The following is a 72,089-nucleotide window of genomic DNA, read 5'->3' on the forward strand; positions in this document are numbered from 1 at the left end:
TTCGGACGGACAGTCCCTCTTTTGACAACTCAACCTGCAGTCCCTCATTTGTACTGGAAAGTCCCTATTTTCTCTGCACTGAACAGCCAGAAAAAGAAAGAAAAGTTTCTCACTTAATTGGCTTTTAGCAGAAAGCACAGAACAGCTAACAGGTGCAAATAAGTTACTTTGTAACAATTTTGAGACACAAAAAAACAGTTTAGATCAGGAAAAATATTTTCAAACTTTCATAACCTGCCAAATTTTGTAAAATGAACATGGTAATTAGGGGGTGTAGCCACATAAAGAGTCGTGGTCAAAATTTTTTGCTGCGCTACGTGCGAAAAAATTTTTTGTCCCTCTTTTAACTTCTAAAATGTTGGGAGGTTTGGTAATGGTCATCAGCTTTTCTCAAGACTTCAACTCCCACAATGCTTTGTGTGTCTTCTGATTAAAGTGGTTGTTTACCTTAAAATTAACTTTAAGGGCAGAGACACACGCTCAAATTCGGGGAGATCAGATCGCCCCGTGATCAGTCACCTCTTCTTTGGGGCGACTTATCTCCCCAAACTGCCTCCCGTCGGCTAGAATCTAAATGGTAAAATGAAGCGATCCGATTGTTGTCCTGCGCCGATTTACATTCTAGCCGGTGGGAAGCAGTTCGGAGAAATTAGTCGCCCCGAAGATGAGGAGATTTGTTGCTGGATGACTAATCTCTCCAAATCTGAGCGTGTCTCTGCCCTTAGAGGCCAATTTATTTAAGGTCGAATTTTAGTGGTAGTGAAGCTTTCCGAAACCACGATTAAACTCTGTTTCTCTAAAACCACGAATGCCATGAAAGTTATTAAAAGATCTGAATACAGGATGAACGGAAAAAAAGTGGTGAACGATCCAGAAAAAAAAATACAAATATCTCTGAAACCTCTAAAAATTCAAGTTTTCAATTCAAGCAAAAAACTCTCTCTGAAAACCTCTAAAAGTCTGTATGGCTAAAGAAAGGTCCAATAGGATAAGCGCAGCTCCCATTGACTATTCTATGGAACCTCTACTGCTTTTACTTGGCAAAGTTTTGTATTCGATTTTTTTGTGTTTTTTACATTTAATAAATCTCGAATATTTTGAGTTTTTAGAGAAATTAAAAAAAACCCCTAGTATAATGCAGTGTGATATTCTTAGACAATTTGCAATTGGTCATATATTTTTTTAAGTATTTGTGTTTTTTGAATTATTTAACTTTTTGTTTAGCAGCTCTCCAGTTGGGAATTTCAGAAGCTATTTGGTGGTTAGGGTAAAAATGACCCTAGCAATCAAGCAGTGGTTTGAATAACAGACTTGAATATGAACAGGAGAGGGCCTGAATGGAAAGATTTGTAAGAAAAATAATAATAAAAATGTAGCCTTACAGTTACAGAGCAATATTATGTTGGCTGCTGGGGTTAGTGATTCACATTTGAAAGCAGACAAGAGGCAGAAGAAGAAGGTAAAAAATGATTAAACATGAAACCGAATTGACCATTATATAGCATAATAAATGTTAATTTACAGGTTAATTACTCCTTTAATCTATCTGTGAAGTAGATTAAATGTGGCCATACAATAAAAGCTTATTGCCCAGTATATGGTGCCCTCGGATGGGCCTGCCCAACCGATTATGGACTAAAATTCGGTGTGCAGTTGTGGGAATTCGCTTTTGATTGGAGGAGTGTTGACACATTGTTTATATAGTCTGGCAAACTGAGGGGGTAGCACAGACATTAACTGGTTTCATTTACAATTTTACAAATAACTTGAAAATCATTAATAATAATGATAATAATAATAATTAATAATGATAATGTATTGGAAAGTGTTTTAGAAAGTTCAGTTAAAGGAATAGTTCAGTGTGAAAATAAAAACTGTGTAAATAGATAGGCTGTGCAAAATAAAAAATGTTTCTAATATAGTTAGTTAGCCAAAAATGTAATGTATAAAGGCTGGAGTGAACAGATGTCTAATAAAACAGCCAGAATCCAACTTCCTGCTTTTCAGCTCTATAACTCTGAGCTAGTCAGCGACTTGAAGGGGGGCCACATGGTACATTTCTGTTCAGTGAGTTTGCAATTGATCCTCAGCATTCAGCTCAGATTCAAAAGCAACAGATATGACCCATCCCCCCCAAGTCTCTGATTGGTTACTGCCTGGTAACCAGGGTAACCGGTCAGTGTAAACCAAGAGAGCTGAAAAGCAGGAAGTTGGGTTCTGACTGACAAGTTATACATCTATTCACTCCAGCCTTTATACATTACATTTCTGGCTAACTAACTATATTAGAAACATTTTTTATTTTGCACAGCCTATTTATTTACCCAGTTTTTATTTTTACACTGAACAATTCCTTTAAAGGAAGGGAGAACTGAAGCTTACATGATTAAGTCACTGGGCATAAACGAATGTCAGTCATAGACACATACACAAAAACTAATAGGCATACATACATACATATATACATACATACCATTAGTTTGGAAGTTTCCAAATATACAGGACAATGTGTGAATGAATGTATGTATTAAAAATACCAGAGCCAAAAACTAATTTTGGTATAAAATGCAGTAAAGAACACAATTCCTCATTGTCCCTATTAAATCTTGCATGATACACCATAAAATGTGTTTGCCTTAACTAAATGCATTGTAAATAAAATACACAGATTTTTACAATATAAAGGAGTGCAGGTCCATTTGCTCTGCTGTATGATATGATTACACCAATGCACCCATCTTCGTATTTTTGATCCGGTAAGAGTGCGCACACTGAACGTATTATATATATATATATATATATATATATATATATATATATATATATATATATATACACAAATATATACAAGGAGGTTAGTAACAGCACTCAAGCTTAGAAAAATATAGATGTGGTGCTCGTCCTTGGGGATGCTCCGGTTAGCTTCCCATAGTATGTAAAATCAAAAGATGGACAGCACTCACTTGTTAATGCTTAAATTCTGTATTAAAAGATAAAAAACTTTACATCACCATATATGTGCACATATCATTCGGCGACGTTTCGAGCCATGTTGGCCCTTTCTCAAGCCATGTGTATCAATGGTATAAAGGCATGATCCGTAATCAAAATGGAATTTAAAGTCCAGAGAAGGAAGTGACATGCAATGTATTTTTCACACATAGTGCGGGGCTTCCACCCCATAACCTGAATGGAATCAAAGATACATAGTACATATTTAGTATAGTAACAGCAATTATTACTCACACATACTTTGCAAAAATGTAGCAAATTAATTATAAAAATAAATACAAATCATAATCTTTATTAAGGCCGTGAGGGTGAAGTGTGTGTAGTTTATTGATCCACCACACCTCCCGCTGTTTCAATCTTAGCTCCCGATCCCCCCCTCTTTTCAGTGGGGGTACAGTTTCTAGCACCATATATCGTAGCTGGTCACTGGTGTGTCCATGCTCACGAAAATGCCTAGAAAGTGGCAATGCTAGATTACCTGATTTGATAGTTGATTTATGTTGGGAAATCCGTGACTTCACTTTCTGCACAGTTTCCCCAACATATAATTTGTTGCATGGGCACATAATCACGTAAACCACATACTGTGACAAACAAGTGTGGTAGCCCCTAATTTGGATTGTCTCCCCAGTATCAGGATGTATAAAGTTCTTTCCTCGGATTACATGTTTGCATTGTACACAATTTAAACACTGGTACATACCCGTATTTCTGATACCCAAAAAAGTATTAGTACCAACATCTTCTTTAGATGTCTTGTTCCTAGATAACACTGAACCAATTGTTTTGCCCTTTTATACGAGGTCATGGGAGGTAAGGCGAACTCCCTTATTGTGGGATATGCTCTACGTAGTATGTACCAGTGTTTACGCAAAATCACATTAACCCTATTGCTCATTGGTCCATATTCACTAATAAAAGTGGTCCTCGGTTCCCTAGTTCTCCTTGTTCTTTTGTTTTTAATTATTTTCTCCGCTCTTTCGAGAACCTGTGAAGGGTAACCTCTCTGTCTGAATTTATCTCTCATCTGTCCAACTTGTACCTCTCTCACTGTGTGATTACTCACTACTCTCTGTACCCGCAACATTTGGCTGATCGGTATAGATTGTTTAGTATGCATCGGATGATTACTCCCAAAGTGTAATATTTCGTTTCGATCAGTGGGCTTTGAATATAGCCTAGTCTGCAGGCCATGGTCTCTATAAATCAGAACATCCAAAAATGAAATTTCATTAATACTAAACACATGTGAAAATTTGATGGACGGATGGAACCCATTCAGACGTTCGTGGAACCGCGATAGGGAGTCAACGTCACCCCGCCACACTACGAATATATCGTCGATATATCTCCACCAGGCCGCTGCGTGTGTCTGATAGAGATCATCGCGATACACAAACAGTTCTTCAAGCCAAACCATGAAGGTATTGGCGTATGACGGGGCGACATTAGATCCCATCGCGGTTCCACGTAACTGTAAATAGAAATTTTCTTGAAAAATAAAATAATTCATTCTCAATATGATTTCCAAGGTTTCAAGAAAAAATTCAATTTGTTCGTCTGGATACTGTACACTAGCACGTAATAGCCATTCACAGGCCCTTAACCCCCTATATATATATCAGTAGCAGTATGCACAAAATGTCTCTGTCTTAAATATATTGATAATGGGTTGAGTGCAGAGGACTCTTGTATTTGACTATATGAATTTTGTGGTCACAGCCTCATTGCACCCCCGCCTAATGGTTTTAAAAATTAGTGGTGAGCACAACTTTCCCTTGTTTGTTATAGTTTATACAGGAGCAGTGACCAGCTCCATGTTGTAGCTCCCACCCTTCCCAACTATAGTCAGGTGATCCCACTGGTGTCTAATAAAAGGGCAGCCAAGTTTGGGAGTTTTACTTTGAAAGCAGCTTGTAAGTTGCAGGTAAAACTTAGTCCCTTTTGTAAAATGTATAATGAAGCAATAGAATTCTTAATGAATCAGATGAAAATTGAGCATAGGACTATCCAGATATGGGATGACTTTGACGTAGTTGGCCATCTTAAATGTATTGCAATATATGGACAAACAATCCCTGTTTTGTTTAAAGGGTAAGGCATTTTTCAGTAGCATGTGTCTATGTCTATACTGAAGGAACTGAAGGAACTAGGGGAGTGAAAGGAAAATTGAAAATAAGATATTAGTTCCTTTTTTTTTAAAAAGTCACGTGATTTCCCTTGCTGCCCCTAATTTCCATATGCAAATTATGATTATGATTCTGATTCAGTTCGGCCAGGCACTAGGATTTAGCCGAATCTGAATCCTGCTGAAAAAGGCCGAATCCTGGCTGAATCCTGGATACAGCGCATCCCTAATATACTGTATATGTGGATAGTGGGAGTGGACATCATAAACACTTAAACATTAAAATAATATGTCATGGGGCTTTAAAAAGTATAAATTGTGAAAAAATTGAATATCTGGAAATACAATCTGAAGGTTGGATTATAAAATTATTGCTTGTGTTCAGCAGCTAAATATACATTAGTGCCTATAATGGACATTAGTGCTTATTGCATATTGACTGAAAATGTTCAAATTTGTAAATATGAGCCTAAGATAAACCTGTTTTCCAGTGGATTGTAGGACTGGTTTGTGAAATATGCTACAGTACAATTCCATGTAATGCTTGCCAGAGTCATAAATATTTTTATGGCACTAATATTAGCAGCAGGCAATGCAAATTCAGTTTAATAGGAATCAAAGGGTATTACCCTTTACAGTCTAATAAATACAGCTTACAATAAAGCATGTGCAGTGTATTTTTAAATAACTAAAGCACAATTACAGTTAAAAGGCAATTTACCCAACTTTACAAAAACATAGGGTTTGTTAGCTGCACTAAACATTCTATATTTTATCATTTTAATTATTTGTGATCATTATCTGACTGCCTTCACTTGGTACTGGTATTGGATCTATTAAGAATGCTCAGGACAGGGTTTTACAGATAAGGGTCCTTTTATTTAATCTGGATCACCATACCATCGGACATCTAAACATTAAATAAACCCAGTAGTATTGTTTTGGCCAACAATATGGATTCATGCAGCTTGCCCATGGGCAGTAACCCATAGCAACCTATCAAATTGCTGCTTTCATTGTTCTATTTGCAGCTGGCTTTAAAAATTTCTATTGTTCAATCACTGATTGGTTGCTATAGGTAACTGCCCATGAGCAAATTTGCCCAGTGTTGATCAATGAGCCCCAATTATTTTATTATTAGAGAGAAAAATGAAAAAATTATATGATTAAAATGGACTCCATGGGGCTAATTCACTAAAGGGTGGCACACTTTGCACGGCTTACGGCTTCGCCGTTAATTTGCTACCACTAAGCCAATTCACTAAAATGTGAAGTTGCGTCTTGGCAGCTGAACGTTGGCGAAGTTTCGATAGCATAAAATGATTAGAGCGATCATTTCATAGAGAACTTTCGCTAACGTTAGTTTCTGCCTATCGAAACTTCGTTAGTATAGTTACGCTTAGGTCAATTTTAATAGGTCAGGTAATTTATCATAGATGTTAGTGCAAATGCTTGAAGTGGACACTTATTATTTACAATGTTCAAGGAAGTAAAATAAAGACAAAAGAGATACTCTAATGCCCTAGACACGAGCCCACCCGAAAACAAATGTGGCATGCCCTTCGAATTGTTTAAAAAGTTATAACAAAATTTTTTAACTGTTACAACTTTTAAATAAAATCCCAATATGAAAAAACGACAGCGTTTTTTTTTATCATTTATATACAGGATATGATGTCACAGACAAAAAATTGAGGAAGATGTAGCTTTGTCTTATCAATCCCCCAGGTCTAAGCTGGCAAATGAAACTCTGGCGAAAGGGGTAACGTTATGGAAAATTAACATTTTAGTGAATTTGCGGAGTAAAGAGTTTAGAACTGTTCTTATGAGTTATTTAGGAGTAATGCCCCAGGGACCTGTAAAAAGTGTAGATAGTAAGAGGGGGGGAATAGCAAGAGTAGTAGGGCAACATGGAACCATTAGGGAAAGATAACAATAATGGGCAAAAGAACAAAAGGCGAGTGTTTTGCTACATGGTGTCTGTTAGCAGACTATTATTTCTGTTGTACTAAATCTGGTATAAATGAGAATACAATTGCACTGCTTCTTAAACAGAAGAAAAAATAAATTAATCTTCTAGTACGAGTCACCAATATTCATATCACAGATATTAAATATAGGAATATGTGGTTTGTCTGCTATTTCAAAAAGAGACCCTTGTATTAAACTGTCAGCTGACAGCATCGTCCTCAGCTAACCTTAGGGTCTGTGCATTTGGAAAAGCTTTTGTGCTGAAGGGAACCTCTAGTGGGGCAAATATGCATTACCTGCCCTTCAAAATTGCTCTTAACACCTGTCCCATTATATACAGTATGTTTTATATATATATATATATATATATATATATATATATATATATATATATATATATATATATATTAAGAAACATATTACTGGGTTTTATCTACTGAAAAGCAAAACAATGAAGCTTTAGTTTTCTATTGAATAGTGATCAAACACTGAAGCACAACATTGGCAATTCTGTCACTCATATAAAATAATCTAAGCAGCTCTTATACTGCTGTGAATATTGGCATATGAAACAAGAATACTGCTTTTACAAGCTTACAAAGCTATTGTGGTGGGATGTGTGACACTGGACAGTAGGGGACCAAAACATTTTTCTATAAAATCCAGGAAATGATAAAATCAGGTAAATGTATAATATATAGGTGGGACCACAAAAATGATCAGGGGATATAAATTAAGGTTTCACTATATTAACATCCATGCCACATTCACATAATATACACACTTTATTAAAGGGCCCAAATATCAGTTATATCAAAAACTGATATAGCAATAAACATACTTGAAATATTGCAATATTAAAAAACATTCCTGAATAACACAAAGCTAAAACACTACTCTCACTCTATGTAAATCAGTTTGTTTCACAGGTAACAAATTACCAAGCATGATTTGAGCATTTGGATATCAGAAACCAAAACAAGAATTAAGTTGTAACCTTGGCCTAAGATTTCTACACCAATGGGGGAATGTAATAAAAGTTGGTAACTGAAAAAATATTCGCAATGCGAAAAGTTACTCCTCTGTGTGAACAAATTTGCCTTTGTGCGAATTTATTATAGCTTTTGCGAACCCGGAAACTGTTTAGCGACCACTTCCGACAGTGGAAGAAGGTTTGCGAATTTTATAGTTAGCGTCAGTGAGCAGTGAATGTAATAAAACTTCTTACTGAGAAAGTTATTATGTTTGCTCCAAAAGATTACGACACCTTCAAGCACTTCTTAAAAGTGGGCAATGCGCAATTAAAATTCGCAATGTCCAATTAAAATTCGCAATGTAATAACAGTCTAAGGAAGAGTATTACATTGAGAGATGAGACTTTTTATTCTTATTTGTGCTAATAGTTTTGCTCTTTACGACTTTTATTACATTCCCCCACAAATCTACTAAATCAGTATATAAAGGCAGAATTTCAACAAACAGTGTATACAGTATATACTCTTGAAACAAAAATATGTCTATTTTCCCACCCTGACTTGTACAAATAAATTCAGAAAATGGCATGTGCCCAAATTAAAATAGCAAAAGGGCAGTATGTGTCTGCTTTGTCTATTTCTCCCTTAGTAGCTGCAAATTAAAATTATATTAGGCCTGTTTATATGTGCTCTTTATCTTCCTTTTATTTTCCTTAAATTAACAGCAGGACATTTACATGTAAATCAAAATGTTAAAACAATGCATATGCTTAGAATTTTACAGCTGAATGTTTACACTGAACCTTGCTGCTGCTAAGGCATCCTAAAGAGTTTACAATTACAAGATCTTGGATTTTGTAATCACACCATATCCCACTGTTGCAAATGAACATAACTGTGCAGAATAACCTGTCAATATGTGTATATTTATAGCCTTTGGTCAACAAGTTCCACACATCCAAAAAAACAGAAACCACCTTGAGTCAGATTTCATTATCATGATCACAATTTATTTATATAGCAGCAGCAACTTGTGCAGCACTTTAAAATAATTTATAACAATAAGGAGTCTTAGAAAAGTTTAGCATGACTCTTCCAGAATCATGACAATGTCCTCCTCTTAAAATATCCCTTTTAAAATGCATCAGTTAATAGTGGTGCTCCAGCATTGAAATCCGTTTTTCAGAAGAGATTTGTTTTATATTTATTTTTAAAATCTGACATGGGGCTAGACATATTGTCAGTTTCCCAGGTGCAACCAGGCATGTGACTTGAGCTCTGATAAACTTCAGTCACTTTTTACTGCTGCGCTGCAAATGGGAGTGATATCACCCCCTTCCTTTCCTCCCCTAGCAGCCTAGGGGGAGGAAACAATAGGAAAGTAACCAGATAACAGCTCCCTGACACAAGATAACAGTTCCCTGGTTGATTTGAGAATAGTGCTCAATAGTAAGTCCAAGTCCTACTGCGGCTCCTTTATTACAGTTGGAAACAATAGCCTATCTGAAAGCAGTTCCATCATGAAGTGCTGGCTCTTTCTAAGTGCAGAATCAGGCAAAATTACCTAAAATGTCTGCCTCCACACCAATATTACAACTAAAAAAACATTTATTGTTTCAAGAATAATATTTTAAATGGTTAAATGAATAACGTCCAATGTATACAGTGTAATTTAGTAATAAAAATTATACCATAAAAATCATGACTGAATACCATTAATGTATAGAGATCCAAATTACAGAAAGCTCCCCTATCCGGAAAACCCCAGGTCCTGAGCATTCTAGATAACAAGTCCCATACTAGACCTAAAGTTTATTGAAAAAGCAGGTTTACAAAAGGTTTCATCAGAGGAAACTCTACAGGCATATTGGAAGAGGAAATTAAGAAAACAAAATCTAGCTAATGGAAAAACACAAGACCGGATAGGCTACATGCTGAATGTTACTATTCTTAGTATTTATGTGTAATGTCATCATTCAGCAACATTCTCCAGGGCCAGCCACCACCTAAAGAATTTCACACAATAAAAAATACTCTTCCTAAAATAAAACCCAACTCGTCCAGAATCATTCCTCCCAAACTACCTGCTAAATCAGGAGTTTAAATTGTTCAGAGCAATGTTAGCTAACCACTTACAACTAATACTTTACAAAATTTTGGACCCAGCCCAGACTGGTTTTATTAAGACCAGGCATGCCATCGTTAACCTTATGTAAGCAACCGCAGCATTGTTGGTATCCAGTGTCAGCAACAGACAAGTTATTTACTCAAAAAATCTTAAATACTGAAAGGCTAATAATTCTATTTCTAATTGCTTGGCCACAATATCTTATTTGATCATCTATATAGGGGGGGCCCAACCTTTTGTAACTAAATGTAAACTCAAATGTAAAAAGAGTTAGGGAGCAACACTAGCATGAAAAATCCCTGGGGATGCCAAATAAGGGCTGTTTGGTAGCCTACAGGAGGCTCTGTTTGGCAGTACACCTGTTTTTTATGCAACCAAAAGTTGCCTCCAAGCCTGGAATTCAAAAATAAGCTCCTGCTTTGCGGCCACTGAACTCAACATTCAATGGGTTGGTGAGCAACAGGTTGCTCGTGAGCCACTGGTTGGGGATCACTGTTCTATATATTGCTCCATGTGAATGTCCTTTAAGTTGCACCTTAATTGCACACTGCATCTTCCAAAAGCCACTTAAAAAAGAATACTGGGGCCATTCTATGATAACCTTCATAATTATGACAAATGGCTCTATATTTTTGGATTTATTAATTATTTTCATTTCTCTCAGCCACAATGCCATACTTCAGCTTTTACTTAAAGGAACAGTAACACCAAAAAAAAGTATTTAAAGTAATTAAAATAAAATGTACTGTTGCTCTGCACTGATAAAACTGGTGTGTTTGCTGATAAAACTGTACTATATACTATATAACTAGCTGCTGTGTAACCATGGGGGCAGCCATTAAAAGCTGAAAAAGGAGAAAAGGCACAGGTTACATAGCAGATAACAGATAAACTCTCTAGTATACAATGGGATTCTACTGAGTTTATAAGTTATCTACTGTGTGTCCTGTGCTTGAATGGTTGCCCCCATGGCTACACTGCAGCTTGCTTATATAAACTATAGTAGTGTTTCTGACACCAATTTTCCCAGTGCATAGCAACAGTATATTATATTGTCATTCCTTTAAAATACTTGAATTTTTAGATGTTACTGTTTATTTAAACCACAGTCTTCTATATTTTAAGGTCCCCTGAAATGAACAATAGCATGTTGTCATAAGCTGGCTTAAGCATATAGGTCCTTGTTCAATGGTTTTTAAAAAAGTGATCTAAATCATATCCAATGTTTGATTGTACAAAATGGAATATATAGTCATCAGGGTCAGCCTGGCCCAGGACTATAAGAATACCATTGGGCTCCTGTTCTGCCCTGGCCCATCATCCTAGGCTGGTCTCACTGCCACCAGCCCTTCTGACCAGATGCACTGCAGATTGAGGGGGGCATTGGCCATGGCGTGTGGCAGAGAGGGTAGTCATTGTCGGCTTGGAGGAGCCCATGAGGTCAGGTTCTCCTGTTGGCCTCAGATACATCAGTCTGATTGTAACAGATGACTTCAGTTGGTGTTTGTCTAAGAATTACTAGTTGACTTTGAAGTGCAAGTAAACTTTGGCTTTGGCTCATGTGTGGCTATCTTCAGTCTTTTTACTGCCCTATCTTCATTTCAATATTTGGACAGCACTGTAATAAATTCAGGCATTTTATGCATAAACTATAATTATAATAATTGTAGAGGTGGAGTTTGAGTGGACCAGAGCATTGCTGGGAATTAATGTATCAGAAAAATGCCCACAACTGTCCCATGTTTTAAAATGGGAGTGTTGGAAGCTGTGTGTGGATGGTGGATACTCCACAAATCCCTATTCATTACTGGAGTCCTCCATCATCCATAAAGTAATATTTGAAATTGAGTGGCAAACTGTTGCTGTAATTTCCGTGAGAAAAATTTGCAATAATTTTACAGTTAAATTAACCCTAATAGATGGTAATGTACTGCATGGAAATGTCATCTAGGGAATTTACAGAAGGAAAGCAGCATTACATTTTTACCTTAGCACAGACGATTTCCTATACTTTCAGAATGATAACAACAGAAAAGCACAAAGGCAAGTCATTTACAGTACATATAAATGCAATGTATTTGTAATACAGAATGATTAAAAATAAAGTCTTACATTTATGTTGTTAAAAGAATTTTAAAAGAAAATAATCATCGTACATAAAGAATATACTCAATAGAAAAAGGTGTCAATAAATGTCCAAGAAGTGGGCTGAAATGCTGACAGTTGCTAAGTGAAATAAAATTCATTATTTAAGTTCTTGGAGTGTGTAGTTATACTATGAGTGTATATACAGTTAAAATTCACAAGAGCCATGAATACCATTTAACATGATTCACAGAAACGTATTATAATACATAATGCACCCCCTATTGTACAATGTGAGGATATTAGAAGTCGCCTTGGAGTTCCATGCCCTGTATGTCATATACTGTATGTATGTCAGCCTTTGGCCTTGTGCTTTAAATGGTCGTGGAACTCCTTGGTGACTAATAATATTCTTATATTTATTCTTAGATGGTACATTATTCACTATATAACTTTACATATAGTTTTTAATCAAACTGCCTGACCATTGTGTGTGGGACCTTTCCATGACCAGTTGGAGTGACTTTCAGTTCCTACTGTTTTAGTAAAAGTAAGTCATTTACATAATTCTTTATGAATAGGATAGAGAAAGAACAATAAAAGAATCCTGCTTTAGGTGGCCTGGACAAAGGACAATGCTTAAAAGCAGGACTGTTCAGTCTCAAGCAGGAGGTCTGGCCACCCTAGCCACAAAATGCAATGATCATTTAAAAAACAAAACAAAACCGAGATTAAAACAATATGATTCTAGAAATCAGAGAACAGATTGATATAAAGCATCCTAACTAGTAAATAAGGATACAGCCATGCAAAACCTAATAACCAGGTTTTAATATTTGAACATTGGCTCTGCTCTCTGCATCACTAATCTGTGGCTGTATATAGTGGGTCTATAGACAGTTTATTTCATATATACAGTATGTACTTTTCAGCATATCTGAATATTATTTACTGAGACACCCAACACTAAGGGGCAGATTTATCAAGGGTCGAATTTTGAGTTAAAAACGACCTACATTTTTTTTAAAAATCGAATTTTCTTCAATTCGATTTTCTTCAATTTGACCCGCAAACTCAAATCGAATTCGATTCGAGTTTTTTCTCGGATTTTTCAGATGCCACCAAACAACTCCAAATGGATTCCAGGACGTCCCCTGTAGCCTAAAACAAAAATTTGCCAGGTTTAAAGTAGCGAATAATCAAATTCAAACGCTTAAAGGGCCAGTATATGATAGATTTCGAAATTCAAATTTTTTAAAAAAACTCGAATCAAATTTTAACTATTCCCTAGTCGAATTACACTAAAATAAACTTGAAAATTCAAATTTCTAATTCGAATTCCAAAATTTTTATTTTCAATTTGACCCTTGATAAATCTGCCCCTTAGATGTCTACTGCAGAAAAGAACTACAAATCTGATTATTTCAAATATAATTTCTGTAACTCTGTTTACCTACAGCATACAATTCAGCATACAATTCTGATGCATGCATGACTTACTAGGAGCCATCTTTCTGGAGCCTGCCAGGGATTTTAATGTGCAATGTTTGTGCTTAGGGGCTAAAGATGTTTTGTTGCCAGAATTAAGTGGACCTTGCCCTGCTCGCAGTAGCATCAACATTTAGCAGACTAGTAGTAGTGAAGATAGTAATCAAAATGGCCAGCGGAGGGAAGGGACAGACAGAGGATGTTGGTACTCGCAGAACACTACTAGGCAATATGAAAGACTTGTGATATGTGGGAACAACGTGTGATCACATTTCCCTGTGCTGTTTCTTTCACTCATTCTTTTGTAAATGCATATATAGAAAAGGTTTATCTCTCATATTTACTATTTTGCAGGTTTTTAGCGGAAAATCAGCTTGTCTCACCTTCATGTGTCTCACTTTTCTGCGATTGTAAATGAGAACTTTATGACAAATCATGTACTGTGACAAAATGTGGGTGCTGGCATTTGTTTTTTTTTTAGATACTGTTTCAACAAATTATAATTCAAGTCTTGAAAATGTTTTTCGGTACTTCGCTGATTTACTAATGGCGAAAGAGACTGACGCTGGTGCTCATTCGCACTCAATTGCCAGGCGAAGTTGCACTCTGGCGAATACACGTAACTATGCAAATTCACTAAGATGCAGATTTTACTGAACGTGTACCTCTTGTGCCAGACTTGCCTTCGCACCTCAGACTAGGCGATGTGCAATAGAGTAGATAGGACTTCCTCAAACTTTAGTTGAAAATTTTTCCCCAAAAAACGCTGGCGTCTTTTCTTTTTTTCAGGGTGATAGGCTGCAAAAGAGCGTAGAAATTTTTGGGGTAACCGGCTTCCCACCAACATTTTCTAACATATGGCACATAAACTATGCACTGGGGTCATGTGTAGGGCAATTTAACTCTATTTTACATGTGTAGTGTAATGTATTTTCTGCAACATATACATCCATTCAACTTTAACTTCCCGCCATATGCAAATTAGCCAATGCTAGTGCAACTTCGCCAGCTATTGGCGCCCTGGACGCAACTTCGCATGTTAGTGAATTAGCATTGTCTGAGTGCATTTTCGCCTGGCGAAGTGTTGCACTGCCTGCGAAGCCGTCACTGGCAAATTTTCGCAGCTTAGTAAATTTGCCCCATAATGTTTGTAAACCTCCGAATGTAGACACAGATTACAATGGTTTTGTTTGTAGTGAAAAAATTAGCGTAATGCTATGATGATATAACTACTGCAATAAGAAGCGGGTGATGCTGTGGGGCAGATGTATCAAAATGTGAGATTAGAGCTCATCACAAAAAAATTCATCCACTTTTATTCCTATGGGATTTTTAGAAGCATATTTATCAAATGATGAACTCTTCTTTATTAAAACTTGAATTTTTCATAAAAGAAAACCCTCAAATTTTTCGAGATTTATTATACCCTCATGCTGCAAAAAGCCTGAATCCGAAAATCCGGCATGTCAAACCAGTTGAGGTCATGTATAAGTCAAAGGCAGATGTCCCTATCACAATTGGAAGATATTGTGGTTTGCGCTGGGTTTAGCCCGATAATCTATAAATTTGGTGTCTTCAGGAAAAAACTGTAAAAAAAACGATTCCGGGGTTTGCTAGATTTTATTGAATTTTTTCCCCGATCCAATTATTTTAATGATAAATGAAGCAAAATCGAGGATGGGAGTTTGGTTGAGCTTTTTTTATTACAATAATGAGATTGGATTTTTGTAAATAACCTTCTAACTTTCACCCACTGATAAATACGATTCTAAAAATCCCATAGGAATGAATAGAAAGTGAATAAATGTATCTGTGGTAAGCTCTAATTTCTCATTTTACAAATCTGCCACCTAGTGTAATGAGGATAATATGATGCAGTTAGTAGGTAGCTACTGCAATGAGTATGAGCAGGTTTGGATTTGTGAGGGTGCAGTGGAAAAGAGGAATAGTGCAATACTGTGCGGAACAGTGCAGTAAAGTAATGCAATGCTCTGACAGATCTACTGCAAGATACCGCACATGATGCTGTAACTGCAGATGCACTGCAATAAGAGTAGTTTGATGTTAAAATGGTACAGATACCGCATTAAGCCATAGAGATAAAGAGAGTGGCATGCAGTAAAATTACAGCCCATACATCTGATGGTGTAATAATGTGAGAGCAGGACAAGTGCAATAAGAATATAGTGTAATGATTTAGCGTACAACAGAGTAGTACAATACAGAAAAAACAGTAAAGTACTGTGAGGGTACAGACAGACAATACAGGCACAAACGATAGAGTGATACTGTGAAAGGGTAGAAGAATTGGTCCTGTGATGGGTGACCTAAGTGTAATGGGATGCAGTGAGGGTACAAAAAATACAATAAAACACAGCAGTACTGTGCAAGTTGAGCCAGTATAAGAAGAGTGTGATGCTGTGAGAATACTGCTAATTCAGTGAGACTTGTGTTATTCTGAGCAGCGTGCCAGGCAGCATCACATTCTCTGCTCTCAACTCCCCATCCTTCTTTCTCCGGCAGGTTTTGCTGCTCTGCAGATCTCGTGAAGGAGAAAGATTTCGCACTACGGCACTCTTAAAGCTGTATTACACCCCCCTTCTTTTTTTCTGGCACTGTGAGGAGAGCAGACAATTACTTTAAGTATGACTTTGCAATGAGCGTTAATTAGTTCCTAGCACAGTTAAACAGATAAACCACCCAGCGGAAAATTTAATTGATTTACCACACACAGGCAAAAAGAGATCTGAATGAAAGGCTGCCCACTTACAACCCTAACCATTTCACTGTGTATTTAAAGAAAAAGGATAATGCTATTCATAAAGACATACTGTAGATGTGATTTTTTTTTATCACATAAGTACATACTAGCAGTGTGCACTGATCCATTAAATACACTGATTTCTATACAACAGTCAGGGAAAGAATTCCCCTTCAGCTGACCTCAGAGCTCTATCACCTCAGTGCCATGGAAATTCTTGGATCGACTTATAAGCAAGTTATGCATTAATAAACCCCACTGTGGCACAAAGTGTGTTCTTTTTAGGTAGGTGATAACCCAAATTGAAAATGAAATTATCACCAGTCAGCAAGTGACAGCATCTCTGCATCCCACAGGATCGCCTCCTCCTCTGTGAAATCATTGCTCAGCAAAGGATGTATTGATCAATGACAAGCCAAGAAATATATACATGAGTATAGAGCGTCCCGGGAGACCAGGGGCAGGGAATATAGTGCAGGCTACTGATGCTGAACAGATAATATCTTCTAATCCATATGCACGCAAACTATTATGCACAATCTGGAGAAAGGAAATGTAGAAACAATAACCATTGCTAAAAATATAAAGGATTGTGTAGTTTGTCTAGTGTAGGGTGATGCAGGACAATGGAATTGGAATTTCTACAAATTAAACAGCTCAAAAATAAGAATAGGCCTCATAAACTACAGACTATGGGATGATTTGAAATCAGTGCAGTCAGTCAAATAATATTAAGATGGCCACAATTGGACAAGCATGCATATCCTGATCTGATTTGGAAGGTGCAACAGAATGCTGCAAATCATGACAACCATTCATATTTGTTTTTCTCTATGATGTTTAATAGAATTATTTGGCTCTATTTATATAGTGCCACAGCAAAACCCGAAATGTACAATGTTTTCTGTGTTTTTTCCAGAATCGCTTGTTTTTTTCGGGCTTTGAACCAAAAAGCCAGAATTTTCGGATTTTTGCCTGAAAAGTCCGAAATGGTTGGATTTTCAGGCTAATTTCTCCACAGACCACAGTAAGGTCAAAATAACATAGGGACCCTTGCCATTGACTTATACACAACCTCGGCAGGTCTGAGATTGCGCATTTTCAGATATGGGCTTTTTGCTGCATCGGGCTTTAATAAATTTCGAACGTTTTGCATTTTAAAAAAAACCTGAAAACCTTGAGTTTTTCCCCAAAGCCCGTCCGGAGTTTAGTAAATAACCCCCCCCACACACACAGATTATGGTCAATTTTATCTGTAAAAAGTAACCTCCCTATATGTTTAGAGTATGGGAGAAAACTAAAATGGAAGGAACCCTTTCCAGCATGGGAAAGGAGAATATAGAAACTCCTTGCAGAACATCCTTACATTATTCCCTATATATTTTTTTATTATATTACACATAAGGTGGCCATACAGAGGCCGATAAAAGCTGCCGACAGACCGAGTCGGCAGCCTATTGGCCAGTGTATGGGGCCCTCCGACGGGCTTCCCCGATCAATATCTGTCTGAAGATCTCCCAGATGTCGATCTAAAAATTCAGAGGTATCGCGGACGGCATCTTTTCATTGATGCTAGGGCCTATGATCAGATCAGTCCAATATCTCCCACCTCAAGGTGGGCACATTGGGGAGAGATCCGCTCGTTTGGCAACATCACCAAACAAGAGGATCTCTCTGTGTATGGACACCTTTACTTGCATGCAGTCAGCCATACATGACATGACTACTATATTATCAGCCACTGCATGACCACTTAATAGTCACTACCACTTATGGTTCTGCTGCTGCCCCATATATGGGATTCAAATCATTCCCTGGGTCACTTTACAGTGGACCAATGCACCACATTATGTGGCTCATCTGCCATATTTGATTTATTTCATGGTCATGCAATTGTGTATAAGCATCCCTTTTTAATAAATAAATGAAATATACAGGAGACAGTTGGCAACCAACCTATCCTATTTTCTGAAACTGCCTCCAATGGGGGCCATACCTGCAATGATAATCAGATAAACTGCCTGTCCATATTGTGGATAGTTTTCCTGGGATCCAATTTCTGCCTTGCAAAAAACCAGACAGCAAGTCTATAACATGAGAAGTGCTTTAAGGCACTATAATTAATAGATGGAAATGCTACTGGAAAAAGCTCTAGGTATTAATTGGAAACAGAGCCTGTTATTTTTGTTATTTTATAAAAGCACTGCAGTTGTATTAAGTGTATTTATAAATGTTTAAAAGCATGGGAATAATAATAACAATGGGTCCAGAACAAGAATATAGATACAGGAGATTTAATGCTGGCGAGCATTTAATGGGGTATTCGCTAAAAAATATTATAATAAAACATAACAAAGAAAACTTTGTTGTTGATTGTAAGCTTCTTAGGTTATTTCCCACCTTCCCAATGTGTCAGACATTCAGATCTTTGTATATAATGTGTATATATACACAGTGCTATATAGAATAGAAAGAACATTGTTACAGTATTATGAAGCTGCAGGAACTTATAAGCAGCTTTGCTACAGGCACAGTGGAAAAGTGGCCTGCCTGCAGCCACAGATAATATGTAGCAATTCATTTACCTGATCCGTGTCTCTTTGCAGCTGCAGCTCCGATCGGCTCTAAGCGACTAATCGTGCCGGCCATGGAAAAGCCTGTCCTTTCCTTCTCAGCAGACACAGACTTGTCCCCTGATGCTGCTGCAACAATGCAGAGATGTGGCTGGCTCCGTCCCCTCGGCCAGACAGACCTACAGTCTCAGCGACTATTCACACTGCCCTCCAGAAGCCTCTATGCGGGCAAGTTAGAACATGTTCAAAGTTAGATAGTAGAGCATCAGGAAACTGTGCAGTTTGGTTATGGCAGCATGTGTGCATTCCCAAACAGAATTATACACTTATTTGTTATATATTATATATATACACATCCTTATATATATAAATATACATCTATATATATATATATATATATATATATATATATATATATATATATATATATATATATATATATATATATATATATATATATATATATATATATACATCTATATATATAGATCCTTATCAATGAGTGACAATAGAGTTCACCAGAGAGGAATTCCCCACCAGAGCTCTCTATTTACTTGTGTAGTATATTAAATGTTGTGTGTGGTTGTTTTTTTGTATTTTGCACCTTGTCAGCCATCACAAGAAAACGTCGAAAATGCTACGATCTGTGGGGAATCAACCAAGGTAAAACACTTTTGTTGCATAATTGCGCAAAAATGCAGGTGGTGCTGTACGGATTTAGGATGCAAGTCTTTTACCTTTGGCGATTCCCATGGATAAAGGCGATTCTCTACCTGGTACCAGCCTACAGCTGCTATTGCATATCTCCCAACTGTCCCGTTTTCAGAGGGACAGTCCCTCGTTTGTACAGGAAAGTCACGTTTTTCCCTGCACAGAACAGCCAGAAAAAGAAACAATGTTTCTAACTTAATTGGCTTTTGGCAGAGAGCCCAGAACAGCCACAGCTGCATATAAGATACTTTTGTAACAATTTCAAGATAATTGTAACAATATAAGATAACAGGTCCCTTGGGAGAAGTTAGACTCACAGCTTAAAGGGCAATTCACCTTCATTAGCAAAACTGTAATAACTGAAAAAAAAACACAGAAATATATTCAAACTTTAATTAGGGGTGTGGCCACAAAAATGGTTGTAGTCAAAAAAATTTGCTGCACTAGATGCACCAACTTTTTGCCTCTTTTTTTATTTTCAAAATGTTGGGAGATATGGTATTGCGAAGCTGCCCCCCTGCTCTATTTATCTGAACCACTTTCACTTGCATATGCTCACACGCAGTGGAGCAGAGGTCAGCCCAAAGATGCCTCCTTTCGCATATTTAGGCTGATCTTCGCTCCCAATTCAAATCAATTGAGCTGCGGCATGGAGTGGATCTAACCTTGTCCTAAAGAGTTGCAGTTTCTAGTTTTTTTTATTGTATGTTTTTTGTGTTATTTCCTTCCAATTTAGAGTTTAAGGGTTAAATATTAATAAATAGTTCAACCCACTATCTGAATAAATGCTTTTTTTCTAGGTCATAAACTAGAGGAATATATATATATATATATATATATATATATATATATATATATATATATATATTCATAAAAGAAATGCTCAGCTGGTCTTTTACTGTACATAAAAGGAGTCTAACAGGGTCATTTTATGGCTGCGGTGAGGGACCTGCATGATGGGTAACTGGCTGCAGCCATTTATGGATCTTTTTACACTGCACTGGCCATGCAGCAATGGAGAGATGAATTACAATGGCTTGTATTACTGCAGTAACATCTGCAATGACCAAGATTATATGAACGTGGTTCCCTATGGAATATAAATCCACACAGGGAAAACGACAGGAAGCTTAGTTTAAAGGAGATATTTGATAGAAAATCAAAATCTTTGTATTTTGTAGGCATTGACTTCTTTTCATTGCATTTGTTTTTTACTTTATCACCATTACATTTCGAAATATTGGCCCAGCTCTGATCCTAGCAATCAAAATGTAGATCGTAAAGATAGACTTTTAACCTGTTCATCTTCTAGCCTGTCATCCATACCACAACATAATATTATTAAATTAAAATTTTCTGTATTTCTTTAAGGGAAAAAATACAATGTACTATATTAATGCCAATGGTTAATACTTAACAATAGGATAAATAAAGCATATCTCCCATACCTTCAGATTTACCTTGCTTCTCATACTCAGACATACTCAGACATTTATATTTATGATTCATGTTGATAACTGAACCCACTGCCGTAAAAATTAGTTCCTTGCCACAAACAGAGATTTCAAGATAAATATAATGTACATTACTAAACCCCCCCCCTAAACTGGGATCAAACATGGGGATAAGGGACAGACTTGTTTAGTGCTGGGAAACTGTGCTTAAGGCTTATAACTCCAAGTGGAGGAAAAAAAACCATGAAGCCAGATTGACACAGATCCATTGGGATTCTCATTGGAGTATTATTTTGCATTTTAATGCATCCATAAGTCCTGGAGCCAAAGGAAGTTGTATTGAGCAATATTGCTTTAAGAATAAAACCCTGCTGTTGCTGGACTTCAGCTCCCAGCAGGGCCAGATTTACATAGCGGCACCCCTAGGCCCACTGCCGTTCATCACCCGTGCCCCCCCTTTATTCATGCAAACTTTCATAATCGGGACCTGAGCAATGTGGATTGGGCACGGAAAATTTACAAAATAATTGTATCTTCTGCACATCCCCAGTGTTTCTGAACCAATGTGGGTGTGGTTGGGAAGAATGCCGCCCCCTAAAATCCTGCCGCCCTAGGCCCGGGCCTTGGTGGCCTCTCCACAAATTCAGGCCTGGCTCCCAGCATGCCTCAACCTTGATAATATGTTAAAGTATGCTGGGAATTGTAGTCAACAACTAAGTAACATTGGTTGAGCAGTGCAGCAGGGTTTAAGTTGGCCATAAATATGCAGATTTTATTCTTTGTATGACAAAACATCATTTGTTTCAATATAACAATATACAACTAACCATTCAGATTAAATAGGTATAAAAAAATAACAAATCAGACGATGTTATGGCCATTAATTGACAGCCAGCAATCATACTAAAGTTATGTCTGACAAATGAGTAATGACAGTAACCCATTGATAGCGTCAAATAGTCAATACAGGCAAATATAAATATTATCGTTAGCCGACGATCACCATGGTATGAAAAATCTTGGGGCAATTATTCTAACTCCACACACAGTCCAAAAATCTACAAACCTTATTTTCGTATGACTGTATCTTTGAGTCTTTGGCCAGCTTTAGTGCCCCTTTAACATCCAGTTCTTGATACAATTTCTAGGTTCTATAAATATAACAAATGTATCTTTAACATCATGTAATGCTGTCTAATTTTAAAAAATAATTTTAATTATGATTTATGTCAATCCTATCTAACCCATTCCCAGGTTACCCTTTGTGATCTCTGTAAATTTTATGGGGCAGATGTATCAACGGTCGAGTTGTGTTTTCCCAAAAAATGTTGAGTTTTTTCAAGGGTAGTTTTCAAATGCGAAAATACTCCAGATAAAACATGGAGAAGTCAATGGCAGAGGCCCCTTGAATCATTTGAAGATGTTTGTATCCTTAATGATGTTCAGGTTTTTTCGCTGGGTTTCATTCAAAAACTCGATCAAAGGGCAAGTCAACCCCAAAATAAAAATTTGGCCAATAAAAGAAAACATAATTCTAAGCAACTTTCCAATATACATTTATGTACATCAATAAAGCATAATGTACAGTTATTTGTAAAAGCAATTGCTATTGAAAGCAGCATTTGTTTAACTCCTGGGAAAGTATATATATATATAAAAAAAAAAAAAAAATATATATATATATATATATATATATATATATATATATATATATATATATATATACACATACAAATACCTTAAAAAACACAGAAAAGGTGTATTGGAAAGGTGCTTAAAATTGTGTTTACTTTTATTAGGCACATTTTTATTTTGGGGTTTACTTGCCCTATCATTTTCAGTTCCAGGAATCAGTAATTTTGCAGCATTGAATAAGTGGGGAGATACCTCATGAGGTCCATGGTTTGTATTGGTATTGAATCCTAAAACTATAATATAAGCATGTAATAAGCAAAGTAATTTAATCCCAATCTTCCGGGCAGATTTTATCCAGGTTATTTTGGTAAGGTTCTATGATACATGGATACCTTAGTTATCAAACTGCCACAGATTCTCATTTGAATTGAGATGATTGATTTCACAGGGATAATGTATGATCTTAGATGAAGTTCTTCAATATCATGTGCTAAAGGTCCCTCTGCTGGGGATTAAAGAGTACAGAATGTACAGAATAACTGGCAATGTTGAACTATTTAGGAATTTGCACTGCGGGTGTTAGAAATAAATCAATTAATGGTTTGCATAAGGCATTCATTCCTTCGACCCTCAAAGTAAAATCCTTTGAATTCAAATATCGAAGGATTTTCGTGCAAAACGTTAGATCGAATAAAAATCGAACGATTACAACGATTTTAAGCAATCGATCGAATGATTTTTATTCGATAAAAAAAAACGTAGAAAAGTGCTCTGGAAGGTCCCCATAGGCTAACATTGTACTTCGGTAGCTTTAATGTGGCGAAGTATGAAGTCTACGTTTTTTTTTAAAGAGACAGTACTTCGATTATCGAATGGCTGAATAGTCGAACGATTTTTACTTCAAATCGTTCGAATCATTCGATTCGATCAAATTTGACCAATTCGATGGTCGAAGTACCCAAAAAAATACTTCGAAATTCGAATATTTTTGCATTCGAATTATTCACTCGAGCTTAGAAAATCTGCCCCCAAATCTATCCTGCCACAAGTAATTTATGTTGGAGGTGTAAAGCTGAAGCCGGCTCCCTTCTCCACATTTTCTGGAGGTGTCCCTGACTTGTTGAATATTTATCTTTCAACCCACCGTCCGCTAAGGAATGGGCTGAAAAAGTAAATGAATTAGCTAAATTTGAGGAACTCAACACCTTTTCAAGTAAACAACATTCCAATTTTAGAGATACATGGCTGAGATGGTTTCTGTTCAGGGACACGAGCGAATACAAACAACCAATGAGCCCCTGATTAGGAAGGTAGTGGAGCATTTTAGACTCCAGAGTTCTCTAGGCGGGAGTTAAGGCCCTTCCTAGTGATCTATGATATCTATCATCAGTATAACAAGGGCATAGAACCAAACCTGTTATGACTGGGTACTAATAACCTTGCAAATATCCAACTGTCATATTGCCTGTAACTGAACGCTATAGAAATGTGTAAACCCAAAAGCAATGTATTTGAAATTGTGTGTTATGTACTTCAGTCCCCCCCCTTTTTTTTCTTTCTGTACCCCTACCCTACTTATTTTCAGAAATCAATAAAACTACATAACCCCAATAAAAAAAAACCCTAGAAGTAAACAAAGACAGTAAGTGTGCATGTCATTAAGTAGGGAGAGGTAGCCAATATGTTGGAAAATGTTATCACAAGAGAAATCCTGGGAAATGCTTGGTTGAGACCATGGCACCTTGTTTGGAAAGCAAACAGACAAATATACAAGGACTGTGTATGGTATAGTACTGTTGCCATATTTGAAATGTTATTGTTACTTTTGTTCCTCAATAGGGAAGTATATTTTCGATACTTATGTACCCTGTCCTAAAATTTTCAGTTGCAGTTCTAACTGTGCAAAGGTATTAAAGGCAAAATTCGCTTTGATATTAGTTTAGTATGATGCTGATGGTGGCATGCTAAGAATTTTAATTTGGTCTTGATGTTTTATTCTTTGTTTTTGTATTGTTTCCAATAGATAACGTATCCCTACATTAATAAATCTCTAGCCTCAGTAGTAATTTGTTTTCTGTATACCAGGGTCCCAGCATCAGGTAGAATTTTAAATTTCAGGCTATAAAGACAGAATAGAAAGAAAATTCAGTAATAGATTGGATGCTCAGATTATATTGATGTTGCACATATATTGACACAGTGGGGCTCATTTATTAACGCAGCGCAGCGCTAAAAAGAGCGCAGTGGCCAGACATTTGCCCAGCGCAAGCGAGTATTTAATAATGTAGCGCACGATACCTTAACAGTGCGATTTGTGCGCTAATGTAGACACAAGACAGGTGCGACGTGTGAAACTGCGTATCAGCTGTCGCAGTGCTTATAATAAATTGTGCGCACAGGAAGATACCGCAAAGGTAAGGATTAGTTGTGCTCATGTATGAATGTGCTGCTTTAATTAGTTGCGTCACATATTGCGCATATTGCGTTCACTTAGACGCATCTGCATTTGTTTCTGTGCTAATATTTGTTTGGTTGCAAAGGTGTTTAGCCTACCTGATACCCTTAAAGGAACCTTGGTCAATATAAACATGTTGGGTGGAAGGCGTGGTTAATATGCACCTTACAAGGGTTGTTCATCTTGAATATACTAGCGCAGCTGGGCAGGAATGCGCATTTTGAAGAGCGTTACTATTACGCCACGAAGAGGCAGGCGTAAAAATTGTGGTGCTGTTGCCCGGGTGCAGTTTTGCACATATACAGACGCAAATCTGCGACGGCCGCAGTGCAAGCGCATTGTAGCCACGCCCACAGCCACGCCCCTAACAACCACGGCATCGTTTGCGACATAAATGCCCAATCTTTTGCGCAATGCGCATAAACAAAACCATCGCAAAAGCTCTGTGTTATGCGCAATATCACGCAAATATATTAGCGATCACGCTTGTGATGGCGCAGACAACCTTTTGCGTCCACTTATGCGCTGCGCTGCTTTAATAAATGAGCCCCAGTATACTGATGCACAGAAATTACGCCACAGTGTGTTGATGGAAGGCTGTTGTCCCATGCAATTACATTACAATGCATTGACACAAGATTTAATTTGGCCTGATGCGTGGCGCATGTGGGTTACCAATAGACACCAAGGGGCAAATTTATTTAATAATTAACCCCCTTAGAGTGACACTGAGCTTTCTCTTCAGATTGTTTTACTATACTGACCTTTAGCCTTATTTTTTGAATCCTGAACCATTGCTGCCTATACTGACTGTGTGCCCAACCTAACTCTGATTTTCACCTTCTGACTTGGATTTGATACCAGTTGTTAGTGAAAAGGGTCTGAACCATGACATGAGGGGAACTTCAGATTATTGCACAAAGCCCAGCACATATTAAAAAATCTTTGGCACTTCTCCCATTGACTTACTGTATATGGAACCTCGGCAGGTCTTAGATGCCGAATTTTCAGATTCAGACTTTTTCCATCCTCAGGGTATAACAAATTCCAAAAATTTGTGTTGTTTTAAAATTCAGATTTTATACTAAAAAAACACAATTTTTTTGGCATTTAGAGTTTAGTAAATAACCCCCTAAATCTCTTAATTTTAATAATGAAAGCAAAAAAAAAGATGTTAGCAATTTTACAATTACAATTTTTGGGGGGTTTAGATACACATTTAATGGGCCCTGGACTTTAAGGATGTATTAAAAATTAAGTAAGTTCTATTTAGTGATAATGACAATGTCTGAAGCCCTGACTGATTAGACCAGTGTGGTTCATTGCCCTTGCATCATACAAAATGACTGAATAGTAATAATCTTGTGTATGTGATGTACCCACACAAAGGATACTAACATCACATTAATATTAGGGCAGAGACAGATTCAGACTAAACGCAAGCCCGATGCACACATCACTAGTAGCAAAGTTGTATACTTATCACATTCTTACACACGCTAGGGTCAGTCTTATCAGGGGCCTGTGTGATTTTGGCGTGTGGGAAGAAAACAGAAGTACCTATAGGAAACCCACACAAGCGAGTGAAGAACATACAAACTCATTGTAAATAGTGCCCAGGTCAGAATAGCACTCCGGACCATTGTGCTTGTATAAAAATAAATACATGTTGTGCTTATTGCCTCATGTATAAAAAAAAAAAACTGCTACTAACTCCTTATTATCTAACATCTAAAATCTAATGTGGATAAAAAAGTGCCGAGAGGGACAATGGTATAAAATAGGTTTAGAATCAGAAAAGGGTGAAAGTAAGAAACAAAATTTAATTCGATAATTGGTACAAGTATGGGATCCGGTAGAAAGCTCTGAATTACGAAAAGGCTGTCTCCATTTTATCCAAAAGTTTAAAAATTATTTCCTTTTTCTCTGTAATAATAAAACAGTACCTTGTACTTGATCCAAACTAAGATATAATTAATCCTTACTGGAAGCAAAACTGGTCTACTGGATTTATTTAATGTTTACATGAATTTCTAGTAGACTTAAGGTATGAAGATCCAATTTCCAGAAAACCCAGGGTCCAGAATCTGGATAACAGGTCCCATACCTCTATATGTATGGTGCCCTGCCAAGACCAACCAGTATCAATGTACTGTGAATATTGGTCAGTTCCATAATTGTGCAGAACATATAATTTGCCAGTGCTCTATATTGGCATGGTGCTTCCACAAGCAAATTGTGAAGGAGCCACAGCTCCTCTTTTGCTTTCTGTTGTTCAAATCATTCAAACACTCTGCACGAAGCATGGCAATAATAGGAATGCAGCTATAATATGTGCGGCTCCTCATACTTTCTTCTTCATTTAGTCTGTGGGCAAATTGGGTGAAGAGGGTACATGTTCAGCTTATGTATAGCGGTCTTAAAGGAGAACTGTCATCTGTAATAATGGTCTCTATATTTGGATTTCTACTTAGCAAAAAAAAACATTTTGCAACCCCTTCAGTTAAATAGATTTTAGATGTTCTTTAACAAGATAACATGAGAATACATGAGAATACATGATGACAAGAAATTCTGGACACAGAATAAATTAGCTGCCTCTTGGCACTTACCCAATTCACCACTGTACCCAATTCAACTCTTGCTAAACCAAGCAGAGGAAACAGCCTGTACAACAGCATAACAGGCATTACTATGCTTTCTTTTTATTCAAGCCAAGAGGCTGATCCCTATCCCCCTACCCCACATAGGCCCCCTTCCTCCTCCCCCCCAGCCTAGCTGCTACCTTGGGCAAATTCCCCTAACTTTTTAATTACCCCTCAGTGAAGATTAAGAGATCGGAGCAACCTCAAAGCTACTCAAATACTTAACAGCCACCCCCCTAATTCCCAAAAACAACAACAACATTCATTATAAGTTGGGTAAATTTTATTTGTTGACTTTGTTAAACAGCTGTCATTCCCTTCTTTAATGCTGACAACGCCACATTTCTTGTTATTGGACATTTGTTAATGTTTCAAAAAAATTATGTTATCTATATATATATATATATATATATATATATATATATATATATATATATATATATATATATATATATATATATATATTTATATCTATATTGGAGATGTATACTGTAGGTCTAAAAGGTCTCCCACACAATAGATTTAGGCGAGCAAAGTACAGCATCTGTCCCTGCCTCACTAAGAAGCATACAGTCAGTACTATACTAATCTCCCCTGGATTCACGCTTGCTCTCAAATGTATTGCTAATGCTGTATAACGCTCACATCTTATTTATACACCATGTTGTCATTTATATCATTGAGCTACCTGAGATAACTTAAAAGAGCAGTTCCACCAGAATAAAAACACACAAACCCCAGCTCCCAGCGTTTCCCTTTAGGATAGTGGTTTCTGTGTTTTAGTCTGGTGTTTTTAGTATTTCACCAAGATTAATCATTACCTTTATGCTGCTTAGTATGTAAGAGAGCAAACTGAGCTACAATATTAAAGTGGTTGTTCACCTTTAAATTAACTTAATTAACTTATTTAGCTTTTTATTCAGCAACTCTCCAGTTTGCAATAACAGCAATCTGGTTGCTAGGGTCAAAATTACAGTAGCTACCATGCACCAATTACAATATAAATAGGAGTGGGCCTGAATAGAAATATAAGTAATAATTAACAATACATGTGTAGCCTCAAGGTGGCCATAGATGCAAAGCTCCTATAGAGGATTCATACGATTTTCGGACGTGAGTGGAGAGTACCGTCATTTTTCGTCCGGCGGAGATCGGTCGTTTGGTCGATCGGACAGGTTTGATTTTGTCCCGACCGATCCCGCCGGAGCCCATTGCACTCTCATCATAATCTGGGCTGAATGTTCAGATTACCCCTGATATAGCCATGCCCGTTAGTGGCATATCGGGGAAAGATCGGCTAGTTTGGCGGTGTCGCCAAACGAGCGGATCTTTTTGCCTATGGCCACCTTTACAGAACATTTTTTAAGATGGGTCCGTGGCCACAATTTGAAAGTTGGAAAAGATTCAGCAGAAGGCAAACAGTTAAACTATAAAAAAAAAAAAAAATGAAGACCGATGGATAAGTTGCTTAGAACTGGCTGTTTTATAACATAATACAAGTTAGGTAAATCACCTCTTTAAATCCATAGGTTCTCCAAAAATATCACAGTGGGAAGGTGTAATATAGGTTTACTTTTGTAAAAATTTAATACAGTGCTTTTGTATTTAAACCTACGTTGCTAAAGTATATCCAGAAGGGGGAAAAAAAAACCCACCGTACAATTCTCGTCTCTCCTTCTCCATTTCTGGACGAGAACAGGAGATTCTAGAAAAAAAAATACACAGTACAATCAGTGCTGCTCAAACTCCCCCAACCCTCCCTGTCTGACAAACTAATGGCCCTGCTGACAAACTGTTATTAGTATTTTGTTTCAGAGGCAAAGTAAGCTGCACACTTCATCCCCTCCCCCACAGATGCAGTCCAGCAGGAGAGCCTAAAAAAAACCCACAAGCAAACTCCGAAGAATATTGCTCAACCTCCTCCTCTCTGACAAGGAGCTGCCCTGCTGAGAACAATTCTCTGCAATCAGTGAGGAAGGAGTTTTACTGTGCCAGCTCTGCAATAATGCTTCCCTCTCTGCAACAACAGGAAGAGAAGTGAGGCGCACAGAGATGACATCACTAGAGGATGAAGAAGAGAGGTGCTATGATTCAGGGGTCATGGGCAGGTCTAAGGCAACGCTGGTGCTCTACAATAGACACTTCTAAGTTCAGATTCTGATAATGCCTGGTGTGGAGAACAGTTAGAAATGAGTGATAATAAGAAGTGTATTTTAAATACAAATTTGATGCAAGTTGTTAATTATATAGATTATAATGTGCTAATGGATTTTTTTATTATAATAATGAGACAAATAGTAGGGTTTATATTTCATGACAGTTCTCCTTCAACATATTACATGTTAGTCACAGTAACCGGTTACTCTGTACCCTCATATGTACCAGGAAACAGTTACCGGGCAGCAACCAGTTGTGCAATGTGTATAATGTAGTTATCTTCCTGAAGATTTGGGGGGACCTAAGAGTTTGAGCGTACACCAAGGTAAGGACAAACAAGTGCATGCTCTTGGTTCATCAGCTTCCACAATAGCATATACTGCATTTCACAATAATATATACTGCATTTAGCAATAGCACATGCAAAAGTTACGATGCCAAACAAAAAACCGGAAACGCCCAACTGTAACTCTGCACCAAACTCAGTCTTTCTTCGAAAACTCCACTTCTACTTGACCCTCCTAGATCACTTTCCAAATAGGGACTCTAACACTCAAAGGCTGGGATAAGGACACTGCATTACCAAAATTAAATGTTTTTTTTTTGTCAGTACAACGTAATGGGTTAGTGAATGAGAGCACCAGCTGGTGAAACAATTTTAAAGAATTACATAAGGACCATTGATAATTCCTTATTTTCATTTATGTAGCTAGATAGGATTTTATTACTGTAAGAAAGAAAAATGAAACGTATCTCTTTAATGTAAGTGAAAAAATACTATTTTTTTGTGCATGAGATTAATATTCCAACACTTCCCTAATAAAATAAACATTATATATATGCCACTAAGTGCATGGATCACTTCCCATTATTACTTAAAAGGGCAGTAATTGTAACATAATTGTCTGCCCTGCAAGGACCCAACATGGAGTAGCTTCAGTTTTCCTGTTTAGCTCAAGAAATAAAAAAATTAATACACTCAACAAAAAGTATGTGCAACACAAACCCTATTAGTTGAACTTGTGTTGAACAAGGGACTATTATTATACAAGCAAATTGTGGAAATTGCATCTCCAGAGAATGCCTATCAATACTGGCACAACTGTCTGTATAGACTGCATGTTAGCTATTGGAGCAATTGGGAGACAGCAAGTATTCATCAGAATACCTCCCAACTGTCCCGTTTTTAGAGGGACGGTCCCTCTTTTGACAGCTCAACCTGCAGTCCCTCATTTGTACTGGAAAGTCCCATTTTTCTCTGCACTGAACAGTCAGAAAAAGAAACAAAGTTTCTAACTTAATTGGCTTTTGGCAGAGAGCCCAGAACAGATACAGCAGCAGATAAGATACTTTTGTTACAATTTCGATATAAGCAAATAAGTAATTGTAACAATATAAGATAACCTTGGGAAAAGTAAAGCTGGCCATAGACGCAAAAATCTAATCGTACGAATCGAGGATTCGTACGATTTTCGAACCATGTGTGGAGAGTCCCGACATTTTTCTTCCAGCGGAGATCGGTCGTTTGGTCGATCGGGCAGGTTAGAAAATTTCTGTCGGCTGCCGATAATATCTCTGCATGTATTGCCGATCATACGATTTTCAGTGGGAGACTGTCACTAGCTTTGGTTGGACATAGATATCGTACGATTGCTGTCAGGGGCAGAACATTGTTAATCTGTTCTTTAACTAATCTGACTGGTAAGACTTTGATCTGAATGGTTAGTGGCGGGTCGGGAGATGGGAAAGTCCGATCGTACGATGATTCGTACGATCGGATCTTTGCATCTATGGCCAGCTTTAGACTCACAGCTTAAAGGGCAATTCACCTTAAAAACTGTAATAACTGAAAAAAACACAGAAAAATGCAAACTTTCATAGCCTGCCAAATTTCGTAAAATGAACATGGTAATTAGGGGGTGTGGCCACAAAAATGGGCATGGTCAAAAAATTTCACTGTGCTATGTGCGGCGACTTTTTTGTCCCACTTTTTATTTCCAAAATGTTGGGAGGTATGCATCAGGGAAAAAAATCTTAATAGTCAAGCTTCCTACTGGGGTGGAGCCTAGGCTAGATTAGTTACACCACTGATAAAAAAAAACGAATGTGATGTAAGGCTACAATGTTATTGTTAATTTCATTTAAACCACTGCCTGGTTTCCAGGGTAAAATGGACCCTAGCAATCATTTTGCTGCTGAATTTTCAAACTGAATAACTGCTGTACAAAAAGCTAAATCAATTAAAAATGGAGACCAACTGCAAACTGTCTACCCTTTTTTCTATTGGGGGGGGGCTTTGTGTATAACACCATTTTATTACAGCTTTTCAGCTTTTTGTAAAGCAAAATATATTTTAAAAAAATGAGTTTTTACACTCCTGGTTAAAATATTCAAATTTAAGCTGACATGGCAGCTTCTGGACGGAAGTTTTTACAGACAATCTGTCCTGTATTTTGTAAGGTAGGGTTTAATTATGTTTTCTTGTCCAAAAAAAATATGGGAGGGTACTAGCAATAACGAGTTTTGAGGTCCTGTGGGTTACAAGAACTTGACTAAACTTTGTTTTACATCTTACACTATTCGGATGTATTTGAGCAACTAGCAGTGTGGGAGATTCCTGTATGTAAAATTTGACTGTCTGTGTGTGTAATGTTAGAAATATTTTAGGAATGGACTTTGTGTTGGTGCAGTTAATGAGCCTGGTAGTGCTTGGTAGCCATTCAGCTGTCACAACTGTGTTTAATTGATTTAAATAGCCATATAAAATTCAGACAGTTCTTTTACTAAAGAATTAGTATTTTCTGAATCTTGTTCAATGAAATAAATATTGTAGTAAAAAGCCTGTTCATACTGGGGGCACATTTGCAATACTGCAGTAACTCCTTGTAACCAAAAAACTTTGTTATAATTTTTCTTTGTGGTTATTGGGCAGGTTTCTAGTAGGTAAATACAGTTGCAGCCTTAAGCTGGCTGGCCATACATACAAAGATATAATTGTACAAATGTAAGTTTCATACGGTTTTCAGACCATGTGTGGATTGTCCCGACATTTTTTGTACCATGGCAATCGGTTGTTTAGTCGATTTGACAGGTTAAAAGATTTCTGTCTGCTAATGATAATATCTCTGCATGTATTGTCGATCTGATTATATCAATGGGAGCTTGTCACTACAATTTGTCGGACATAACTTTCGTACGATTGCTGTCATGGGCAGAATATCATCTGATTTGTTCTGTAACTACTTTATTTGATCTGAATGGTTAGTGGTAGGTCGGGAGATTGCACCACATGATCGTCCATCCGATATTAAGGGACGAAAGTTTTTAGCTGCGCTCTGGTTTCATGCGTTCAGCCGCATGGGAGCCCAGGAGTAGATGCACTGAATTCTTTCCAATGTGACTGTACTCTCACAAGAAGCATGTAAGCACCGAACGCAGGTTGGGACGCAGCATATTGCATTTAACCTGTGTTCAGCGCTTCCATGCGTCTGTGCAAGCTGTAATAGAACATGTTTGTGAGTACCCACCTGCAAAAAAAAACAGGATTACAAGGAAAGCCTATTTTATCTTTATCTGATGGTGGCATTGTAATTGGAAGGGGATTAACACACATGTGGTGCACATAATAATCTCCATAAAGCACAATACGGGGTGTTACCAAACAATATTACCCTATATTTTTTTCTTGTTTGTTCCTGTGCCTTTGGTTCTGGCTTTGTTTTTTAGATATTGTGTTTAATTCAGTGGCAGAGGTCCCTATCTTAATTGGAAGTTATTGTGGTCTGTGCTGGGTTTAAGCCAAAAATCCGATAATTTCGGGCAAAACCCCCCAAAAAATCGTACAAAATAATTTTTTTGTACTATTTTGTAGGATATGATATCACTAGACATACACAGTGTTACTACATAAGACAAGTTATTCTGTAGTCTTATGTAGTAACACTGTGTATGTCTAGTGATATCATATATTTATACATTGTTGCATGATCGCTTTGTGAACAAGTAAAGATAAAATGGTTATAAGATTTTTTACTTATAAGTCTCCAAATAGTAGTTATTATATCAAATTACATTTCTAAATTATGGATTAAAGTAAATTGAATGTCACATTAATGAAGTACTGTAATCATCTAAGATATGAAATACATATTATATGGTCTATGTTTATATATTATATCAATCAAAGAACTAATTCATAGGATTATCCCTATTCCTAGTATTTATTTTACATACAACTAACGCGACTTTTTAGTGAGTAAAAGAAAGGATTTTTTAGTGTCTTAATTAATGTTCAGGTGTGCTGGGGGGGATTTAAACTCGGTGTAATGTGACAGGAAATGAGGTCTCTGAGGAAGTGCATTGTCACGAAACGCGTCAGACCTCAGACGCCATAGTTATTTGATTGTATGTCTTAAATAAAGTATTTACCTTTTAAACAATCTGGAGACGAGCGATCTGTGTTTGTACCCAGGAGTGCGCGGCCTGCAAATCGACTGTTGGACTTTTGGCGTTCCTTCCTAGTGACGGACTCGGGGCTGGCTGCACCCGGGTCACCTATCGTGCAGGGTAAGATTCTAAGGATTTACTTGAAACATTTGTTTAGCGGACTGAGAGAGCCCGGTGTTTAGATTGAAGAGTGGGGTCCGGGGCAGGTGCACCCGGACCAACTGATGTTCACGGTGAGCAGGGCTAAGTCTGCATTAAGCTATTCAGTATTGAACCGATACCCGCACCTTTGTCGTGTTTATGATAATTAAGTAAACACTCAGAGCCGGATTTGTCTTCTCTATAAATAATACTCCGTTATGCCAGACAAATCCCTACTGGCTGACATGTCAAAAATTCACATGACTGACACGGTCGGTTAAGGAGGTGATCTTATGATTAGATGCTCTGATATTTTAGTCTGGCTGACAATAACTCTGCCAAACAGGAGTTTTATTGAAGCAGAACTAATATTCTATTCATACTAAACTAAATACCTTCAGTTCCTCATTGGATCCATCATTGTACTCTGAAATTAATCTTATACAATTTTTTTTTTTTTTTTTTTTTAAACACTTGAAATTCAGCTTTCAGTGCCTTATCTAAACATGAGTGCTGGGAATGCATGAAATCCCATTGCCGGGAAAGAAATTCTGGTTAATACTTACGCAAGGTTTTCTTGTGTAATGATTAATCCTGGAGATCTTTGGACTGCCTCTTCCTGTTAAGATGTTACACTGACCGACTCCTAGTACACTAGGATTATACACGCATGTGGTATTGCCAGGAGTTCTGCTGGGTTGCATCCTCTTATATAGGTGAGTACATTTTATTCTGGTTTAAAGGATTTCCTTTTTTCACTTCAAAAATGACTTGTGTTGCCATCACATTTTCAAGCATCTGTATGCCTGCAACTGTATATTATATATATCTGAGGAGTTCTCACTACTTGTACTGTTATACCAGTAAAATACTGTATGCAGTTTCTACTATATTTGTTAATGCAAAGCAACACCCTATCTGTGAAAGCAAACTGGACTACACAATGAACATTGCAGTGGTCCTGAAAAGTTATTAGAAATCTACAAACACTCTGGTTTTTATTATTTGGTTTTTGAGTTGTTTTAGCTCTTTATTCAGCTGCTCTCCAGTTTGCAATTTCAGAAATCTGGTTGCTAGGGTCCAAATAACCCTAGCAACCATGCACTGATTTATGAACTGAAATATGAATAGGAAAAGCTGAGTAATAAAAAGTAGCAATAACAATACATTTGTAGCCTTACAGAGCATTTGCTTTTTAGATGGGGTCATTCTATAACATCTAGAAACTAACTTAAAGGTGAACCACCCCTTTTCATCAAATAATTGAAATTTTAAAAAATTATTTCCATTTTCTCTGTAATAATAATAAAACAGTACCTTGTATTTAATCTTAATTAAAATATAATTAATATTTATTGGAGTAGATATTAAATGTATGGAGATCCATATTATGGAAAGATCCCTAATCAGGAAATGCCCAAGTCACTGGAGCTGTTTTACTCAAAGAGCCGCAGCACATACAATACAATATAAAAAGCAGGCATGCTATTCACAGTATTCTGACACAGCGGTCAAAGCTCCCCACGAGCCAGAGCCCTTAGCTAACACGTGCAATTTACTAGCATCCAGCAAATTTCCAGCTATGTCTAGTACTGTTTCGTTTGTGTTTACCTGTAACCTTTAGTTCATTTTGATTACAAACCATTTACTCCATGTTGTTTTACAGGAATTTCTTTTAGAATTAGATTTTTTTCCTTTTCTGGGTTATGTGGAATTAAACTATACTAACTATTTGATATTAGCCCATAACGGAGGACAGAAGTCTGTGGATTTTCCATTATTGTACTTATGTGTATTTTTCTTCATACCAAATCAAACCACCATCAAGTTGTCTTTTTTATTATTGTACATTCTGTATGTGTATCAATCTTCATACCAAATCAAACCACCCTCAAAGTGCAAATATAAAGGTTAACAACACGTCATCTCCACCTCCCCCTTTTTCTCACAGCTCTGTCTCTGACAACCTGTTTTCTCCCTCTCTGCACTGCTCAATCTTGTTTAGAAGTTTCCTTTGTGGCAAGCAAAGATTAACAGCCGGCATGACAAAACAGCACAAGCTCATCAAGCTCCACACATCACTTCCACCTACTATATTAGCTATATGTTTCAGCCGCAGAAAGAACTTAAACAGAGGGTTTTTTAAAGTATGTACATTTATAAAAATAAAAGAAAATAGAAATTGGCCCCTGATTTCAGACACTTTCCAAGATGGTGACCCCCTGTGACAGGTTTGAAGTCCTGGATCATTGCTGCTATTTAAAAGCTGAAACTTTAGGCTGGTGCAATAAATTCAGTGTATAAAACATGAAAGGCTTTAGTTCTCCTTTAAGGGCCTCACAGCATCTCTTTGCTACCTTCAGTATAATATAACTACATTTGGTAAAGCAGCCTTTTCATAAACTGGTACATATACAGTATATTATGTGATTTGTGATGTGTATTTGTTTTATTCCCCCAGAATACTCGGAGGCAACAACATGTTGCTGAACTGCCTTCTTATCGTGTTGCTGTTGGGAGCCAATTTTGTTGACTGTACAGGACAGAAGGGGCACATATCTGTTATCCTTGTAGGGGCCACTGGGGACCTAGCAAAGAAGTACTTGTGGCAAGGACTCTTCAATCTCTACCTGAATGAAGCTGATAGGGGACACAGCTTTAGTTTTTATGGAGGTGCTCTTTCACCCCCAGAAAAGGCAGAGGGTTTAATGTTTGATGTACTAAAGTCTCTTCAATGTCCCGGGGATGTCACACCAGACAGATGTGCTCTGTTGAAAGACCAGTTTCTTAGACTCGGCCGTTACAGACAGCTGAAGACTGCTGAGAACTATACAGCACTGAACCAGGACATACAAAATACAATGTCAGAGGAGGGACTACATGAGTCTGGCAGGTTATTCTATCTGTCTGTGCCGCCATTTACATACACTGATATTGCTCGCAGCATCAATGCCACTTGCCGACCACTGCCCGGTGCTTGGCTGCGTGTTGTCTTAGAGAAACCTTTTGGACATGATTATGCATCTGCACAACAACTGGCCAGTGACCTACAGATGTTCTTCAAAGAGGAGGAGATCTATAGGATTGATCATTACTTGGGAAAGCAGGTGCATAACATTACATAACATTAGAAACTTCCTGTAACCTCTGGTTAAGAAATTCAGTGTACTTTAATGCTGGCATATTAAACAAAATGTGCAGGCTTATTCAGACTTCCACATATATAAAGGTGGCCATACACGGGCCGATAAAAGCTGCCGACAGACCATGTCGGCAGCTTATTGGCCCGTGTATGGGGCCCCACGACGGGCTTCACCGATCGAGATCTAGCTGAAAGTCGGCCAGAGCTCGATCGGATGGGACAGAAAATCCCATCGGATCGCGGCCGCATCTATTCGGTGATGTGGTCCCGCGATCCGACCGCCCGTTTGGGCATCGTTAGGATCCGATCGTTGGGCCCTAGGGCCCACGATCGGATCAGCCGATATTGTCCACCTCAAGGTGGGCATATCGGAGGGAGATCCGCTCGTTTGGCGACAATCGCCAAACGAGCGGATCTCTCCATGTATGGGCACCTTAAGGCAAGTGCTCTTATACATGTATGGGACCTGTTATCCAGAATGTTCGGGACCTGGGGTTTTCCGAATAACGGATCTTTCCATAATTAGGATCTTTATACCTTAAAGGAGAGCTAAATCCCCCAAAAATGTGAAATGCCCATTCCACTATCCTCCATAGTGCCCCCTCCCTGCTTATGTCCCGCATATTGCATTAGTGAAAAATGTGACCCTAATTGTGAAACTCGTGTATCTGTGCAGAGTAGCACAGCAGCGCTCAAGGGTGCCATCCAGCGCCGATTCTGATGAAGAAGCCATCTGAGGCTGCTCCTCAAATGCCGCCCCCCCGCTGGCTTACCTATCAGGAGGGGAGGCAGGAACACTAGTGTGGAGAGCGCAATTGCACTCTCTTGCACAGCATTGGCAGAGCGCCCCTAGTGCCATCTTCCACATCTTGGTTTTCTTCTGGAAGGGAGATATTTGGCATGCGCCAGAAACTCCGTAAATGGCCAAAGGGAAGAAAGAGGATCTGAAGAAAACCAAAGATGTGGAAGATGGCACCCTTGAGCTCTGCTTTGCTACTTTGCACAGAAAAGTGAGTTTCACAATTAGGGTCACATTTTTAACTAATGCACTATGCAGGGCAGAAGCAGGGAGGGGGCACTATGGCGGGTAATGGAAGGTGCTTTTCATGGTCCACTTAAAAATCATTTAAACATTAAATAAACCCAATAGAATCATTTTGCTTCCAAAATGATTACAGAAAATACATTTTTTTAATTTGGATAAAATGGAGTCTATGGGAGACGGCCTTTCTGTAATTTCACTATTTGTACAACATGCACTTTGTGCAGTATATAATATTTAGTTACAGTGCCATCCCTTTTCATGGCCGCATTCCCAATAGGAAACGTTTGCTATATATCACTATTTGCATAATGTTATAAGGTTTTAACTTTGTTTATAAAACATTTTGCCTACTTTATTGACCTTTCAGACAGTTGAACAGATTCTGCCTTTTCGACGACAGAATAGAAAGCATCTAGATCCCATTTGGAACCGAGAATATGTGGAGCGCGTAGAGATTGTTCTAAAAGAAACCGTTGATGCAAAAGGTAATGTACAGTTTCATGAGAGATTGATATGGTAGTGCCATCCATGAATGACACATTGGTAAAAAAAAGACAATATGGATTCAGATGAACAAAATACATCACCATTCACATGAGGTTATTCATGTGCAATTAATGTCTGGTGCTTCAACTGGAGAATTTAAATGAACCATCTTATGTATTGCATGCAGATTAGCTTGCCCGAGTAGTATATGCTTGGCAAAATAAATAAATTTATTTCACCAAAGAAAATGCATTCTTTGACGTGATCAGGGTATTCAGGTTATGACAAACATAGAAAAAAATTTAGTTACACAGATAATTGAAAAACAAATGGACGTAATCATGGTCGCTAACGTTCGCAAGCATCTTTGCATAGTTTTTTTGTGCTAGCGAAACATATTACATTTTCCCCTATGTATTATCTGCTTTGCAGCTTCACGTTGGGAAGTGGGGTCTTAGGGCAAATAATTCAGTGATTCTGACATATACGGTACCTATAACAACAGACAATGTCAGTATTGTGGATCATTCAGCAACGCTCTCTACTTTCTTATCAAAAAGGTCCATCATCTAGCTGTGATAAGTGACATATGACAGGCCCTGTTCATCAGGACCAATTGAAATATGCAGATAATAGGCCTGTGTATAATAAACTAGCTCAGTGTTTTGCTTCACAAACTGTTAAACACAGTTGCAGTAATTCTCTATATGTTATGGTTTGTTTGCAACAGCAAACTAAAAGTAGGAAAATTAAAGTCCTTAATGGTTGCTATTGGCAACTGCACTTGTGCAGTTTAGCACCTATGTTTGTAAATGAGCCCTACTGTATCTAAAATGGTATTTGATTGTGTACACTTTAGGGAAAGTATTTACTGTTTTGTATGTATACAATGCACTTGGGGGAGAAAAGCTGTTGCATAGAGCTGCCTCTGTCATAACAACGTCACCAGATAATACATCCTAGCAGAGAGAGGCCACTCTAAATCTGAAACTCGATGCACTGGTGTTTTCTCATTTTCATGAGAACATTTCATTGGCTTGTATTTGAATAAATGCTGCTCTTCTTACCAGATTTTACAATATATAAACTGTTTGTGTACCTTTATAAAACAATGTATGACCTTGTAACAACTGCAATAAAAAAAATAAATTGCCACATATGGTAGTCACGTATCTGAGGAATAAGTGAGAGAAAATTGTGGGAGGGACAGGAGTCTGATGTATATTGTCACGAAAACGACACTCTCAGCCACACGTGACTCTTGGGTTTGGCTACAAGGGGTTATACTCAGTCACCTTACACACAGGTTAGACTAACATCAGACAACCCAAAACATACCAACACCCAGAAAATACATTCGCAACCACCATTGATCATTAACAGGCAATAGAAACTTAATGTGACTATTCCCCTGCTCTCTATAACATGTAATAACTCACAATATAATTCCCCTGCTCTATATAACATGTAATAACTCACAATACACCAATGCATCAAACACCCTCTCCTACTATTGATAGTCAGGGTTAGATCCTACTAGTTCAACAAACACTCCAGCAGCCAAAGGGTTAATTTACATACAAACACACTCTCCTGCTAGCCATACTAGTTATTTAGAGTAAATACATCTAGGCTCAAGCTTTCAAATGGGCCCTGAGTTCTTTAGAACACAACGTATTACATTTTATCTCTTGTAGTAGATTATCCAAGGTCCCTGAAGTTACCCTTTTTTCCGACTGGTAAAAACTAGTTCTCCCCCGAGTGTAAAGTCTGTGCAGTTTCAGTAAATGTGAGTCAGCATTAAAAAATTTAGGGAAATAAGCACATAGGAAAAAGGATATTATTGCGTAGTATGTTTTATATAACCTGGTAACCTATTTTCTCAGTTCCAAATACTGCTACCATGCAGTCTTCTGGATACCGTAAAATATTCTAAAGTGTTCTAAAGTCACACCATTTGAATGTGTCCTATGATCACACCAATTAAATTCACCACGTGTAACTCTCAGGTGGGTACTTACAATTGTCAATGATCTTGTACTCATAAAACGACCAAGGTCTATTTGCCAGAAGCTTCTTCCTGCTGTAGTAAAACATACAGAGCATAAAAAAGTGTAAAAACCTTTATTACATAAAAATTATTTAAGATTACACTCACAAGATTCCCAAGATTGAGGGTTTGATTCTGACCAGCGTTGTCTCCTCTACCATGTGTAATCTCAGTGGTGCTTGGGGATGACATCGGACTCCTTTCGCCTGGCGAGTTTAGTCGATTCCCGACTTCCTCATAGGCTTCTAAAGCCTCTGAGGAAGTCAGAAATCGACGAAACGTGTCATTGTACTTAAGTGGTTCTGTATGTTTTACAATAGCACAAAACAACTTCTGGCAAATTGACAGTGGTTGTTTGATGTGTGAAAGATAATTATTAACGTTTGTGTGATCATAGAACACATTCAAATGGGGTGACTGTATAATACATATATTACGGTATCCAGAAGACGGCATGGTAGCAGTATTTGGAACTGAGAAAATAGGTTACCAAGTTATATAACATACTACACCATAATATCCTTTTTGCTATGTGCTTATTTCCCTGGGCTTTTTAGCGCTGACTCAAATTGATTAATTTTTAATATTACAGAAATAAACAGTGCATTTATAAAAAAAAAAAAAAAGTTGTTACTAAAAAAGACATACAACAAATACAGAAATACAAACAGTAGGTAAAATAAAAGGGAATAAAACACAGAGAAACCCTATACATACCAATCTAGAATTTCTTTGTGTCCTCCTGAGGCAAGAGTTGGAATCCTAGGCACATACTCCCACAAAGGTGAGTCCCCAAAGTATGAGCTGTTACATCTCACTTTTATATGGCCTGCTGGGACACCCTCCGTCATCATCATTACCTTATGCATGAGGTAGTAGTGCCCAGGATTAATGACCCCCTGTAAGTGGTTGTGTGTTTTAGGCCAGTTTTCTGCAATGTAATATTGGGACTTGCCAGTACCCAACAGCATACTGAAAATAGGGGCAGGGGGTGATCCATAAGTGGGCGATCAGAACTTCTCTATAGGAGGAAGCAACTGATTTTATATTGGAAGAAGTGCTAAATATTTGCAAATACGCCATTTTAAATAACTAGTGATGGGCGAATTTGCCCCATTTCGCTTCGCCGAAAAATTTGCGAACGTTTTTGACACCGGCGCCCGTTTTTGGCGCCGACGTCCGTTTTTTCGAATTTTCGCGGGCGTTTCGCGAATTTATTCGCTGGCGGCGAAACGCGCAAATTCGCCGCGAATTCGCGCCTGGCGAATAAATTCGCCCATCACTATAAATAACACCTGCAGCTTTTAATTACATTCCCCCTATAGAGAAATTGTGTTACTCTGAATTGTCACATTAGGCAGATGTGGATAGCACCTTTGTATAGCCTCCATGTGCAAATCCAAAACCAAATGTCTCCAGTGTTAACCCTTTACAATGCCAGCACAATACTGCTCTGGAATGACATGTGGTAAGTTGAAAGGTAAAACTGCATTGCTTGGAAACCTCCGGCACATCACCAGAGGTGATCACCAAGAGGCACAGAAAGGGTTTGCTGGGTGTTATTTTCAAACTTACCACTAGGTAATGCATAGGAGCATTTTCAGATGTGCAGGAAATTTCTGAGCATATTTTGATATGCAGAATGCTTTAAACCTTCTCTAAATCATGTATTTGGGGCTAAAGTTCCCATTACCTGTCGCTATAATCTTTTTGGGATGTCAATTTAGGATGTGGGGACACTGGTCTTGAAATCACCATTGTTTACCTAGTATAGGTAAATCTAAAACAACTGGAATTGCTAAGTAATCATTGAAGATGTTTCACTACTACTGGTTTGTGAAGTTCTCGGCATATAAACTCTTCCACTTATCCAATCACAACGGCACATTGTAACTCTTCAGAGAGGTGACATCTGAAATTTACAGAGGTGTTGATTCTGTGTAGTTACTGTGAGAGGATTACAAATGTGTCATGCAACTTCTAGAAACAGGTGTTACTTGTGAGAGTTACATGAATGGATGTGTGAAGTGTTCTGAAAATGCCGGGGTACAGATGTTAGAACAGCATTGTATGTAGCAGAGAGGTGTCATTTGAACTCTGCAACACAGAGCGGAATGTGTGGCAACTGATACAGAGTCCAAACACAAAGAGCAAAAACATCTCAGAGGAGCTTCGAAAGTGTGTGTCCAGTTGATTTAGATTTACCTATGCTAGATATACCATGACGTGGATGAATGAAAATCTTCATAGTCATACCATTGTTTACAAGTGTGCTTATGTGTATGTATTTAGTAACCTTTACTGTATAAGCTGAGTCTGAAGGTAATGGAATGTGAGGCAGATTTTCAGCAGCATAATTTAGCTGGCAGAGAAATACTTTAAAGCTGCTTCCTGTTGACATAAACTAAAAACTGGCAGACACAAAGGAATTTTGGCAGTTTTCTGTTGGCACACCAGGCATTTTGCCTGGCAGAGGTCAGCTTCAGCTAAAATGTTCAGTTGCTACACCTGATAATGTTAAATGAAAAGCACCCTAAGAGGTACGCAGGACCACCATCAGAAATCACAGGGCCCCATACAACAGAATTTCCTGGGCCCCTGGGCTGCGCCCACTGCAAGCCCCACCTACAGGTCCACCCTCCCCACCCCACAGGTCCACCCCCCACCACACAGTAAAAAAACAAAAAAAATATTGGTGGCTAGGGTTCCCACATGTTAATAAAAAATAAAAAGATATTGGTGGTCAGGGCCCCCCATAAAAAAACATTTGTGGCCAGGGCCCTCCCATTAAAAAATATTGGTGGCTAGGACCCCCACATGAGAAAAAAAATTGGTGGCCAGCCCCCCCCCCACATTATAAGAAAATTGGTGGCCAGGGCCCCTTAAACATCCATGCCTTCCCGAAGTCAGCAGCTCTCAGAAGGATGGGGGGCCTGGCTAATCAAGTAAGTGTGGCGTGGCTGGGCCCCCCTTACCCTCGGGGCCCCCTACAACTCTCCCCCCCTGTCCCCCCCTGATGGCTGCCCTGGTGGTACCCATGGAGCAGTCAAAGGCAGACCTCCACCTGTCACTGCTTCATGTTTGTTGTTCCCTTTATTTGATATCAGAGGCCATGATAGGTAGATAGAGGTGTTTTGACCACTGATTGCAACAATCAAACCCTCCCCTACCCGCTCGTGTCCTGTAGTCCTTACAGTAACGAGGAACAGGAAGTTTTAGGTAAACTCCCGCAAATATATGGTTATAAATGTTTGGACATGGCAATTCAGGTAAGATGCCATGTGAACGTGTTTTCTGGTGTTTTGTTATCTGCAATTACCTACAGTACATGTCAGAAACACCAAATATTGCTTTATCTCATATTTAGGGCCCTACTGTGCTGTTAGCTCCACAGTCTTAAATGAAATGTTTTATTCCTAGCACGCACTAGCTTCTACGAGGAATATGGTGTCATACGAGATGTCATCCAGAACCACCTGACAGAAATCTTGACATCTTTATCGATGGAGGTACCTCTTAATTACAGCAAGTCATATGATGTCCTACAAGCAAAACTGGAGGTAATGAACTCTCTTCAAAGCCTTGATCATAGCAGTGCTGTCATTGGCCAGTATCAGGACTATCTCATGCAGGTCAGGGAGGAGCTGGAAAAAAACTCCAATTTCTTCACAAACACTCAAACCTTTGCAGGTAAGTCATCAACAGAAATATTATATGCTAGAGCTCTGCCAGATATGCAAATATGTTCAGTTTCTATAGAAGTTCAATATTTACATTGTCCCAGTGCAATAGATTATTTTGGAAAATACCAAATCCCAAAGTCAGACCATTTGTGGAAATGTGGGGTTCTCTGATAGAGACGAGGTCAGCAGTAGGGGAACAATAGTTCCAGTGGGTCTGGGAGAGCCCAGAAACCTAGATGGGTCTTGACTGTACCATTTCAAGCATATGTTTGAAAAAAGGTCATGTTCCCAAAAAGCTTGCTGGGTTCTAAAAGGATTTTCCTCAAGTCAAGGTTCCATACACCATATTTACATTAGGTTGCCATTCCAATACAAACTCCAGCAGCACTCCGGTATAGTGAAAAAATTATTTATTTGTGCAAATGAAGCAACGTTTCGGGCATAACCAGCTCTTTATCAAGCTTAACACCAGTGTGACATTTACTCCTTTATATACCTCAGTAGGGGGAGGGGAAAACAGATTTGCTCCTCCTATGTGATAAAACTTCATATTAACCCTTTATGACATATGTGATGAATAAATACACATTAAATACATAATAAATATTCAAGTATCTTTTGTTTATATATAATCCAAAAATCTTCAAAGTGTCCAGTGTCCTTTAAAACTCTGCATCCTGCAGAAATATAGTTTGCTTAACGGTAAGCCTTGCAACATACATTAAAATCATTACTCACAATTTATGTACTCTATTCCTGCGCCAAAAATGCCTATGTATTGAGGAACACAGCCATTCCCAGAGCATGAGCTGTATTAATCTAAAAACAAAAAGATACAAAACAATGTTACACTTAGCACAAATTGTGTAACATTGTTTTGTATCTTTTTGTTTTTAGATTAAAAAGATACTTCAATATTTATTATGTATTTAATGTGTATTTATTCATCATATATGTCATAAAGGGTTAATATAAAGTTTTATCACATGGGAGGAGCAAATGTGTTTCCCCTCCCCCTACTGAGGTATATAAATGAGTAAATGTTACACTGGTGTTAAGGGTTGGTTATGCCCGAAACGTTGCTTCATTTGCACAAATAAATAATTTTTTTACTATACCGGAGGAAGAAGATCGCGTAGAAGAAGATGTCGTCTGTGAACTCCCTGGACTGGACCTGCGCAAAAGGGTAAGTAACAAGTTAGGGGCATTTGCCCAGTGGGACGGGTAGGCCAGGGGGAGGAGGGAGGGTGGGCAACACACGGGAGGGGGGGGAGGGTTTTTGCGCCAACTAGGTTTCCTTCCCCTTTAAGCAGACCTGGATTTCAGTCCTGCGTGCCCTGAGGCCGCTTCACACCACATAGTACTAGTGCCCTGCATGTATGCCCCGCAGGGTCCTAGCACCTGCCAAAATCTAGTGCAACCCCCTGCAGGAGTGCACGTGCACATAGAATTTGGCTGGGCGGCATACCGCCTCTAGAGACTTGCCGCCCTAGGCCCAGGCCTTTGTGGCTTCACCACAAATCCGGGCCTGTCCTTAATTGTAAACCCATTAGTGAATTATTATTCATGGGATTTGACAAGCATATAGAGTAGGGAACACCTTCCATCTGTTAGAGAAACAAAGGATGGTGTGCAGGGTCAAATGAGATACATAGTATAAATAGCCATTGGAAAAAGAATGACCCTTTTGATTGCACAAAGGGTCATTCTTTTTCCAATGGTTATTTATAGTATTCATGGGATTACTTGATGTTTAAAGGCAATAACCTATTTCTACCACAAGATGGCTCTGCTTGTCAAAGCAACTGCCCAAATATTGTTAAATTAGAAGAACACTGGCGCCCGAAATATTACGGACTATTCAAAAATAAGCAGAATAATTCCACTTGAATTTAATTGAGAAGACCTTTTTAAAATATCCAGTGTCTTTTCAAAATTATTCATTTCAATGGTGGAATGCAAACAATAATTCTGTGTTATATCCATTTGATCCCATCTCCTTTGGTTCATGGTTGGTAAGTTTACGATTTTATTTTACTTGGATAAAATATAAATATATATGGCCATGGTCATGCATATGCAGTATAATTTCTTCATTTCAATTTCTCTTTCCTACCACTTCTTGGCAGTGTATGTTTGTCAGTGCAATGACAGGGTGTTGTTAAATCTTTTTCAACCCTCAGCAGACAATTGTGTATTGTGATCTAAAACAAACTTAAAATCCTTTTGGAAACTTACAAGCCTTTCATTCACATATGCCTTCTGTTTGCAGGGGGAAATTTTATTTTACTCTTCACATCCTTAAAAGAATTGTTCAGTGTAAAAAAAATAACTAGGTAAATAGATAGGCTGTGCAAAATAAAAAATGTTTCTAATATAGTTAGTTAGGCAAAAATCTGATGTATAAAGGCTGCAGTGACTGGATGTCTAACATAATAGCCAGAACACTACTTCCTGCTTTGCAGCTCTCTTGGTTTCCACTGTTTGGTTACCAGGCAGTAACCAATCAATTACTTAAGGGGGAGGGCACATGGACCTTAAGTGCTGAACTCCACGGCGCAGCGTCTTCAGATCTGGCGCACTGAGAAGAAGCACATGCGACAAGACGGATGCGCCGAATATAATCTAAGTAATAGAAATATCGCACCTACAAACTGCATGCATCCGAAACGATGAAGACACAACGTGCGGCGTTCGCATCCGACAGTCATGTAGTGTCAGATGCATTCAGTTTGTAGGTGCGATATTTCTATTACTTACATTATATTCAGAGCATAAGTCTTGTGACATGTGATTCCTTTCAGTGCGTTGAATCTGAAGACGTTGCGCCATGGAGTTCAGCCCTTACTGTTTGCTTTTGAATCTGAGCTGCACGATAAGGATCAATTGCAAATTCACTGAACAGTTATGTCCCATGTAGCCCCCCTTCAAGTCACTGATTTGAACTAACTTAGAGAGCTACAAAGCAGGAAGTAGTGTTCTGTTCTGTTTTGTAAGATATCCGCTTACTCCAGCCTTTGTAAATTAGATTTTTTAATAGCTAACTAAATATTTGAAACATTTTATATTTTGCACAGCTTATCTATTTAGCCGGTTTTTATTTTTACACTGAATTGTTCCTTTAAAGGATAATGTAATAAAATGCACAAAGATCTAGTAACCAATGAGTGGTTTTTTTTCCCCCAAACAGCAGCTGATAGGATTCTATAACCTACTAGAATTATAGCAGGCCTTGAACCTTTTATTATATTATCACTTAAATATTTAAACAGACCCCCGAATTTTCCATGTCTTTTTTGGGATAAAAAGTTGTAATAGTTTACAGATTCCCTTTTTTCTAAGTAATGCCTTTTTCTCTGTAATAATAAAACAGTAGCTTGTACATGGTTCAAACTAAGATAAAATTAATCCTTATTGGAAGCAAAACCAGCCCATTAGCTTTATTTAATTTTAAGTGATTTTCTAGTAGACTTATTTATGAAGATCCAAATTATGGAAAGATCCATTATCTGGAAAACCCCAGATCCCGAGCATTCTGGATAACCGGTCCCATACCTGTAGTACTAAATCTTAGAAAATTAATTTCCATAACAAAAGAAGCCAAATATTACTTTCCAGTATGTCCTTACTTTACTTAAGCAATATAAACAGTCGTTTATGCAAAATAATTTAATTGTTGATTTTGAACAGCAGTTTCACAGTTTTAAAGGGGTAGTTCACCTTTAGCTTTTAGTATGTTACAGAATTCTGAGCAACTTTTCAATTGGTCGCCAATATTTATTTTTAATAGGTTTTTATAACTTGCCACCTTCTTTCTCTTTCCAAATTTCAATTAGGGGGTCACTGACCCCATGGAAAAAAACAAAAACAAATGCTCCATGAGGCTACATACTTATTGTTATTGCTACTTTTTATTACTCATCATCAGGTCCTCTCCTATTTATATTCCAGTCTCTTGTTTAAATCAATACATGGTTGCTAGGGTAATTTGGACCCTAGCAACCAGATTGCTGAAATTGCAAACTGTAGATCTGCTGACTAAATAACTCAAAAACCACAAATGAAAAATGAAAACCAATTGCAAATTGTCTCAGAATATCACTGTCTACATCATACTAAAAGTTAACTAGGTGATGAACAACCCTTTTAATGATACTCACAGCTGATATGTCCAGTAATAGGGCAGTAATACTTACATTTGAACAGTTTTTTAACTCTTTTTTTTTGGCAGTACAAAAGAGTCTTGCCATTTCATATTCCTTTTAATGACTCATGCTACATTATTAATGATAAATATATTGGGAAATAGCAGGGGGACTCAAAAAGCTCAGTTTGGACATATTATTATTATTATTATTATTATACATTATTATTATATATTATATATTATTATTATACATATTATTTGTTGGCACTTAACCTTCAAGTTAAGGTAAATGAATTAAACACTTTAACATTATAATATATACCCCAAAACATAATATATGATTACTAAATGTGCTGCTTTTTCAGGTGTGTTGGTTCAAATAGATAACACTCGATGGGAAGGGGTTCCATTCATTTTAACATCCGGAAAAGCCCTGGATGAGAGAACTGCATACGTTCGGGTTCTGTTCAAAGACAATTCCTTCTGTCTTCAGAAAGAGGAAAAGACTGGGAGAGCATTCTGTAAAAGGAAACAGATTATTTTTCACATTGGCCATGGGGATTTAGGATTTCCAGCTATTTTAGTTAGCCGTGGACTTTTTAAACCAAAGTTTCCCTCAAGTCAATGGCGAGAAACAACAGAGCTTCCCTTACTCCATTTGTTTGGGCAGGCTCTGAGTGATTATTATGTGTACCGACCTGTTCAGGAGATGGATGCATATTCCTTATTGATTTCTAATATATTCTATGGAAAGAAGGAAACTTTTGTCACAACAAAGAATTTATTGTCTTCTTGGAAATTCTGGACTCCACTTCTGGAAATTCTGGATAGAGAGTCACCTAGAGTGTACCCGGGAGGCTCCGAAAATGATCAGTTGCTCGACTTTGTGATAGAGAATGGTGGCTTGCGGTTTGCAGCAGTTGAGCCGTTGGAAATAATGGGCATGGAGCAAAAGACAAATAGTTTTGCTTCTATCCATTCTACCTTCCTTGGCAATTCAATGGTGTCCAATTGGGATGAACAACTGATAGAGAAATTAGCACAGGATATACAGCTGGCAGCTGAATCTGCAGTGCAGCACTCAGGAGTTTTTCACCTTGCACTCTCAGGTGGTTCCACCCCATTGGCTTTATTTCAGAGGTTATCTAAGCATCACCATGGTTTCCCATGGAAGCGCACCCACTTATGGCTTGTTGATGAGCGTTGTGTACCTTTCACAGAGCCAGACTCAAACTTTGGCAACATTGAAAAGTACCTTCTGCAGCATGTGAGAGTACCTTATATAAATATTCATCCCATGCCAGTGGACAGGAACCAGAGAATTTGTTCAGAGGAAGACCTTGGCACAGAGGTGTATGCTAAAGAGATTTCTGCTCATGTTAGCAATTCCAGCTTTGATATGGTGCTCCTGGGATTGGGCAACGATGGTCACACAGCCTCCATATTCCCAGGAGCACAGGACGGAATTGAAGGAGATAAACTTGTGTTGTTTACTGAAAGTCCCGGGCATCCATACCGGAGGATGAGCTTAAGTCTCTCTCTGATCAACAAAGCTCGCAAGGTTGCAGTGCTAGTTCTGGGAAAGGGCAAGCATGACATTGTTACACTGATAAGCCGTGCAGAAAGGAACCCTATCAAATGGCCAATCTTTGGCATTAATCCGACTTTCGGAAAGCTGGTGTGGTACATCGATTATGATGCTCTGTTGAAGTAAAACTTCACCGTGTTTTGGTTCACCTAAGTGCCTTTTCTGTGCCCTACCAGAAAGATTTTCTAGATGAAGGTACATTTTTTATATAGAGTAGAGAAGCTTTAATTTGACTGCAGGGAAACCCCAATAATGCCAGATAATTCAGCACAGACCGTGCAAGTTCCATGAAACCAACCAAGCCACAGATAGTTTATATCCTGATCTGACCACATTCTGAAAGAAAGCTGATAGGCCAGCATTTTCCTGTATGGCACAACTTTCTCCATAAAACTGGTTCATTTATATATGTAGAGAATTGAGTAAGACCATAGCTATGTTCCTTATTTGCCCTCTGTGCCTCATTTGCCCTCCGCACCCTAGATTTTACTTCAAAAAGCCTTCCAAAGTGTTATTTTTAATTAAAGGGTGGTTCATCATTAACTTTTAGTATGTTATAGAATTTTAAGCAACTTTTCAATTGGTCTTTATTTTTTTATAGTGTTTGAATTTTTTTTGCCTTTTTCCAACTTTCAAATGGGGATCACTGACCCATCTAAAAAAAAAACAAATGCTCTGTAAGACTACAAATGTATTATTCTCAAACTAAAGAGTTGCTGAATAAAAAGTTATTAACTCAAAAACCACAAATAATGAAAAATGAAAACCAATTGCAAATTATCTCACAACACCACTCTCTAAATCATACTAAAAGTTAACTCAAAGAAACAACCCCTTTAAATCAAGGAGATTCCAGAAGTGAATATCTATATTTTTATCCCTGTCTCTCTATAAGTTGTTCATTCTTCATCTAGTTGCTGCCAGTATTTTTTTGCCTTTTTAGATTACTCAAACCCATTCCAGTGATGACTTACAATATAAATGGTGTCACTGAATAACTTTGCTCATGTGTAAAAGTTTCTGAAATAACTGTAGCATTTTTGAGACCCTGATATGTATTCCATGCATATTAAGGGAACAGAGAGCTTGTTTATCTGCAGGATTTGTTGCCTTAATATGGATGGACTGCTTTCCACTGCTAAATATGGAGTAACCAATGACACAAAATCTTTCTACTTTTGTATTGTTAAAATGTGCCTATAACATGCTTATACAGCACATGGCTGAAATAGTAAAACACAAAGCCTACTTACAAAAAAATATCTGCCTATTGCAATGTGCATTTTGCACTGTGAATCACAGAGAGACATTATTTTATGCCTCATGTGCAAAGATTTGTAAACTGGGAATGTAACTGAATAGACCTGATAAAATGTGATAACAAACTGTCTGTTAAACAATAAGGGCAGAGACACACGCTCAAATTTGGGGAAATTTAGTCGCCAGGTGATAAATTACCTCTTCTTCAAGGCGACTAATCTCCCCAAACTGCCTCCCGCCAGCTAGAATCGAAATCGCCGGCGGGGTGGCACTGAGAGTGCTTCTTTTTCCAAAGTTTCTTCGTGAGTCAATGAACGAAAACGAAGCGCACCAATTGCCATCCCACCGTCGATTTACATTCTAGCCGGCGGGAGGCAGTTCGATTTACATTCTAGCCGGCGGGAGGCAGTTTTCACATAGGAAGCATTGGACAGCTCTGATTCAGATATAATTATGTACTGTATATTACAGGATCTCATCAAAAGAAGTTTATTGGCTTTCAATGTTTTGACATCATAAAGCATCACAAGCAGACACATATAGATATTTTGATGTCTTTGTTGTAAACACTGAAAATTTTTTTTTTTTCCTTTTTGCCCAATTTAATAAAGAACATTTGCCAGATTGCCATATGTGTTTTATTTTTGGAACAGGATTTTTGCTTTTGGCGTTCCTTTATATTGTCCTTTCCTGACTCGAGATCTGAAACAAAAGCACTTGGTGGCGCCCTTTCCCCAAACCAAGGCAGGAACAGAGCGGTGCATGCTGATATTCTATAACCAAAATCACATTGGGAACATTCTAAATCCAAATGATGTATGCTCACTTTCAATCTATACATTTTAAATCCATCATCCGTTGTATTTAATTAGATATTATTAACCACGTTTCAGCATATTTTATTATTTTAGAACATATTATTATATACTATTATATACATAATCCTAATATTTATTCCTTTACAATGGACTCCTTTGTATTGTATCTAGGTTGTTGCCATGTTTTGGTGGTTTGTTCTGCTACAATATAGGTCAATAAGTATAGATTTATTAACTAGAAGTGTAGTGAATTAAATTGCATGTTGCACAGCTACACCAGGGAGAGAATGCTGCACACAGTGTTTCTGCAGCAGCTAAAATATCAGTCTGGATATGCTTTTGATAGTCCTTGTATTTAAGTAGAATTTCTGGCAAACATTTAAATTCTTAAGTTATTTTTAATCCTATTAAACTCGGATTATACCACTTTATTGATTCAAAAGCATGTGGATTAGTTACATGTTCGCTACCTCCCACAGGCTTAATGAGATTAAGGTTTGTTCATAATTATTTTGCTAATTATAATTTTGGTGTTTAAAATAGCAGCAACAGCCTGCCAAAGGCAATTATAGAGCGGGGATTGTTAAGTAAGGTGCTATTTGAATACAATGATAATTACATAAAGTGATGGGTCAATGATTATTTGTTTAAAGTGCTGCTCTACACTAAACATCTCCTGATGAACTGTGCTTAATACAGAAGAATATCGGTGTGGTATCTCTTTGTATAGAATATTTAGAGCCTGCTCCTGCTGCAGCCATTCCAGTACTTTTCCATTGCCAAGTGATTCTATCAGGCTATGCTGCCCATGATGTCTGATCATACTCCTGATAATTTCTTCTTCTAAGTGGGCTATGACAATAGAGCAGAGTCACACAGACCTTTTATAGAAGCTTGGCAAAGTGAATCAAGAGAAATACAAATATAATAAAATAGAGTTTATATAAATACTAGAGAACATTGTGCTTTTTGTTTTTTTTTTTAATTACTTCCAATTAAAATTGCCCATGCTTTTATGGTGTGATGATGTGTTTTCAGTGGTGTATAAATTGCTGTAGTTTTTGGTTAGCTTTGTTTGAAAGGGAGGTATCCCAAAATAACACATAATGGAACACTATGGACAGTCTGCAAGTAGCTGGAAGCCAATACATACTGTAGATTAGCAATGCAATTCACATTCATACTGGGGAAAGCCATGATTTGCACAGTTTTATGTTGGTGAAAATAGTATATGAGACGCATTTAAAAGCTATGTGTGTTTGTGGTAGGAGATATTAATAGGGTATCTTTATCTTACAGACTAGAAAAGATATGTTAAATTACACAGTTTACACTGCAAATAATTCGCTCCACAGTATAAAATTTCATTCCTGAACCAGTAAGTGTATTTATTTAGATGTAGTATTGGTGTGTAGGCAGCCATCTCAGCTCATTTTGCCTGGTCATGTGCTTTTAGAAATAGCCAGCATTTTAGGATAGAATTGCTTTCTGGCAGGCTGTTGGAGGGATCAAGAGAGGGTTTTTTCAGAATGGGGGTGACAAGAGCATGTTTTAGAGAAGGAAACAGTCCAGTTGAGAGCGAAAGAGTAAATAGGTGAGTTAAGGCTTTGATTAGACAAGGATTGGTATTGCGGAGAAGTTTTGAGGGAATTGGATCAAGCGGGCAGGTGGTAAGGTGAGAACAGGCCAAAAGCTTTGAGACTTCCTCATCAGTGACAGGGGTGAAGGAGCACAGGAGAAACTGGGGAGTTTGGAGGGAGGGTGATGGAAGTATGGGGGGGGTTGAGTAGTGTAATGTCCCTTCTGATAGTGTCAGTTTTGTCTTTGAAGTGCTCAGCAATATCTTGAGCAGAGACAGATGTGCATGGAGGGGGTGGAGAAGGGGAAAGGAGAGTGTTAAAGGTGGAGAAAACTTCTGCTGTTTTTTAGAAAGGGAGTTAATGAGTGAAGTAAAGTATGTTTTTTTGGCTTGGAAGAGGCTGGTGTAGCAGATCTGTAGCTCCAAAAGTCTGATTCTGAGCGGGATTTGCGCCAGCGATGCTCAAGTGCACGTGAGTGTCTTTGGAGTGCTTTTGTATGAGCAGTATGCCATGGTTGAAGTGGTTTGGGTCTAGCACGTTTAGTTTTTGTAGGAGCAAGCTCATTTAGGGCAGTGGTGAGAGTACTATAGTAGACAGATGTAGCCACATTAGGACATGAGATGGCTGAGATATTAGAGTGAAGAGAGTCAAAGGAAGAAGAGAGATGTGACACGTCTACAGCTTGCAAGTCACGGTAAGTACGTGTTTGGGGAATAGCAGGGGGTGAAGAAGTTAGTGAGAGTTGAAATGTGAGCATATTGTGATCAGAAAGGGGAAATGGTGAGTTACTAAAATTGGTGGTTGAACAGAGTCTGGTAAATATGAGATCCAGAGCATTACCATTGGAGTGAGAGGGGGAGTCTGAGCACAAAGATAAGCCTAGGGAGGAGGTTAGTGATAGAAGTTTAGAGACAGAAGGGTTGTTAATGTTGTTAACGGTTATATTAAAGCCACCTAAAATGATGGATGGGATGTTGGATGAAAGAAAGTAAGGAAGCCAAGCAAAGTTGTCCAGAAATTGTGCAGTTGGTCCTGGTAGTCGATATATAACAGCAATGCAGAGTGAAACAGGAGAAAAGAGCCTAATGCAATGAGCCTCAAATGAGGTCTGTAGCATGTTTGAATGCACAATGAAGCACAATGTAGGCTGCTGCAGAAAGCAACCAAGGCCCTGTAGTTGTCCTATTCAGCAAAATGAACATTTTAGGCCCGCTCTACTCCTTACCTGAGTTTGGGGATGTGGTTTACCATCTCCCTGTGACTGTCGGTGATTACTAGGCCATACTGTGTTTACTAGCTATATTAAACATGTATCATTAATGTAAACCTGTTAAACCTGCATGAGCCATGACCTGATTTTAAAACGGCATCTCTTTATTTGTATCCTTATCTTAGCTATGGGAGTGGCCATGTTGCTAATTATCAGCTAGGTTAGACAGTCCTCCAATTTTATTCAATTTCAGACTGGTTATAAGTCAATGCAGAAATCCTGATTTCTGTATTTCCAGCTTAACAGGGTTAAGAGCTACTTTAAAAGTGGTAATTCAATTCAGCGCAATTACTGTTTTTTTTTTAGTATTTCAATTCAGCACAAAAAAATTAGAAAACATGCAGATGGTCAGGCTTATTATAGCGTCTTAAAAAGAGACACTGATTCCTAGAAATAAAGTAAATGCTGTGCAAAAGGTTCCACAAACGGCATGTAAGTCACCACTTGGTTACAGAGAACCTTTCCACGTATATGTGAAATGAGCCATTGTGAATGAGAAGAATCTGACTCCATACTAGTGATGTGCGGCAGCACACAAGTTAATACTACAAGGTTTGTTCAATAGTAAAGGCTTTTCAACGTTGTACTTTTTTTCACATTTTGGACCCACACTAACAAATATGGGTTCTGAGTTGCACCAGTGCAGCAACCAATTGGCTTTAGTGACTAGAATAGTTACAATGTAGAAAAACAAAAAGAAATATCTGATAACTGAATAGCTGCTGTGGGCACTCGAGCATTTCAGAGAGCCTCTTCTATTTTTCTTTAATATATAACTGTGAAATATATATACAAGAGGATTAAAGGGCTGTTCCATAGGCATAGGCATTTTGGCACATGAACAAGATTTTGACAAGATGCAACGCTTGCCTTAATAACAGTGCACAAAATGGCTGCTGCCTGCTTACTGTGATTGAGAATTCCAAGACTGAAGGAAATACATTTTAAATTATTTATATAGTGTATGTAAAGTTTATTTTACTTGACAAACACAGTAGAAACGAATTTAGAATTATTTCTTCGGGTGGCAGGTCCCCTTAAAAGGGATTGCTCACATTCCAACAAATTTTTCACTGTTTTCAGACAATTCACCAGGAATAGACTATTCTCTATTACTTTCTTTTTTTAAAATTTCTTATTTTTAGTATTGAAGCTTAAAGTTTCATTTTTCACCTTCTTATGTCTTTCTAAAGCAGCTCTGGAGAGGGAGTCACCGATTCTGTAAACTTATCTAAATTGATACATTTGGTTGATACATTTCTTATCTTTGTCCCTGCTGAGCAGAATCCCCCAGTTTCATTAAAGGCAGCTGTTAGAATTGATACAATATTTGTTAATATTCCACAGATGCTGCTGAGAAATGTATCAACTAATGTAGCACCTGGATCACTGAGCTGCCAGACTGAAACACCAGAGACAGGGATATTCAACTTTAAAAAACAGTAACCAAAAAAAAATGGAAAGCAATTGAAAAATACTTTATTTCTGGTAAACACTCTGAAAACAACTGAACTGCAAAGAGTGTTTGGAAGGTGAACAGAACCTTTAGGTCCAGGGCAGCCTTCAAGATTAAATAGTAAAGTGGGCCATGAAGGAGTTTTTAAAAAACACATGAAAGCTTGTGCTATGATGTACTGATAGATCACTGTCAAAATGGAAGTATGTTTATTTCTGTAACTAGCTGCTAATGGCAGACAATCAGTCAAGTGCTGGGGAACCATTATAATGCCCCAGGGTACCTGATAAATAGTCCTGAGGCCTTTACAGGCCATATAATGTATAAGAGTTATAAGCATACCTTACACATATGTTCTTACCCTTAACTTGTTGCACAGGAAAATATGTCTCCGGCATGTAAGAAAAACACTTGTGTGACAATAAATCTCGCCTTCGGTTGGTAGCGTGGCAAGAAAAATGTTTTTAAAAAAAATGTAATCTTGTATGTTCAATGTATACACCCATTGATTGTACAATGTTGTAAAATATGTTGGCGCTTTATAAATATGTGTTAAAGGAGAAGGAAAGGATAAAATTAAGTAAGCTTTATCAGAAAGGTCTATATAAATACATCAGTAAATCCTAAAAGTAATGCTGCTCTGAGTTCTCTGTCAAAAGAAACACAGCATTTCTTTCCTTCTATTGTGTACACATGGGCTTCTGTATCAGACTTCCTGTTTTCAGCATAAACCTCCAGGGCAGGGCTTGAGCATGCTCAGTTTGCTCCTCTCTCCATCCCTCCTCCTATCCCTGCTGTAATCTGAGCTCAGAGCTGTAAGTGAGCAGGGAGAGACTCAGGCAGGTAGTGATGTCACACCAAGCTTATATGGCAGCTTCTATCCTACACAAACAGAAACAGTGTCTAGAGCTGTTTACTCATGTATGGTAAAGCATTCTGCAGAATAAATATCGCTTTCTATCTTGCACTATTGTGGCTAATCTGTTGGCAATAAACTGTCTTGGAGCTTTCCTTCTCCTTTAATAATATTGGTGTGTGCTAAATAATTACAGCAACAAATATATACACAATACAGACATGGCCAGATACATTTACCAGTTTGTCTGATGGGAATCTGCATGATTTTACACTGATTTTTTCCACGGCATAATAGGATATATCTCATTGGTACAAGACTGTCAAGAAAAATATAATGCGTACAGAAACTTGAATAACTCATGGACTGTCAACTTGACTTTTCTGTGCTGGTTCCCAGTGTTTTGCCTTTCCTTTATCAATGGGACACCAATATACTGACAGTCTTAAATCTGGTCAAAAATCAATTGTGCATTATTCACACAGCATATTTCCCCATGTGACCCCAAGCACTGCTCCCGTACGCAACCCCAGAAATGGGATTTTGATGGCACATCTGTTTGTGTCATTTTCTAGCAAGAAGAAAACATATATGCTCAACTTGCAGCAGAATTATATTTAAAGATATCATTATAAGGGACACACCAAACCCTGCTAATTATGGTTTGGCTGGATCCGGAAACTTGTTCTGCAGATTTGGCTGAATCCTAAACCAAATCCTCCCTGTGCCTGGATGCTTGTGCTTTTTTTTGCTTTTTTTAAGGTTTGGATGCAATTTGTGCAGGATTTGGATTAAGCCAAATCCGAATCCTGCATCGCTAATTTCAATCCCTTATTTAATCAATAACCTGCCATTTATTAATAACAACAACAGAAACTGGAGTTTTGGCTTCTCATTTTCATGTATATTGCCAATGCTGTGGCAGGTATAGGGGAGCTGTATTCTGTTTCAATGTCATCTGTTGGCTTTGGCCAAGGAAAAATTAGATTGCAAGCTCTATGATATAATAGCTGTTTAATTTGAATAAGGAGTGTAGCCTCAAAAGCATTATGCTTTCAAAAACTCAAATATTTAGAATAGGATATATATTAATTGCAAAAAATGTGTAAAGCTCAAATTTTAAAGTTCGGCATCAAAAAACTGAGTTCATGTGGAAGTCGATGGGAGCGGTCTATGGCAAATTCAAGGTGTTTTCTTTTCAATGCAGATGCATGAACAAACTTGAGCCTCAGTTATTGAAGAGGATTAATGGACAAACGATTCGTTCCCTTCATTACCTGTACCTACAAAGTGCGACGCCACATGTAAGGTTTGGGGAATTCAGGAGGTGATGTTTTGGAAGCACTGGGGAAATGTATTTTCCAGCGTAACAACAATCTGAGCCCTGGAGAAAAATGTTCATATGAGAACAGACATTTACTGTACAAATGTTTTGCAGCCCATTTGTAAAATTACTAAAACTGTTTTTTTAACAACCTTCAGCCTCGACAAATGCTTTCTTTAAATTAAAAAAAACAATACTGAAGTATGAATGCTCTTGTTTGCCTCCTCCTTCATAAACTGACCATGCTAGTACAGATGTGTACAAAAAAGATATTGTGATGGCTCAGGTACACATTATGGAGCAGATTTAGATATTTTCTCTAGTAAAAAATGAGTAGTAATGTCATTTTTATGGCAAACTTTTCCAGCCATCAAATCTTGTTTTGAAAAATCATAAGGTATGTTTCACATAGAGACTGGAAAAAGTAGCACTCTAGAGAGGATATTTGTTCACTCTGATGCCTGCTATTGGCAAACATCTATGTTTGTAAAACATACCAAACAGTTATTATAAAAAGGTGAAGATAACTATAACACGTTTTTGGACTATCCAGGCCAATAAGGTTAACAACCAGCTGGTATACTACAGCATAGGTTACACTGGACTCTATCACTTAAGGCAGGGCCTTTGCAAAAGGGAAGTATTGAAGGTACAGTATAGTGCAACTACAACTCCCACATGCTACTGAGTTTTAATCAATAAAGAAATGGGCAAATCAAACAGAACAAAATAACTTTATTTGTCAGAGACAAATGATCCACAGGGTACTTACATCAGTAAAGAGGCATTTGCAGAATATATAGGCACACAACTCAGACAGTATATCAGAGGTAGATGCAGGTGCATTCCCAGAGTCTGTAATCAGGGCAGTATATTTCCCTCCGGGCAGAAATACCACACATGTGGTCTAGATCTCACCCAGTGCAGTGGTCGGGGAGGAGAACCTAAAGCCTGACACCTTATCCACTGTGGTCCCTTCACTGTAGGCAAATCTTATAGCCTGGGAAGATACAATCCTTAATGGAGCACAAAGCTGCTCATTCTCTCTTCCCTCACTGTCTTACTATTTTAGAGAGTATATAAAAATTATATTCCTGCCACTCACTAGCCTCATTCACAGGGTCCCAGCTCCCCAACTTCCACACTAGAGGTTCAGGTCCCTCTAGGGCAAACAGGCTTTACTGGGCCTTGGTTTTCCCAGGCTCCCTGGAAGCATCCAGCTGGATTAGCAACCAAAAGCCAAAGAGGAAGATCCACCCCTTCTCACTCACTATACCAAAGTGTGACAGGATGTAGTCACAGTACCTCTTGGCCAATAATATAACTATGCAAATTACAACTGGCTACATGGGCATCTGCCCAGCAACTAGGGAGATCAGGCAGTGTAGGGCTTTAAAGCCACATTAACCCTATGGGTCCGTACATAACTGTAACATAAAGTATCCCAAACCCAGAACAAACCCCAAGGTCCCAGCCTGGGCTCAAGCGTCTGCCTATAAGCGCCACCTTTCCACTACTCAGAAGCTGCCAAGTATTACAGTGAGAGGATCAAGGAGACAGAGCAGACACAGGAACCAAACATGTGCAGGAAGAACGGAGAACATGGAGCGTGGTTTAGGTACAGGCCTGGTCGATACAAATGAGGTAGAGCAGTACAAAATCAGAAGTCAGGAACATAGTCAAGGTCACAGGCCGGGGTCAACACCAACAGTAACGCTGTACAGAATTGTGATCCAAGAGAACGGTGAATAAACAGGCAAAGGTCAGGACAGCTAACTAGGGAATGTCAGAAACAGGCTAGGTCAGGAACACACAAGAGAGACTAGAAAACGCAACTAGGAACTATTAGAAATAGACTTATGTTGGGCAACAAACAATTTGCAGAACATCCTTTAAACCAACGCAATGACATCAGACGCAGCACACGCACCACTAGACCACCGAGTATTCTCATAATAACTGAGCAACAATAAAAATGTGATGTATATCTTTTTAAATGTCATTTTTTCCATTACACTAGACAATATTTTCAGACACTGAAAAATGTTTATTTTATGGATGTCCCTTTCACTGTACATAACATTTCTAAAATTTCTGTATAACTAAGAAATAATAAAACGCTGTTTTAAATCCTTTTCTTTTTTACTACTAACTAAATGTTTAATGTTCTTTATATAGCCTAGGCACGCAGCATTTTCAGAAAGTACCTGGCCGTGTCTCTCCAGAAGGATTAATGCTGTGCTGTTAAATGCATTTTAATACATTGTTTTTACAGTTTTGATCCTTAAGCACTCAAATTCCAGGGGGGTAATGAAGTCAGACGGGGACCTCTGAATAGCAACTTTTCTACTTGTTAGTGCTTTTTCTCTTGGCATAGGTCCTGGAAAAAGGTGATATATTTGGTAAAAGGAAGGAATAATCTTTTAATAAACAGTCTAAAATCATTTATCAAGGAATGTTTCATACTTGCTCTTTGTTCACCAGGTCCTGAAAGAAGTAGGTAGTCTGTATATTAAAGATTTAGTCTCATGTCTACTTAAATCTGAGCTAAAAACTTCTTACATAGTGGAAAACTACCATGAGTGGCTGGGTTATAGCATTCCACCTTTGAATTCCAGTGCAGGGTTAGTGTCTAAGGGGACTAAATGAGGACTGCTGAGTTGGGCATAAGATTTCTTTGGTTTTGACCGTATTTAAAAAATGATTTGCTTTATTATTACAGGTATGGGACCTGTTATCCAGAATTCTCAGGACCTGTGGTTTTCCAGATAACTGCTCTCTCTGTAATTTGGACCTTCATACCTTAAAGGGGACATGAAGGATATGTAAAAAAAACCTTAATATTGTAGACCATAATGAATACTATATGATGCTTGTTTTACTTGGGGCTAAAAAATTATATTATCTTCAAAAATGGCCCCTTTATTGTTGCACCCTATAGATCTGTTACAAATGAAGAGTGGGCATGTCCTAACGGTCCCTGCTAAAAATACAGTGGGAAGGGGATAGCCAATCACAGACCTGCAGTCACAAAAGCAAAGACAGGCTTCAGTTCCCTATTAGGTCAGTGTAGCTGCTGATTGGTTCCAGCTCCCCTGCACAGCCAGAGAATTCAGCGGGCAGGACGAGATGGGCAGGGCTAATTGGGTGTTGGGGAATTTTTCAATAAATCAGCCCCAAACATATTTTTAAGCACATTCCTTCCTTCTATCGTTAGAGGAGTATAATGCTCTGGCAGATTCTTGTTTTTACACAATGGGGGTCATTTATAAAGTTCGCGCAGCTCATATTTATTTGCAAATGGTTGTATTGCCCATGTTTTTTCCTGAACGCTAAAATATTGCACTGCTGTGCCCGTCTTTCCGTTTTTTTCGAATTCACATTGAGAATAAATTTTCGCAAATGTCTTACAATTAAAACAGGTGTTTGCGTATATATATATACAGTATATATATATATATATATATACAGTGTGTATATATATATATATATATATATATATATATATATATACACACTGTATATATATATATATATATATATATATATATATATATATATATATATATATATATATATATATATATATATAGGGACCTGTTATCCAGAATGCTCAGGACATGGGTTTTTTTGTTTTTTTTAATGTAAACTGGATCCCCATGCCTTAAGTCTACAAAAAAAAAATTATTTGAACAATAATTAAACACAATAGAATTGTTTTGCTTCCAATAAGTCTTCCATTACCTGAATTTATAGACTCGTGCCTGCACCACCCGTTCTTGACATTACCATGGGGTTGGCCGCAGTGGGCTGGGCCAGGTTCAGGTAGGGAGGGGGCGGGTTAGGATTGGGTGCGGGTCGAGGGAAACTCCACCTGCACATCACTACAGCGCAAAAACCAGGCGCAGATTCTGAATTGTTACAATTTGCTACATTAGTTGATACATTTCTCAGAAGCATCTGTGGAATATTAGTAACTATTGTATCAGTTATAACAGCTGCCTTTAATGAAATTCAGGGATTCTGCTCAGCAAGGACAAAGATAAGAAATATATCAACTAACGTATCAATTTAAAACATTTACAGAGTCGGCAACCCCCTGGACTTAAAAGACATAAGAAGGTGAAAAATTAAACTTAGCACTTAATAGTAGAAAAACAGTCACAAATAGAAAATAAAAAAAGTGTTTATTTCTGATGAACTATCTGAATACAACTGAACTGAAAAAAGTATTTGAAGGTGCACAACCCCTTTAAAAAGGAATGTACTTTTAATCCCGCATTGATGCCAGATGTGTAATATGTGCCATCTGAAAAAATAATAATGATGCCACAGACTGTGTTTGGGCTTACCTGCACATTCACACAACATTTGTTAGGACATCCTGGCTATCATTTATGCATTATGATGATTGTATATGTTTATCTTACAGTATATACTGTAGCACTGCAGTTTGTACAGATCTATAGACTGTACAACAGTGGAGAACATATGGATGCCTTATCGCAGACAATGTATTAGTATGAGTGCTTGGCACAATCAAGGGGTGAGTCGGTCCAAGCTTCTTATGCCGCACACACAGAGGACAACGCTCATATTTTTATTGGAATCATAACTAATCCTGTTAAAGAGGATTTAGAGTGTTTTACAAGAGGCAGTTAAAAGTTTTATATGCACATTAAATAAAATTAATTGCAAATGTAATACGTAAGTTGCAAAATAGTCAATACAACAGTATGCTCTCTCTGATTTAATATAATTGGGAAACAATCTAGTCTTGAATGTTCCAGAGAATAAGGTTTTGTGAGATGATGAATTGCCTTTTACCAAGTCCACTAGCCAATTCCCTTCACTTATCAGGGAAACACCCAGATTTCTGGCCATAAAATGCTTTTTTTTGTTATTTTCCCAGTCAAACATTACTCTCTCTCAATACAAGTGATTACAAACTGAACAGATCCCTGATTCAAACATGACATCTTCCACAGAGAATGTTATGACATTCTATGATATTGAGAAACAGAAGGCATCTAGAAAATGTCTAAACACAGTTATAAAATGAGAGGCCCCTAAACTGACACATATAGTAACTTACAACAGGGAAAAGCAGCAGTAGCTAATGATACAACATTGGGTTAGTGCACCTGGGCAAACGTTTTGCCCTTTATTGGGGGGGGGGTACATTTTCAAGCTATAACAGCATTATATCCACTTAGTAACGCGATTTGTCTGAATAAGCTGCATAAACACAGTTTGCTTGCCTCCATCCATTGTTTGTTGCAGCAATACTGTATATATGTTGTGCAATGAATTATAACAAACTCAAAAAACTCGTTGCACTCAATAAATGATAGCAGATGACCAATGTCCTGATTCCAGCAGGAACTCCTTAGCTTCTCATGGCCTACTTTGCTGTCTGCTCTGTCTATACTAGATTCCCCATTTCATACAATGTCATACCATATTAATAAAGTTTGTCACATCTTGATATAGAAGGATGTAAGGGTACTAGTGCATAATAAACTTAAAGTGAGAAATGGCAATCAGCAGCAGGAAAGGCTAACAAGGTATTGTACTATATTAAAAGGGGTATACAGTCATATGAAAAAGTTTGGGAACCCCTCTTAATTCTTTGGTGTTTTATTTATCATTGGCTGAGCTTTCAAAGTAGCAACTTCCTTTTAATATATAACATGCCTTGTGGAACAGAAAATATTCAATATGCATCATAACTTTGGGCACCCCAACAGAGATATTACATCAATACTTAGTTGAAACTCCTTTTGCCTCCTATAGCCTTTAATGAGTGTCTGGATTCTGGATGGTGGTATTTTTGACAGCCTCTAGACACCTCCTATAGCCTTTAATGAGTGTCTGGATTCTGGATGGCAGTAGTTTTGACCATTCATCCATACAAAATCTCTCCAGTTCAGTTAAATTTGATGGCTGCAGAGCATGGACAACCTGCTTAAAATCATCCCATAGACTGTGACGGCCATTCCAGAATATTCTACTTCTCCCTCTGCATAAATGCCTTTTTAGATTTCCAAGTGTGTTTAGGGTCTATGTCTTGTTGGAATATCCAACCCCTGCGTAACTTCAACTTTGTGACTGATGCTTGAACATTATCAAGAAGAATTTGTTGATATTGGGTTGAATTCATCCGACTCTCGACTTTAACAATGGCCCCAGTCCCTGAACTAACCACACAGCCCCACAGCATGATGAAATCTCCACCAAATTTGACAGTAGGTAGCAGGTGTTTTTCTTGGAATGCAGTGTTCTTCTTCTGCCATGCAAAGCACTTTTTGTTATCACCAAATAACACAATTGTTATCTCATCAGTCCAAAATGACTTTGACAAAATGAGCTTTTGCATACAACAAGCGACTCTGTTTGTAGTTTATGTGCAGAAAGGGGCTTCTTTCTCATCACCCTGCCATACAGAAGTTCTTTGTGCAAATTGAGCTAAATTGTAGAACGATGTACAGATATACCATCTGCAGCAAGATGTTCTTGCAGGTCTTTGGAGATGATCTTTTGGTTGTCTGTAACCATTCTCACAATCCTACGCGTATGCCGCGTGTGTATTTTTCTTGGCCTGCCAGACCTGGGTTTTACAGCACCTGTACCTGTGGCCTACCATTTCAGGATTACATTCCTTACAGTTGAAACTGACAGTTTAAACCTCTGATATAGCTTTTTGTAGCCTTCCCCTAAACCATGATACTGAACAATCTGTGTGTTCTCTTCAGAGGAGAGTCAAACAGAAGCAAAACTTGCAATTAGCCACCTTTAATACCTTTTCTCATGATTGGACACACCTGCCTATGAAGTTCAAGGCTTCACAAGCTAATCCAACCAATTTGGTGTTGCCAGTAATCAGTATTGAGCAGTTGCAAGAAAATACAAGAAAGAGGATTTTTTTTTCTTTTACAAGAAAGAAGATTATTAAGAGCACATCCTTTATAATTATTCCGTTTATCTGGTAAGGAAAACAGCAGGCAGAAACTTTTATAACAACAATAAATGATATGTGGAATGACAGTATACTGGTTGCTTACATTAATGCTTGCAATATCATCTCTGGAAAAATGATAGGTATGTGGGGTAAAATGACCAAGAAAATCACTGATATTTTTTAAACAAACGTACTAAGTTAGTACTCACGTGCCATGTAAATGCAGGCTGTAAAAGCAATCAATAGGGAATTAGTGAGATTAGGGTTTTAACTGTTTTAAAATTTGCACAGAAGTAAAATACAAAGCGAGAAGATGCTGGTACAGGTTGGGCGTGGGGCAGCATTGTGCAGGTTAGAATTGGGTGCAGGTTATGGTTTTGCAGGATTGGGTCAGTGCAAGTATTTCCTGACCCGCACACCACTGACGCTCATCAGTTCCTTCTTACACTGATAGTAACAACTACAGACTGTGAGCGCAGACATAGAGCGGATTTCATGTAGGTGTGGGACACGTCAGGAGACGTTAGTAATATTTTTGCAAATGTTAAAGGAGTTGGGTGTGCCAGTGGCAGGGGAAAAGACAGTGCATCCAACAACAAGGTTAACTTTCCTGGAGTTTTAGTGTAGGAATTTGGGTATCAGAGGTCAAGTTAAATCATGAACTGTAACTGACTACTGATGCATAGTTTTGAGGCATATTTCGTAGGCAAGTGTCCAAGAAACTGTCACTTTCAAGGACTAACTAAAAATTTGACCCTTTCTGGATTTATTTTCCATCTTGTTAGCATTAGAATTGTGGGTTAAAAAAATCTATCAAGTTGTATCTGATAACTTGGGAGTAGAACATGCTATTAATAACTTGTCATCTAATTCAGTAACTGAGACAAGTGGTGCTAATTTAAATGCAGTTTAATTTCTCTTTCAAAGCCCAACATTTACCAAGTGTATACAACACCTCGGCAGTTGCACTGTCAAGAGTTCAGAGAAAAATGGGATATTTTTCTTCAAGCTTGAACTGAGAACAATTGTTTGCAAGGCCAGTATCAGAAAAAAACCCTTCCTGATGACAAAAGAGCATGGAAGAGATGGCAGCTATTCTCTGATGGTCGGAAACCGTAAATGTGGAATTAATGATTTGAGGTCATTGGTGCTTTATAAAGAGGGTAAATCTAAGGTTGCATCTGTTACTACCATAGCAGCAATCACATATTTTTCTCTGGCATATTAAAAGCAGGATTTAGCTTAAAATCCAGTAATAAGGAAAATACTAAAGATGCTGAGATGCACGATTCAAGTCAGTTCTTTTCATCAGTTTTGAAAAAGAAAATGGATCAATATGCAACAGGGGAGGTTATGGGTCCTCTCAAGTCAGTGCTAGACTACCCAGCAGTTTTTTCACCAACACAACTATTTTTAATACCTACAGAAATGTCCTTTCTTTCAGCCATCCCATTCAATCAGTTATTAAAGGCAATAGTACTTAATAGGTGGGACCCAAAAAGATTTTGGTTGCACTCTTTCAGGACAGAGGCAGACACTGAGGCAGCCATGGAAAACAAAAGTAATGACTGCATAAATTTGAAGGTTCGGTGGAAGTCAAAAGCAAAAGATAAAAGGCCTATAAATGGAAATAGCATTGAATTAAACCTATGAAATGGTCTTTTGGTATTCTTTCAGCAGCTGTCAACCCCACTTGCAAGGAACACATAAATATCACTTGGCTGGGTGGGAGGGATTAAAATGGGAACAGAGAGGTGAATACAGCATTAAGCAAAAGACTGGTAGAAAAGAGAATGGGAGTGTGTTGAGGGGGGAGGAGATGATATATATTTTTGGTAGCATTGACTAGTGTTGCTTGCGAGCATCTCCTCGCTCTCCACTCCTTCCTCTGCAGAGTTGCAGGCCAGCACTGAGAGACATATGCATTCATTTACCTATGTAATCAAATGTGCCTGCCTGTTCTTATAAAATTCAGGTTTATATGATCCCTAAGTTAAAAAGTCTTGTGCACATTATCTTGTGCATTGGAGCAGGGCTGGATTTACAAAGTGGGTGCCCCTAGGCCCCCTGTCATTCATTGCTCCCATCCCCTCCCTTTTATTTGCTCAAATTTTCATCATCGGGACTGGAGCAATGTGGATTGGCGCACAGGAAATGTAAAAAACCTATCGTATCTCCTAGTGTTTCTGAAACAATGTTGGTGTGATTGGGCAGCATGCTGCCTCCTAAAATCCTGCTGCCCTAGGCCAGGGCCTTGGTGGCCTCTCCACAAAACCGGGCCTGGATTGGAGTCTTGTTCAACTCTATTTAGAATGTTTAATTTTTGTATTTGATATAATCTCTGTGGGTCAGGGACTTTTTTGTAACTAAATATGTATATATTTATTTTGTGCTTGCTCTCCATCTGTACTACTAATGCACTGAAAACATACAGCAACATATATATATACAGTATATACAAGTGCTGTTCTATAAATATAGCTATATAAATAGGTACCTACACAGTCTGACAGCTTATAATATTTTAAAAGAAATGTGTAGTTAATTCTGCAATTCTGCAATTCTAAAAGGAGAAGGAAAGGTTAAAATGAAGTAAGCCTTATAAGAAAGGTCTATATAAATACACCAGTAAATCCTCAAAGTAATGTTGCTCTGAGTCTTCTGTCAAAAGAAACACCACATTTCTTTCCTTCTATTGTGTACACATGGGCTTCTGTATCAGACTTCCTGCCTTCAGTTTAAACCTCCTTGCCCCAGGCCTAAGCATGCTCAGTTTGCTCCCCCCTTCTCTGCTGTAATCTGAGCCCTGAGCTATAAGTGAACAGGGAGAGACTCAGGCAGGAAGTGATGTCATACCAAGCTCATACTGCAGCTGCTATCCTAAACAAACAGAGTTTCTAGAGCTTTTTACTCAGGTATGGTAAAGCATTCTACAGAATAAATATAGCATTCTAGCTTGCACTATTGCAGCTAATCTATTGGCAATAAAATGCCTCCATAGCTTTTCTTTTCCTTTAACTTTACTAATATTATTCATAATATGTGTGACAGATTAAGAAAAGTGAATTCAATGGTTACCAATTAAAATAGTGACTTAAAAACTAATTTCTCAAATGAATTGATAGCACTGATGGCGTCAAGTAAAATGATGCAATTTGAATAACTGAGTTTCAAGTCATCATTGTTAAAAACAATTAACTGGAAAATTAGAAGGTGGAGAACTTTACAAAATACTCTCTCAAATATCTGGACATCATGCCCAACAAACAGAAACCTTTATATAAAACAGGAGAATGAAATTAAAGATATGGAATTAATGGAATTATTTGCCTAAAATGTACTTTCTGCATATCGGGTTTTAAAGCTTTCTAGATATTGTGTTTCTGGATAACAGATCCCTACCTGAACAACAAAATTTACATCAATGCTTGTTTGAATGTATTAATACATTTGTAATTTATTAATACATTAATAAGTAATTATTAATTATTTATACATAATAATTAATACATTGTAATAGAAATATCAATTAAAATAAGTGGTTCCTTGAAGGACATTTTATCATCTGGGTCATTTCTAGATATACTTGAACAGCCAACACTTTGGTGCAGATTTACTAAGGTTTGAATGGTAAATTTGAATTCAAATTGTTTTGGTCAAAACTCACAATTTCAAATTTAAAACCACCAATTAGAATTTGAATTCTAAGCGTTCTAATTCGATACTTTGCCACCTAAACCTGCCGAGTTCATGTAGAAATCAATGGCAGAGGTTCATTGAACCATTTGAAGATTTTAATAGCCTTCCTGACATTTGAGTTTTTTTTAGAGAAAAAACTTGATTTTGAGTGTTTTCTTAAATAAGACGTTGAGGTCAATTGAGTTCATTCAAATTAAAAAAAACTATAAGATTTTACACCCGGGTCACCTTCACTTTCAGGTGAGCTGTACTAATGTGACATGGATATATTGGCTGGCTGATTTATTAAGGGCACCTTATAGCAAAGCTTTCTCTGTATATACATTTTTAGTGCCTAAATTAGCAGTGTTCACTTTTTTAGATATTTAGTGAACAGAACTAAATTTAGCAAACACTCCATTTGCCGAATACATGCATAGTGACACTGACATTAAATACCTTCCAACCCCTCCCACCTTTATTTTAATTGGTTTACTGCAATTGCTGGGAGGATTTACAGCCTAGCCGAAAAACGGTTCATTTAAAGGTTCAAGTTCAAGTGCGCTTTATGGTTATCTATACTCATACTTTTGGATTTACTGAATTTGTGCTTTGGATGGAAGCAAGGGTCTAGATACTGAATTTACATTTAAAGGGTAAATATACCAGTTTACTGTGTCTGTTAATTTTGTGTTTGTGTGGAACTCCATTGAAAGAATACAAAAGCAATCAGATATGATTTTTTTGACCAAACATCCAACTCGAAAATTCGACCTTAATAAATCTGCCCCTAAGGGCTATGCCACACATGATGTTTTCTCTGCAAGCAGACAAAAGCCAAAACCAATGGCGTTAACTACCCAAACTTACAACCCTGGCCAAAACTTGATGTGAGAAATCTACAGTAGTCAAGTAATCTATAGTCAAGTACTCATAATGCCACATGATGCCACAGTGAAAAAAATTCTAACAAACTGAAGGTTATCATTGGGTGTTTGTCCTGTTAGTCCCTACATTTTGACAAATCTGGCCCTAGTTTTCCCATAAAACACTAAAATCCTCTAAAACACTCAAGAAAACTTTTGGTCAGTTTCACCAGTTGTCTTCTCCTTAATCAGCCCTAGATTTGTACCTACATTGTAAATAATTTTGTAAAATTTTGTAAAATTTTTTAGAAGGAATTTAAGATTCTAGGGTGGCATAAAGTTTAAAATAATTCCACACCACACAGAAAACAGGAATAAAGAAGGAAGAGGATAGTACTTAGAATGAGAATTACCTCTAGGTAATAAGTATGAAAGTGGCTAATTCAATATGTTGTTGTTCCTTAAAGGGATACTGTCATGGGAAAACATGTTTTTTCCAAACGCACCAGTTAATAGTGCTACTTCAGCAGACTTCTGCACTGAAATCCAATTCTCAACAGAGCAAACAGATTTATTTTATATTCATTTTTCAAATCTGAAATGGGGCTGGACATATCAGTTTCCCAGCTGCCCCCAGTCATGTGACTTATGCCTGCACTGAAGGATGGAACTGCTTTCTGGCAGGCTGTTATTTTCTCCTACTTAAAGGAAAACTATACCCCCCAAACAATGTAGGTCTCTATTAAAAGATACTGAGTAAAACAGCTCATGTGTAAAACCCTGCTTCATGTAAATGAACCATTATCATAATAATATACTTTATTAGTAGTATGTGCCATTGGGTAATCATAAATAGAAAATTGCCATTTTAAAAAATAAGGGCCGCCCCCTGGGATCGTAAGATTCACTGTGCTCACATACAAACTACATGTAAGGTCACATGAGCCAATTAACAGACAGAGTTCTGCCTTTTGCTTCCTCACTTCTTCCTGTTACAGTTAGTGTTGTAGTATTTCTGGTCAGGTGATCTCTGAGGCAGCACAGATAGAGTCACGAAATGGTGGTTCAAGGCAAGAGATGTAAAAGGGCAATATTTATGTAAATATATATTCCAG

The 72,089-nt window shown here is 37.8% G+C and overlaps 1 protein-coding gene across 4 annotated transcripts; it reads left to right on the forward strand.

Annotated features, from left to right (window-relative positions):
• Positions 1-29,873: 29,873 nt before the first annotated feature.
• On the forward strand, positions 29,874-52,791 carry h6pd.L (hexose-6-phosphate dehydrogenase (glucose 1-dehydrogenase) L homeolog). 4 transcript variants are annotated; one of them, XM_018225988.2, is made up of 5 exons: positions 29,874-30,101; positions 37,226-37,871; positions 39,319-39,436; positions 44,908-45,177; positions 49,683-52,791. In XM_018225988.2, the coding sequence occupies exons 1-5, from the start codon at positions 30,073-30,075 to the stop codon at positions 51,029-51,031; spliced, it is 2,412 nt and encodes an 803-aa protein (XP_018081477.1). In that variant the 5' UTR covers positions 29,874-30,072; the 3' UTR covers positions 51,032-52,791. The 4 variants fall into 4 exon arrangements, with proteins under 4 accessions (XP_018081477.1, XP_018081478.1, XP_018081480.1 ...); XM_018225989.2 differs by having other exon boundaries at positions 29,875-30,223; XM_018225991.2 differs by lacking the exon at positions 29,874-30,101 and adding an exon at positions 30,251-30,502.
• The last annotated feature ends 19,298 nt before the right edge of the window (positions 52,792-72,089 follow it).

Source organism: Xenopus laevis, chromosome 7L (genome assembly GCF_017654675.1).
Source record: "Xenopus laevis strain J_2021 chromosome 7L, Xenopus_laevis_v10.1, whole genome shotgun sequence".
Classification (NCBI taxonomy): Eukaryota; Metazoa; Chordata; class Amphibia; order Anura; family Pipidae; genus Xenopus; species Xenopus laevis.

Excerpts from the sequence above, each read along its gene's own strand:
- h6pd.L (XM_018225988.2), top strand. The coding sequence starts at position 30,073 with ATGACATCACTAGAGGATGAAGAAGAGAG. Across the intron at positions 30,102-37,225 it reads CTAGAGGATGAAGAAGAGAG|AATACTCGGAGGCAACAACA; the intron begins GTGCTATGATTC and ends TTATTCCCCCAG. Across the intron at positions 45,178-49,682 it reads AAACACTCAAACCTTTGCAG|GTGTGTTGGTTCAAATAGAT; the intron begins GTAAGTCATCAA and ends CTGCTTTTTCAG.